At 41.4% G+C, this 72089-nt stretch overlaps 1 protein-coding gene across 2 annotated transcripts; it reads left to right on the forward strand.

The window, feature by feature from the left end:
* Nucleotides 1-431: 431 nt before the first annotated feature.
* On the forward strand, nucleotides 432-48591 carry Znf475 (zinc finger protein 475). 2 transcript variants are annotated; one of them, XM_059246340.1, is made up of 4 exons: nucleotides 432-598; nucleotides 24763-25993; nucleotides 44945-45125; nucleotides 48424-48591. In XM_059246340.1, exons 2-4 carry the CDS (start codon nucleotides 24968-24970, stop codon nucleotides 48573-48575), a joined length of 1359 nt encoding a protein of 452 aa, XP_059102323.1. In that variant the 5' UTR covers nucleotides 432-598; nucleotides 24763-24967; the 3' UTR covers nucleotides 48576-48591. The 2 variants fall into 2 exon arrangements, with proteins under 2 accessions (XP_059102323.1, XP_059102324.1); XM_059246341.1 differs by lacking the exons at nucleotides 432-598; nucleotides 24763-25993 and adding an exon at nucleotides 32839-32972.
* Nucleotides 48592-72089: the final 23498 nt, after the last annotated feature.

Here is a 72089-nt window from a genome sequence, read left to right on the forward strand (position 1 = left end):
TTATACATGAAAGAAACATTTTAGATCATTACTTCATATATATATATATATATATATATATATATATATATATATATATATATATATATATTTTAAATGTCGAATCTGGGCCTTCAATACCAGCACTCCGGAGGCAGAAGCTGGCAGATCTCTGAGTTTGAGGCAAGCCTGGTCTACAGAGTCAGTTCCAGGGCAGCCAAGGCTACAGGGAATAAGTTGTGTTTCCACATGAACTGTGGCAAGCTCATCTGCCTCTGCTTCCTGGGTGTTCAGTACCTTGGTCTAGTCCCCAGGGAAAGCTCAGGTCCCACCCACCTTCCGGTCTACTTCCACTTCCTTCACCCCTTGTTTTGGAGTTTACTGAGCAGTTGCTAGAGAGCCAGTCCTGTCCCTTCTGTTGACAGGTTGCCAGGATATATCCAGGCAACAGAAGCTGGGGTTCCTTTTATGCGGCAGCCTTACCTTCTAACTCTAAGTCCCACAAGGGAGATGTGAATCTTGGAGTTCCCAGCTCCAGCACCATCCTCCCTGCATCCTCGGAGGGGGTTGGAATGCCACAGTAGAGGCCGAGCATTGAGAAGAGGGCAGATTCTACGAGGTAAGTCTGTTGGAGTGTGGCACTCTGGTCTCACAGTTCCTCAGTCTGAAGCTTTTCTTTCATTCAGCCATTACTTATTACCTTGATTTCCTCCACAGCATCTTTCCCAGTGTGCAGTAAATACTTATTTGTGAGAGAAAAGAAATCAAAATAGAAATTAGTCCTAATAATAGTGATATTTCTGAAAATAATATTTTACTTCTTTGGAATAGTATTGACAATGAGGCATAAACTATTACTTAAATGCTGTAATGACTGAAAGATAATCTAGTTCCATTTAAAGACACAACCTAAATAATTTTCTTCAAAGTAAAGTATGCTTTTAACACTAATGCAATATTAAATTTATTGGCCAGCTTAGCCACAACAATAAAAACAGTGATAAAGGGTTCAATTACTCAGTTGAATTAGATTTTTTTAAAAAAAATCAACTGAGTAAACTATAATCAAACTTGAGCTCTAATTTTGAAATTCCTAAAATCAACTAATTTAACAGAATATAGTCGCATAGAATCCTCTCAACCAAGGCAAGGGCATTTCCATCACCACAGAAACTGTCCTTATGTCCTTCCAGCCTGCCTTCTCTCCATTGTGCTGACTTCTGTCACCAGAGAATGACATACCCCCCGTGAACTCTGTATGTCTATAGTCATGCAATGTCTGCTTCTGTGTCTGACTCCTCTGGATGTGGAGAATGTCCCTGGGCTGTCCTGTGCTGCTCTGTGTGCTGCTGGTCAGTCCTTGATGGGTGAGCATAAACCCATGATTGTTCTACATTTGTTTAGCTAATCTATTGGTTGGTATTTGGATCCTTTCCAGTTTGGACCTGCTGTAACCAAGCAGCTGTAAACACTCCTGCAGCAATTCCATTCTTTAAGTCTTCCAGCTTCATTGAGATTCATCTGACACAATACCCATGCATTTAGGGAGTATCATGAGGTGTTTTCATGAAGTACATAGCAGGAAGTGATTGCCAGATTCAACTCAGTTGAAGTGTCCATCACCTCCTACGGGGGCTTTGTTAGCTTTGTTCTTTTTTGGTGGAATGAATGCTTGTGATTCTCTATCTTGGTACATTTAAGGGATATGACATACTGCATCATCATTGTCTTTCATCAGTATGGTTTGTATTAGGTCCCCAATAGTTAAACTCAACAATTTGGATCCTTTAACCGTTATCTTTCCTTTACCTCTGGGCTCCAGCTGCTGGTAACCACCACTCTGCTCAAATGACTGACACGTTTAAGAAAAAAAAATGTTAAATATCACTAATCATCAAGGAAAAATAAGTCAGAGTCACCTCATGTATATTAGAATCTCATTTAGAAAAAATGATTTTTAAAAAAGAGGTGCTGGCAAAGATGTGGTGGAAAGGGAACCAACCCTTAAGGGCACACTGTCTGTGGGAATGTAAATTCAACCCACTACTATGGAAAGGTGCCCGGATATTCCTATGAAAATAAAAATAAAACTGCCATAGGATCCAGCAATCTCATTTCTGGCATATGGCCAAAGGAAATGCAATCAGTATGCTGTACTCCACGTGTACTGCAGCGTCATTCAAGCACCAAGATAGGACACCGACAAGTCCATCAGCAGATGAATGGACAAAGAAATCACGGGATGCATTAGGGTGTTGTATATAGTATATAGTATATTAGAACAACCTGTTTTCAAAAGAAAGAAATCCCCATTCGTGGTAGCAGGGTGAACATAGAGGACACTGTGCTAAGTGAAATAACTCAGGTACAGAAAGACAAATGTTGTAAGATCTCCCTTCCATGAGGACTCTACACGTGTGCAACAAGCCCTCTGGTTGTTATGTTTTTTTTTTATCTTTGGCTCAGACCTAGTAGTGACATTGCTAAGTTCAAAGTGAATATTTACCTCCGATCGAGTATGAAATATGGTATCCTAGTGTAGGAATAATTTGAATCTGCTGTTGACTAACCAAGGGGAACACTTCCTCATGGGTATCTTTTTAATTGCCTGTTCACACCTTTGACCACTTAAATGTTTTTCTTACCTTTGATGATCCATGAACCACATACTAGACACACCCTTCTTGGGTGGCATTATTGATAAGTTGGACAGATGACGTCACCAAATGTATCAGCATTCATCTTTTCCGTCACTTCTATATGTACTCACCTTCACACCAAGCTCTGTCACTCCAGCACTGCTAGCATGTCACATATATGGACTCATTTAGCACATACTCTTTTGTATCGGATATTTTCAGCATCATGTGTTTTGAGAGGACTCATGTTGTGTCTTGGTAGTTGGTTTTCATTGAGTCAACCCCCTATGTAAGAATATGCTGCAATTTTTTTATACTTGTACCTGCTGGTGTATAATTATGTTTCCATTTTTTCATTATTATGAGTAAAGCTACTAAAGACATCTATCTGCATGTGACTTTTTGTGGATATGTAACTTCATTTTTTTATACAGTGTGTACCCTATGCATATGGCTTAGTGCCAATGAGTCTTCAGAGTGGCTATAACACTCCACATTCCTACCAGGAATGTTCCCCACATCCTTAGTAATACTTGAATTGACATTGTTTTAGCTTCAGGCCTTGCAGTATGTATGTCTATGTCTCTGTGGTTTCTGTTTGCATTTTTCTTTTATAAAAATTTCTTGTGTGGTGATGGCAGCGCACACCAGTCCTTGGGAAGCAGAGACAGGCAATCTCTGAGTTTGAGGCCAGATGGTCTACAGAGAGAGTTCCATGAAAGCCAGGGCTGTACAGAGAAACTCTGTGGAGTTTAATCCCAGCATCCAGGAGGCAGAAGCAGTTGGATTTATCCTGATCTACAAAGTGAGTTCCAGAGCAGCCAGGGCTATTAAACAGAGGAACTCTGTCTCAAAAAAATTACACAAGAAAAATTTCTTATTTATTTTTATGTGTATGAGTGTTTTGCCTGCATGTATGTCTGTGTACCACATGTCCAAAGGAGCCAGATGGATCCTGAGCCTGGAGTTACAGATAGTTGTAAGCCAAACATCCAGGAACATTGTGTAGTATTTCCTGTATTCTATTGTCTACTAAAAAGTAGTTGTTAGCAATCTAGGCAAAGATTTGTTCTCTTTAAAACTTAGATTGTATTATGTACACATATAGATATACATAACAGACTCTTTATAGATATAAATCTTAAGTATATTCCTTTCCACTCGGTCATTTGTCTTTTAATTATCCTTATTTTGAAGAGTAGTAGTTTCTAATGTAGAAGTATCATTTATTAGGCGTTTACATTTCCATCCTTTTTGTTTTGTTTTGCCTATGAAGTTTTTGCAAATACCAACATCACAAAAATATTTCCCTGTGTTTCCTTCCAGGTACCATCTGGTTTTAGCTTTTGTGAGTTTCTCTGTGGGTTGTTTTTGAGTGGTAAAAGTAGAGAGTTGATACTTATTTTTATCCGTGAATGCACCCTATCTCCCACTGTTGTGGATTAGAGAGGTTTCCTCTCCTCGACTGAGTCATCATTGGTAACAAATGAACAAACCGTAGTTGACTATATGCTTCTCAACTCTATGAAATGCATTTATTGCTTACCCTCATTAGTATCATTAATTTTAACAAAGCAACTTGTATTGGCTTATCAGTACAGAAGCAAGGATTTGAAATATGTATAGGGATGGACTTTCTGTGACCACTTGCCAGTGGTCTTACATAAAACTTAAATGAGATTGGGCCATTTTCCTTGAGTGTCACATACATATCGTCCTAGGCAGTAACCTAATATTAAATGGCTGGACATTAAGAAAAAGCCAAAAATATTCAATAAATTGATTCACAAAACTTAGTACTAAAAATTAACTTTAAATTGTTTAATTTTTATTTAATTTTCACTAACTTATTGTCTAGGGTATTACATGACCTATTCTAGGATATTACAGGGGGAAATACAGTATTTCTTGGCTCATAACTTCTACACAGAGACATTACCTATACTAGCACCGTCTTGCCTGTTCAACAATGTATTTTTCACATGACAGAGAAAAAAAATAAACCTACTAAAGTGGCATCAGATCAAAAGTTTTGACATCTTCCTGTGAACAAGAGAAAATTATCAACACACAAATGTTTTCAAAGCAAAAATATGACATATTCCTTTTCAACTTTGGAGCGTCTGTCATTAATATCCACTTTGAGCCTGAAAATGAAAACTATAATTTCTGTTAGTTGTGCTTTCCTGCTTATTTCAGAACTTGAGTCCCATATAATTGTCTCTAATAGAAATTTGAGAACAGTGACGAATGTACACAATTCCAAAACACCACTCCTGAAGGAGCAGTGACGATTCCTATGGAGTATTAAAAACATGGGGAGGTGTTCTACAAATGGTAAGAGCAATATACCATGACACAGTAGTATAGGCAGGGTTTAAAGAGGTAACTTTAATGGGTTAAACATGGTGATGAACTGTAAATTTGATGTTCAGGGTACAATGAAGCCAAGCATTTATTAGAGAAAAGACCAAGAGAATCCTGGAGAGAGTTGTACACAAGCAAAAATTGATAAGGATCTGGTGTTTTTTGAGTATGATTTTAAAATTCACACTGATTCGTAATTGGATGTTTCACTTTAAAAAATATTTTTTGTTTAGTTTTCAAGCATGTGCCTGCATTTATGTTCATGCATCATGTGTATAAATTGCAGAGGCCGGAAGAGGGCATCGGATCCTCTGGAACTAGAATACTAACGGCTGTCATCACCATGTGGGTGGGGACTGGGAATTGAACCTGGATCCTCTATAAGAACAAGTGCTCTTAACTGCTGAGCCATCTCTCCATCTCAGACACTTCATTTTGAAATCAAGTCCTACTTGTATGTTCTCATGCAGGGACTGCATGGTTTTCTCATGTATGTAGGAGCAGTAAACAACTGAGCTTTATAGGCCATGTACCCTGCCATCATAAGGCAAAGACAAATATGTAAAAGAATAAACATGACTATTCTCCAATAAATATTTATCAAATGAGGCCAGGTTAGGCAGCTAGCCAAATCTGGCTTATGTTTGTGTACACTTGTCTAATGTTTGAGCAGTTCTGGTGAATTCTCTTCCCCAAATCATACATTAATTTTTAAAGTCTGTCCTTGCTCTGGGGACAAAGTACTCTGAGATCTCTTCAGAGGAGAAATGACTCTCAAAGAATATTAAGTTTGAAATTCCTAAGTACCCACAATGCTTTTGTATAAACGGGATTATGGATAAATAATCTCCAGCCAGGAAAGGCAAACATTGGTTTTTAGATTTTGCTTGAATGTGCAGTGCCCTTGGCACATGTGACTGACTAGCTGTCATAAGGCCATTGTTCGTGTCTCTCCCACTGCCACCCTTAGGGGATAGGGGCTGCAGCATCTACTCTACAGAAAGTCAGTCATTACTTTCTGAATGACTCAACCCTGAGGTATACTTCTTGGTCCAGTGCACAGTCTTTGGCTGGGGTCTTATTTGCCTTGGACTAATTATATATACATGTCTCAGGCTAAATAGAATAGTAATCCCTTCATGAAGAGGAATTAACAAGATTTAACTGCTCAAGTATCCCTAAGACCTAAAAAAAAAAGCCACCAAATCTTCATTTCTATTTTCTATTTAAATAATTACATTGAGTTCTGTTGAAAATATAACGTAAAATAAAGCTAATCTCATTCCACATAGGGTGTGTTTTGTCAGCGCCTATCATGGGCCTGGCAATAGGCCAGGTGCTGTCAGTCGAACCGTACAGAACAAATAAGTCCCCAGTGTCTTGGAATTCATGTCCAAGGGAAGGAAATGGATACCACACGTGTAAACCAAAAACCCAAAACAAAACCACATGTTGCAAATGCAGTTCAGAAAACAAGCCATGATGTCACTGAACAGAACTGGTGGTGGTGGCTACAGAACACGTATGTATGTGCATGTGACTGTGCATGCCAGTATGTGTACATGTGGTTGTGTGCTTGGAAGAAAGTGCCAGCAGTTAACAGAGGAAAAGCAATCAGGGACGGCCTTTCTAGGTTGATAATATTTGCAGAGAGAAGTAAAGCGAGAAATCGGAGCACCAGGCAAGGAACTAGGTTTTAGGCAGGGACGTGGTCACACACAAAGCTACATTCCCGCCTCCACCCCAGTCTGCTGAGGGTAAGAAAGATGTTGGCTTGTTTGAGGAACTGGAGGTGAAGTGAGCAAGTGAAGTATTGTACAGAGGAAGGGAAGAGGGAACCAGGAGAGAGACCTGGGAGGGGAAGGTTACAGAGGACCTCCATGGTCAAGAGTTTGAGCTCTATTTTGAGAAAGGTGGGGCAACTGTAAGCATCTAATCTGGGTCAGGGCACCAGGTTCTGGTTGCATTTTCAGAGATAAACATAGTTGCTAGGAAAAAAAATGAACTGGAGGAGTCAAGGTGAATGTGGTCCTTCAAAGCCATGGCTGACACAGGGTCTGAACGGTTGGGCAACTTGCCTGGCAGTGGACTTCTGAGCATAGGCCGACGTTCAAAGGAATATCTGGACCCATAAGTGTTAATTGTAGAAATGTTCCCTGGTTTCCTGTGAGTTAATGCAATATCACAAGGTGGCCAACATCAGGTGGGGAGAGTGGACAAACACAGAAGTGAAATCATTTGAGAGAGGAGACCCCTCAAATTCATAAGCAGATAAAAGCAGATCACACAGACAGTTCCTCTTTTCCTTGTGAATTCAGCGGACAACCCCATAGGGGTGAAAAGCTGCTGATGTTTTCGGTGTGTTATTGCCTTCTGCCTTTCTTCCTGTGCCTTTCCGATTGGCCCTGCGCCTCACAGGCAAACTGTGGTCAGACTGGTCCTCCAGCTGCAGAGCTTGGGCAAGGGAGAGCATCTTATCCCAAGTAAAAAGGCTCATCAAGAGATGACGTTAGTGAAGTTACTGTGATATGAACAACAACAACAAAAAAATGAGAGACAGCGATCTAGAGATAGAGGATAGAAACAACTGGGAAAAACCCCAGACTTCAGGTTTCAGCCAACGCTGTCTTTGTTAGTACTGTCTGACCTAGTTACAACCCAGAATATCATTTGTTATAATGATAAGAAGGCATCCTGGATTAAATAATTGCTAAGCAAAGGTCAGGATTATTATTAATACACTGCCTTACCTAGAAGGCATATGGAGAGGGAGGTACACGTGTGTGTATAGCAGCTTAGGAATTCTGTATTCAGAGAGGGACAATTAAGAGCAGAGCACTCAATAAAGTGATAATAAATATAAACAATAAGCCTCTAACTCATTGCTGGTCATATATATTCATTAAAGTATATAAATACACATACAGTCAAAGGCTATTCATAAATATTTAATAAAGAGTTAATATACTATTTGACTGAGTTCATGGCATTTTACCCTCAAAAATACTAGGTGGCTGTGCAATGCTACAATCAGATAAATCTTGGATTGCTTTATCTGTTCATTTCCAAGTTAGCCATCTTATATATAAAACACATGACATTTGACAAACCACAATTAAAACCACATTTTCCTCATCAGTCAGCCTTTCCTATGTAAAACACAATATCAAATGGAATTTAATTATCCTAACTATTGGGGCATGAATGGATGATAAGACATTCCCAAATAATGTTTTCTACAGAGATTTCTGGGAGCAACTTATGGTAAATAGCAAGTGCTGTTTTAAATTAAAGTTACTTAAAAGACACTGTACATTCCTTGCCTAAATAAAATAGGTGGTATTGTGATAACTCACAATTTGATTAACTCTAACATGACCAAATTAATTTTATTATTAATTTTGTAACTGGAACTTCACAGTTAACTACAAAGAATAAAGATTTAAAGCCTTAAATTGTGTCATCCTTCACATGGTGTTTACAGAATAGACTTCCATGTGTGCCTGCTCAAATACTGACTCCATAATGTCTTGAGATGTTTCCCTACACTCTATGAGTTTTCCTCCACGTGATGTGGAATTCAAAGCTGCTGGAGTCTGGGGCTGGAACATGGTCCTATAAGTACCCGCCATGCTAGCCTGAGGACTTGGGTTCCAATCGCCCAGAAACCACATACAAAACAAAAACACTAGGAGGATGTGGTAGCCCACCTACAATCCCAGCTCTCAGGAGCCAGTGTGATTCCTGAATTTTCACCCGAGAGCTGGGTAGCCACATACCATCAAACCCAACTCAGATGAAGAGCTAGGTTAGACACTGGACTGGAGATGCTAGGCTTGGTCCATCTTCTGTGCGTGAAGAGAGCAGAGGAGATCATCTAGCAACATAGCAAGAACAGCTTTTGCAACCCCTGAGCAAAAGAGCATGGCCTTGATGTTGTTTGGCTTTTGATTACCTCCAGACTTTCTTCTTTGATGAAAAAGATATACTTCTATTTCCCTAAGTGATTGATGGAGGATTTTTTTTAATTACAGTGACAAACGATCTTCACAGATACAAAATCAAAGTAACCATATTGTACCAATTAGCCTGTGGACTCATGAGTGGAAGAGTTGGGCTATTATGAAATAACTTGCAGTGGATTCAGCAATAATGGTGACAGGAACACCAAAGTTATGTCACAAATACCTGCTCTGGACACCACTGCCTGAGGGAGGATGCTGGATGAAATGAATTCATCCCTAAATCCAGTTCCAGGCCCTTCTCACCTGCCACAAGTGTCCTCAGGTGATGGGACACATGTCATCAGGGTACATGTACAGGAAGCCACAGGGGACTCTACTGCCAGGCCCAGCTCAAAAGCACACAGAATACCTGAATTGGGAGAATGCTGAGCCTGAGTTTAGGAGACTGACTCTCTTCTCAGGTCTAGAATCCAAAATAACTCCTCAGTCATAGCTCATCACTTTCAGAAGACTAAGAAGCAAGTCCCACTGTTGCTGGTTAGACTGTCAATCATGCATTGTCCATACTGGGTTTTCAACTTCATATTTGTTAACGTCTCTTGATTGAACTATTTTGAAATTCTGAGCAGAACTGGAGATTACCCTGAGCCCACTTGTAAGAAGGGTTTGGAAAAGGCCAGTTCACAGCCAAGTGCAGCAAGTCAGCCTGTGTCCAGTGCCCAGTGCTGTGCCAGTCAGCTTCAGTGCAGGGGAACATGGCCACCTAGAGCCAGCTAACTGAGAGATAGAGCAAGTGTCCTTAGCAAAGGGAGCGTGGATGGCAGGCAGGATTACAATGTACCATACGGTTTGGATGAGGTTAGAAAACATGCTCATGTTTCCCTAGAGTTCTCAGTATTTCCAGGACCGTGGCTGAAATGTCTTTTTATTGAATATAAATAAAATGTGGTTTGAGTTAGCTAGAGAATGAAAACTTGGGAACTTCTTGGGGTATTTTAATAAAAAGGAGAATAATTTCAGAAATGTTGCTAATTACATTTTCCTGTCTGCTACATTATGTATAAAGATGTGATCTAGTATGAAGATGGTATTTGAAAGCATTATAATAATAGTAGTGGGATATACATAATATATATACATAATATATATATATATATATATATATATATATATATATATCATACCTGGCATCTGCCAGCACTTTATCTTTCATTTAATCTTCATAACAGTCCTGCCAGGTGACTTTTGAATCCCACAAAACAGAAAGAAACAAGTCCAGAGATGATAAGAACCTCACTCAACATTCCACAGCCAATAGGAATTTTGGAGCTATGCTATGAACCTAAGTCCAAGCTTATGTAGGGGTAATAAAACAAAGCAAACAAAAGAGACAACAAAAACTATGGACACTGGAAAAGAAGTTCTGATATTTTGGTAAACTTCTTTTTCTTCTTTTACTTAGAAAATGAGACCTTACCAAAAAACAAAAAAAACAAAAAAACCTTTGGACACTAGGGAAGTTCTGATGGTTTGGCAAACCACTTGCTCTGCTTTTACTTAGAAAATGAGACCTTACCAATATATTTAAACAATTTGCTTGGCTCTGTGCTTCTCCCAGCTGCCTCCCTGCTAATGGTGACAATTCAATTACAATTAAGAACCGAGAGCCTGGAGATATGACTCAGTGGGCAAAGTTGTTGCTGTGCAAGCATGAGGATTTGCATTAAAAAAAAAAAAACTCCAGCATCTATTTTCAAATGTGGAGATTCTTGCTTATAAGCCCAACATTTAGGGTGGGAGTAGAGACAGACAGATCCCAGAGCTTGCTGGCAGGTCAGTCTGTCAGAAACAGAAAGCTCCAGGTTCAATGAATGTCCCTGCCTCAAAAAACAAGGTGGAGAAGGGTAGAGGGAAATAACCAGCATAGAAGTAAATGAGAAACTATCTTGGCTTCCTGTCTTAGTTAGGGTTTTTATTGCTGTGAAGAGACACCATGACCACAGCAACTCTTATAAAGGATAACATTCAAATGAGGGGGCTCGCTTACAGTTCAGAGGTTCAGTCCATTATCATCATGACGGGGAGCATGGCAGCATGCAGGCAGATGTGGTGCTGGAGCTGAGAGTCCTACATCTTACAGGCAACAGGAAGTTAACTGACAGACTGAGGGAAGCTTGAATAAAAGAGACATCAAAGCCACCCCCACAGTGACACACTTCCTCCAACAAGGCCACACATCCTAATAGTGCCACTCACTCCCCTTGGGGGCCATTTTCTTTCAAACCACCACACGTCCTAACAGAATATATTGTTGAAAATGAATTATCTCATTATTTAATCTCTGCATACATAAATCAAAACAATAGAGCAGAATAGTTCAGAGGTGTTTGCCAAGATTTCAGCAAAAATAGGCATATATCTGCTATTGGGGACACAGGATGGGACATGAATTGACTGCTTTAAATGTGTATTAGACATAGTATTGAGAAGAGCATAGAAGTCGTAGTAGTTGAGTATAAGTTATATTTTTGTAAATTATACCAATTTCTTTTCCTGCTAAAAGTTTGCTTTTAGAGGAAACTGTAATATGTCTTTTTAAAAAACTGAAAACTTGCTTTACCTGGCTCCTAAAAATTAGAAACCAAAAATCCTTCAGATTTCCTAATCCATTCTCTTTTTTCATTCTTATGTGATACATATTTGAAGAAAATCTGTGGAATGTTTCTATGTCGCATAGGGGGAGTCAAAATTCCTGGTATCAACTGTAAGAGATTTCATTATTTATTTCCAATATATTTTCCTAATTAGTTAAATCAATTTTTTCACCACTTTGCTTCTTATTTCATCCATACCTCTCAACCTCCCAGCCTCCCCTCTCCCCAAACCCCACATCTCTCTCTCTCCCACTTGTCTCATGCCACGCACTGCTGCTTATGTACACACACCCATCTACATACTCACTTATATTCATGTACGCACGTAAACATGTGTCTCCACTCACATCCATGCACATATTCCATCAAGCGATTCACAACACCTAAATGCTCACATCTATCTACATTTCCACAATACCAGTGGCCCCCTTATTCATGCCTACCTACACACCCACCCATCCATATACATGCACTCATCTGTGCACATACACACTCATTCTCATAATTCCGTGTGCACATTCCCATGAACTTGTATCCATCCACACACTGACCCACTCACACTTAATTCCATACTCACCTTCATCCACTCGTGTCTCCATCTTCTCATGGGCATACACGCACACTTAAGCTCCGCTCTGACAAAACCTCATACATATCATACAGAAACTTGCCTCTCTCTCTACGTCAAGCCCTGCCATTTTGCAAGCATGACACGCTTTAGATACTTGTATCTTTGCACACACTACTGCTCCAATGACCCGAATTATCTTTCCTTCCACTCTCACTATCTGACTGCTATGCATCCTTCAACAATCACTTCAATGCTTTTTGTCATGAGAATGAGCATAACAGCGAAACTGAAATCATCCAAGATGCTTCAACAGTGAAACAAAGTATGATATATGTATAAAATCCTACCTTATGCAACAATTAAAAGCAGCAGATTACTGAAATATACAACATGGTCAAATCTTCAGGAAACTGCTTTAAAGAAAAAAGTCTATCTACTATCTAAGTTCATTTATGTAATATTTTGAAATGATAAAATTTTAGGAATGAAAGATTACTGGGAGTAAGTGGTTGCTAGGAGTAAGGGGTAGAGATTTGAGAGAGATAATGGAAAGAACGTAAATAAGGTTAAAAATAGCATTACAGGGGATCTTTAGTTATTGGAGCCATTTGGTACTTTGTGGTAGTGGTTGATATTTACATATGCAGTAAAATTATATAGAGCTTTTTTCATACACACAGACAAACAAATTAAATGGGTATTCTGGATTTTATTCAAATCTGTTTCCCGGGTGAGACATTATACTGTAGTTTTGCAAATTGGAGGAAAGTGAACAAATGCACAAGGGATCTTTGTATTATTTCCTTCAACTATATTGAATCTATAATTATCTCAATAAAAATTACCATTAAAATATAATTATAATGTTATCATCACACCTAAAAATTTAATGTAATTTTTAATATCTGGGCAGCAAGATACATTTTAAAGGACTATGGTATGAAAAAGGATAACATGAACCCTGGCCAGTGGAAATTCCTTAAGTGTATGAGAACAGTCAATTCTGTCCCACACAGAGGGGAAACTTGGCACACAGCAAACCATATGGCCAAAACTTGGATCTGTAGGCATGATGAGAAACAGAGACCAACCATTCACCCAGACTTTAGGCACCAAGCTCTGAGAATGAGTAACTGTCCGTATCCTTCTTCATGAGGGGGTACACAGCAGGAAAACAAGAGACTCCCACCCAGCTTCGGGATGGCTACATCAGCTTAACATCAATCATTTTCCTTTGTGTAATCCTCTTCTAGCTTTGGAGAAACTTCAGGTACGATCCACTTAACAAAATAATCTCTCACATATTAAAATGAAAAGCATTTTTTTGTCTGAGTATCATAGGCAACACTCTCCAGTGTTCTTTTTGTACAGTATACTACAGTTTTCATCCGTGGTTTGCTCATGTTTATGTAATTCAATCACTGAGTCTGAGCTGGGTAACAGTGATGCCCATGAACACCTAATGCCAGGGGTTGTGTAATGGGGTTACACAGAAAGACTACACAGGGGGCAGAAAGTTGGAGGATCTACATTATGCCAGAGCTCTGTACAGAGAATGAATGACTCTACAAACCAGAAATGAATTTTCAGGTCAGAATCAAAACAGATAGTGACTCTTCCTACTCCACAAGGTCCAAGCACCTCCTTCCACTTGCTGGAAATTGCTGCTTGTAGTGTGGACAACATGGTTTCAAGGAGAAAAAGAACTCTGTTACACATGGAACACCCTCATTAATAAGAAATGCCAAGACCTGGCCAAAAGCAGTGTGCATTTAATTCAAATTTCTGAAGAGTGTACTTAATGATGGTTCCCTCTGATGCACATAAGCAATGCAAAACAAATAATGTAGTCAAAGAAGAGAGGATAATGGATGTGAACCAAGAAAGACATACTGACCACAGTTGGGGTAAGACAGAATCAGAAGTTGTCATGCACCATGGTTAGGGATTCTCACCACCCTAGAGAGTGACACAAAGACTCACTGAACAATGTTCTGTATTTGTTTGCCTGTGATTTTGGAGTGAATTTTATTGTAGCTCATTCGAGACAACCAGCTGGGTATGACACCAAGGCCCAGCCCGTGTGACGGAGTTTCCCACTGAGTTGTCACCTTTGGAGATGAGCTTGCTTACAGTTCCATGATTTAAATTCTAGACCTAAGTGTGGACAAGACTAATGGAATGGCCTTTTGGCAGAAGGCTGCTGTGTCCACAAAACTGATTTCAGTTTTTTGGAGATGGTTTCATTTCTTATTATGAGTTGCAAGTTACCATAAAAACAATGGCTTAAAAAGCACAAATTCATTATATGACAGTTCTATGTCAGAGGTCTAGCCAGGGGCCTCCATGGGCACAAGCTGAGATGTTAAAAGGTCACTTGCTTTTTCAAAACTCTCAAGATAGTTTTGAAAATCCACTCTCCCCAGATTCCAGAGGCGCCCCACATGTCTTGGCTTGATTGGTTCTTCCTCTATCTTTAAAGTCGGCAAATGTTTGTTGAGTTTTTTTCATACTTCAAATTCCTTCTCTCTCTGCAGCTTGGGACAGGCAAAGCTTTTCACGTTTGTGACTAGAAGGAGCCCATCACTCCCAATATACAACAATCTGCTTTCTATAAACTACAACTGAGTTAACATTTAAGTAAGACATTTCTACTTAGGGACTTGTTAATACCACTTTTATCTTCCAGTCACATTATGACAACTCTAGAGTCAACCACTGGGTGCCTAGTTCTTTATTCATTTCCTAATTCTGCCCTTATTGTATTGGCTTGTCCTAAATGTAAAGACAGATAGTGCTTAAAAGTGATGTGGGATGGCATGGCATGCAATGTAGAGAAGGAGCCAGCTGAAAACGCAAACAAATACCTCAGCCTTTGTCATCTTCTCTGAAACTGAAAACACACACACATATTTTCCTTCTCCGCTACAAGGAAGAGGAGCAAGACAGCAGATACTCTGACATCCAGGGTGTTTGATAGTAATTCGACATCGAGTGGCAGGAAGCTTTCAGTACATTGTAAGCCACAGGATATCTAAGCCATAAGCTATGGGGTTTTTAAATAAAAAGCTGTCACCACATTTCATGCTTTGCCTGGGCTCGCGGGACACAGAGAGGAAGCAAGTTCCTCACAGACAGCAGGAGACAAATTTTGGTGGTTTTTCACCAGCAGAAGACGTCTTGTGTAAGTTTTCCCGAGAAGGGAAAAGATGTGGTGCCGACGATTCGGAGTCATTGATGAGTTCTAACCATAAGGTCTGTGACAGAGTGTCTTCACAAGATTCGGTGACATCAAACAGAATGACAATAGGTTTGGGGTGACATTTTTGTGTTGGGAGGTCCTGGTACCATGGCGATAAAAGCCCACAGTGAGAAGCAGTGTTTAGCTTGGAGGCATAAGTAAACTATCAAGTCTCCAGACTCACTCCCCGTCAGTGAGCAAATCAGAAAATAGAGCCTCATTCGTTGATTGACAACAATAGAAACAGCCTTCCCACAGGTCCTGGTCAGCTTTTTCCTTCCTGCCCAGGGACTCTGCTCAGATACAGCTCTGGGTAAAGAGAGCATTATTAACAGTGTTGAGGGCTATAATGAATGCTCTTAATGATCAGTTTAAGAGTTAGCCAGGCTCCGGGAGACTCTGACCTCCTGGAGGTAGATAGAACTAAGGCACAATGCCGGGTCTGTTATTAGGTCAGTGGGGGATATGGTTAGGAAGGTCTCCCTGGGACGCAGTGACAGCCATCTGTCTTTGCCAATCTGTCCTAGCCAAGGGCAGCCGTACGCATTGTGGTTGTTTAACACACTAGGGCAGTGACTATATTTCAAATATTGTTACCCTTGGCTTGGCAGCCTATGCCAAAAGTATTGCACTAAGTGATAATGAGTCAAGTGAGTTACAACAGTAGAACTTTGTCAGGCATCTCATGTGCTGAGGCTAGTAACACATGCATTGATTCAAAATTCTCCTAAAATTTGAATACTGAAACCTGAGTATTTTCCTTAATCTTTGATGGTAATCAATTTTAGATCTCATTCTAGCTTGAGAATGAATTATAGTTCTGTTCTTCCACATGTCTGGTTTAATTTATACTCACTTCTTGACAAAATAGCTTGGCAGAAGAAAAAGTTGACCAAATTCTTCAGTCCTCTCTAATGACAGATTTGCAAGTCCTGAAAATCCTACAACTGCTTTTATTGTTGGTAGATGATTTGATTCTTAAACTGACTAGTTCTTTAGAAAGAAGAATAGCATCCCATAGAAAGAAAAACGTTGAGTGGTAAAGCAAGGTCCATTGGCTTACATAGAACAGCTCAAATTGAATGGATTGATAATTAAATGTGCAAATGACTTCAAAGTATTCAGATGACCCCATGAAACACTTGTTTTCCTGTTATTGTCCTCCCCTTCTATTGCCCTTCTTGTGGGTTTTCTAAATACCAGGTCCTTGTCCCTTTCTTTTTGGAATTACATGTCATCGTTCTGACCCTTCAATAACTTATAAACATTCCTCCTGATGTCACTGAGTCTTCTCAGATCTTCCCCTCATTCCTCAAAGCATGCATTTCATCTTCAGCCCACTTTCGCTGGCAAGATTCCCTCCTAAAATCTTTAAACAATAAGTATGTTGTGACTTTAGTATCTCACAGAAAAGATATCTTCAACTGGATCCTCAGTTTCTAAAGAGCTGGAATTTGCAAATTCTTGAAGTGGTTTTCAAATATCCAGTTCAGAAGAAGACTGTGGGAAAGGGTCAGTTTCAAGTGAGGTTCACAAGCAAACTTACAGACTCAAATGGCCCTAGGGTGAAGCCTGCACTATAAATTAGTGAAGTGAGCTGGTTGAGAAACTTTGGCAGAGTCCAGCTGCCATCTGACCTGTGGCTTTCCTTGTGTTTTAGCTTAGATTGGTTGTATGACAGGAATGAAGGCTCTCCAGGCTAAATCTTCCACTATGTCCAGTAAATGCAAATAACCATTCACGGGACATCTCTAAATTCAAATATAGTGGCAATTAATTCATTGTTAACACTTTGAATGCTACAAAGAATACATACATGTGGGCCACATTTGGCCTCTGAGCCAATACTTGGAATAGAATTATCTGAAATATGAGAAAACACAGTATGTGAATGTGCTGGTTAGTTTGAGGTTGTTGTTATTGTCAATTTGACACAAGCTATAGTTAGCTGAGAAGAAGAAACCTCAATTTAGAAAATGCCTCCATCAGACAGTCCTGTGGAACATTTTCTGGATTGATGATTGATGTGAAAGAGCCCACCTCCCCACTTATGGGAGGTGCCACCCTGGGGCAGATGGCCCTGGGTTGTATAAGAAAACAAGCTGAGGAAGTGATGGGGAGAAAGCCCAAAGCAGGATGTCTCTGGGGGATCTGTTTCAGTTCCTGCCTTCAGGTTCCTGTTTCCAGGTCCATGCCTTGAGTTTCTACCCTGACTTCCCTTGATGATGGTAGACTGTAATCTGTAAGCCAAGTAAACTCTCTCCAAGTGCTTTTGGTCAGTGTTTTGTCGAAGCAACAGGAAGCAGACTAGGTCAGTGACGTTCCTTTGATTATTCCTTGCTAGCCTGAATCCTCCTACTCCAACCTCTTCTTCTCTTCCATTTCTCTTTCCTCGTCCTTTGGATTTCTACACGTTACAGGCCTCTGGTGTGATTATATTGGTGGTTTCCATAGTCATTTCTCTGCTGCTCCACATAACAGTGTGACAGTTACATGGCCATACCTGTGTAGCATTCATGACGGTGTACCCGGTGATTTGGATACTCAATATAGAGTGAAAAGTACAGGTTGGATCTAATACTAGCTTCCACGGGGTGACATTATGAACCTTAACAACATAAAATGTCCATGCAGAAGGCTCTACTTAGAGGCATAAAATGTCCATTTCTGTCCATTCCCTGTAGCTTTTCTAATACCACAGACTATTGTGTCCACACCTAGCAGTTAGAGGGAATGAAAGTAAAAGAACTTTTGGGTTGAATGTCTTTATACTGAAGAAAAAAATGAGGAAAGGGATTTTTTTTTTAATTAACCCTTCAAATCCAAATTGGAAATGCCCATATTCCCTCAAAGCCATGCCTCTGACTACATGGCTTTTTTTTTTTTTAAAGCATTCCTATGCTTACCTATGAAATACCATTCTTTCAAGCCATACAGCCCCCAGGTCCCAGCTGTTCTCATGGGACCTGTTGTCAGTTCATATGAGATTTACTGAGGACCACAGACACCAATCTCCCTAGTTCTTCCAGGAAGAGTACTAGTCACCCAGTTCCCATCAGCCTTTCTGGTAATCTGAGTGGGGTGGCTTTACTCTGATTTCTCTTCATAGCAGTAATGGCCTTATGACTGGATGATCAGCAGGTAGAGAGTCATACAAAACTGAAGAAACAATAGCTATGCCTAAAATGACAGGTTTCTCCTTATGACGTAGTTTAATTAGTGACAAGAACGAGAAGTGACATTTTCTAGCTCATAACGTCATTTTCTTAAAGTTACAAGATCACATTTTTGTTGTTCTGAGTGAGTTTTATTGTTGAGGTAAGCACCTTAATTTCTAACAAGTTATGAAAGGATTCCTTTGCTTATTGCAGTAGTAAAATAATGTGTAGCCCGAATGGCGTGGATTTTTTTTAAAATTACTTATTCTGTTTGTAACCATCAGGAAACAAAAACCATATAAGTTATTTGAACAGAGGGAATTTATTCAAAGTGCTGTTAACTAGGAATGAAGCTGTTACCTAAGCAACCAACCGTAAAAATGAACAATGGAGAAAGGAGGTGACAATTCCATTCCCAAGATTGGAAGATGATAGGAAGACACCTCATTTGCAAAAACTTAGACACTAAGAAGAGGCATCTGAAGAGACAAGAACCAGATCTTCCTGGAAGAAGAGCCAACTGGCTGCAGATAATGTCCAGTGGAGGTCAGTGGGTCTTCCCAAGTGTTATAAGGACAAAAGGGGATTCCTCTGCTGCTGCAGAGCAGAAGTGAGTTGCAACGTAAGAAAGAGTTGCTGGAGTGATGTTCACGGCCATCGTAAGCAGACATGAAGCCATCAACAAAGAGCGTGTTGGCTCTTCCTGCTCCAGCCTGATGTTCTCCTTCCATTGGCACCACTTCAGAGCACAGCATGGAGCCCCCAAGGCAGTACAGTCTCAGGGAGAGCGCTTCAGGAAGCATAGTAGAGAAGGAGATTGGGAGGGTCGATCCTAAGTCAAAAACGGGCTCAGTTCTTTAAGAAGCTCGTGGAAAAAAGTAAGCTTTTGTTTTCTTGAAGAAGAATGTCATTACATTTTTTTTCTAAAAATATCTCTAGGAAATGAAGTATGAATAACTTATAAGAACCATCGGTTGAGATTTATAGTTTTGAGTATTTCACATCTGATTTTCAGGATGAAAATTACATATTTTAGTAAGTCAGCTTTGCTCTGAACATATATCCCTTAAATTATCTTATTTGAAAAGATTTTGAAATTTGAAAGATCATAACTAGAACTTATTCTAAGTAGTATTTTTTATTATTCAAAAATTTCATACATGTATACTGGTATCTTGATAATATCCACCTGGAATCTACCTCTCCAATTCCCCATGGACTCTCAAACACATCTCCCTTACAACTTCATGTTGTCCTCCTCCTCATCTTCATAATTATTGTTAGTTTCGCCCTCCAAGTCCAGTTAGAACTGGCCATGTGCACATGGATGTGAGATTATCCACTAGAGCATGGGCAGCCTACCATGAGTTACACTTCTAAAGAAAAGTTACTCTTCTTCCCTCAACTGCCAATAGCCTCACAGCTCAGGTGGGACCTCAGTGGTCTCTCCCTCCTCCATGCTGGAATTTTTATCTGGCTTGGTCTTGTGCAGGTAACCACGGCTGCTGTGAGTTACATACACAACAGCCATGTCATGTCCAAGGACAGCACTTCACAGCTCTCCTCCCCAATCTCCAATTCTTACATTCTTTCTGCTTCCTCTTCCACAGTGTTCTGTGAGCCTTGGTGGGGAAGGGGGCAGGTTGATACAGATCTTCCATCTATGGTTACACACTTCTAGTCATTTATACAATGAGAATTCATTTTGTGCTGTAGCAAAGGCCATTATTTAATGACTAGGATATCTCAGTTACTATTATGTTTTCATGTTTAAGTGACCTCTAAAATATACAAATAGACATTTGTCTCATGTGAATAAATTTTAAGGAAGGTACCCTAGCGTTCAGTAGTGGGTTTTACACTTAACAGAGACCTGAGTTCATTCAAGTCTGTGCCCGGTCATGCCAAGTGTTACATGGATATAAACTGTTCCAAGATGACTGCTGGGGTTCCAGACACTATATGTATGTTCTTAACTGATGCGCCTATAATCCTAGCACTTGGCAGATGGAGGCAAGAGATCATGAGTTTACACCCAGTCTGCAATAAATGCTCAGAGCCTGTCTCAAAAGAAAAAAATCTCAAGTCCCATCAATATGTCCACTAGCTACAAAAGAACTCATAGACTTTTAGCTGAAAAACATGCCCAGCTAAAAATTAGGGCTGTATTAGCCAGGGGAGTTGGGCAGCATGGCTTTTGGTAAGTAACAAACTACCTCTGCCAGACTCTGGGAGAGATATTACCTCATTTGCCACAAGCCTCAGTGTAAGTGAGGATATTTGCTCTTTTTGAAAAGCACGACTTCCCAGGTAAGAAAGTGCAGAGGGTATATTAGGAGACAGTACTCGCATGAGAAGCTAGAGTGAATGGAGGTTACTGAACAGGGTAAAAGAAAGACACAAAAACCAAACCTTATTTGCCTTTGGATTGTGGCCATTCAGGACGAGCTTCAGCTTTTTTCTTATATTGTTGTCCATTTGAAGAATTTGAGTTCTAAACTTACAGAAAAGAAAAGGCTATCTCACATGCTAATTATGTTTATTTTAAAGGATTAAGGTAGTTTTAAAAGACTTGATCGTACTTTTGGTTGCATCCAGTAATTTTTTTGTTGTTGTTGTTTTAAGGAAACACTATTTAAAAGCAAAATGGGCTCTGGATTCCCCCAATAATTACACTCAAATTTGTGTTTGTTTCTCCCTTCTCATGAACCCTAAAGGGAGTGGAAAAGGACATAATCTTGATAAAATGTGAGCCCTCCAAGGTGCCCCTTAAATGTTCACTTTGCAAACATGGCTAAAATTCAAGCATGTCTCTACAGATGCTTGGGGTAAAGCTGGCTGGCTTTACAAAGCGCTTCACTTTATGTACTAGCAACATTGTTTTATGATGTGTCTGAGTTACAGGACGGTTTTTTTTACGTGAATTAAAAATAAGTATTGAGTGTTTCTAGCACGTTTGCCTTAATAACCAACTTACAGGGCAAGATAACCAACCATCCATGCCCTGGCACACTGCCGTAGCAGCCTCAGCAGCAGGGACGTTATCCACTGCTCCCTGGCTCCCTCAAAGTTCACTCACTTCTAGGTACCTCATCTCTTTTACTCTCATACCTTGTGGTGAGAAATGTCTGTAGAAGAGGGACGCAGCGGAGGATTAAAACGGGAATCTTAGGACACTTCATTCCCCTTGGTGCAGAGACTGTGTTCATAGCCCACTCATGTTCCTGTGCTTTAAGGACAGCGGCAAAGCAGCTGCAGGCTGAACACCCTCTGGCCTCACTGAGTAGTCTTCACGATCACCCTGAGTCTCTTGTAAAGAGAGACTGAACAGGTCATTCCTCGCACGCCTCTACCTGGCACTCAACCCCTCCCGGGCCCAGTTATATAGATGAGCCTGAAAAGGTTGGTAGGTTGAGAGAAAGGGTGTGTTGCGCCTCACCACAAGAAACTTCTAGCAAACCCTATTTAGAGCAAAATTGAATGACCCCTTCTCGTAGGGAACATCCTTGTCTTTGGGAGCGCTTGTCTCCCTATGCTGTTTTTTCCATCTGTGCGCTGTCCGCCCACCTCTCTTTGCTTCTCCGAAAGGGAACAGCGAGGCTGGAGAGAGCTTAGTCGACTGCCCAGGAGGCATATGAATAGTGTATTAAAACAGGGCTGGAAACTAACGGGAAGAAGCTCCGTGGAATGCAGGCCGAATGGATAATGGAAAGAGCTGCACGCAGGAGCCAGCGAGAACTGGAATTGAACTCCAGTTCCGTCATTTAGAAACTCTCTTGGACACCGTACATGTCTTCTCTGAGTTGCAGTTTGTTTATAAAACTGAATAATAATATCTGCCTCATCATCATGTCAGAATTAACGGAGTGATGTACATGAAAATGAGCGCAGAGGTTGGCCCACAGCTGGCGCTCAATAAATCTTAGTCTCTTACCCTCGAGAGAAAGGGGGTAGCGTTGTTGGGGTAGGTCACAGGGCTTTCTCAGTATTAAATTGACTCTCTCTCTCTCTCTCTCTCTCTCTCTCTCTCTCTCTCTCTCTCCCTCCCTCCCTCCCTCCCTCCCTCCCTCCCTCCCTCCCTCCCTCTGTGTGGGTGTGTGTATGCACATGTGGGTAGGGAGGAAGAGGGTCACAGGCGGAGACAGACAGCTGGAGAAGCAGTTTAAAAGAAGAGAGCCCATTTTATTGCATTGACTTCCCTAATATCTTTCACTCCTTCTACTGTCTGTAACTTCCTGGTATCAGGGAAAAAAATGGATAACTGGGTCAGAGTAGCCAGTAGCTCTGGGTATTTTACCCACATGCTGATAAAAGGTAGTGAGATCTCTGCACCGTGCTCCCCACGTCCCCTATCCCACGTCCCCACGCTCCCCCTGTTCCCTAGCCCCACTGTCTTTTCTTAGGGTACTGAGCCAGTGCTCCGCTTTCCTGAGTTTCATTTTCTGTGCCGGGCCGCTCTGCTTGCAGCCAACACATTCTTTGGCTGCCACGTGTCAACACTGCTGTCTCAGGGACTGTCAGAATGAAGAATCGTTTCATTCTCTGTGCCAGACCTGAGCTGATCTTCTAAACGACGAAGCTTCGGGCCTCTCTTGGCACCCGAACACAGGAACCCGGCTCGGATCTCACAGTTCTTTTCATCCATTGTAACCCTCGTAACTGGGTTTTTCATATTCTGCGTCTAAGCTCCTGTGTTCGCTGACAGTGGTGAGGCCCCAGGTCAGGTGCTTCTCTGGGACCTAAGTGGATGCTCTCAGGCTCCAACCCTGACTCAGTGACCCAGGAAATGAGACCTGGAGATTTCTGAAAACAACCTTCCCGTGACCCAAAGGATATGAATGAGGCCCTGAGATTTCTGAAAACCTCCTTCCTTAGAATTAGGTTGTTAACCCACAGTAAAATTTACTCATAATGTTCCCCAAGGGAAAAAAAAATCCTTCTGCTTCTGCCCATAATGAGATCTCATTACCCTATCAGCCTTTCCTTCTAGTTTGTTTGAGAAAACCAGAGACCATGTTTTTCTTTCTGTCTTTACAAAACCTGGTTGGTAAGCATACATCTATAAAAACAAAATAAATAGGACATGTAATAAAAGATCATCAAGCAATGCCCAAACATCTTAGTTCCAGGGAAAATAAGCAGCTACCAAATCTGGGTTCTTTGCTTCAAATCCATAAATATTCAAGAAGCCTTGAATGCTACATATCTCAGTGCACACTGTCACCTCCAATACTTGACACATTTCAACAAAAATTTGTTTCACGTGTTAAATAGTAAAAAAGAAAAAAAAACATTGTTTTTAAAGAACAGTGTGAGCGTCACCTCAAATATTGGACACATCCCAACAAAATTTGTTTCACTTTTAAATAGTGCTAAAAACAAGGGTTTTTTGTTTGTTTGTTTTTAAGAAACAGTCTGAGGAACCTGCTGTTGTCACAATTGTCAGAGGGATCTAGGATACTGAAGGGTCGGGACTCTCTGAAGGAGGGGGTTTGTGGGATTGGGAAGGTTTTCCACAGGGTCTGCTGATTCCTTTCATCTTTGTAGTTTTCTGTTTTCTCCTCTGTGACTATGCCATCCTGGACTCCGCCTCTTGGCATTGTGTCATCCATGTCTATGGGAGATCATTTTCAGCCGCCTTTGTGCATAATTTTGCTCTGATAATTTCAGTTCCCTGCAATCTGTAAACGAATTATTCCATTCGAGTGGACGTTTCTTGAATATTTCTAATGTATAGGTTACTAAGCTAGTCAAAGAGACTACATGGCCAATTAAAAAATACTGCCTTTTATCAGTTTATGATCTAAGGTGTATGTGTGTGTGAATGTGTGTGTGTGAGAGAGAGAGAGAGAGAGAATGTGTGTGTGTGTGTGAGAGAGGGAGAGAGAGAATGTGTGTGTGTGTGAGAGTGTGTATGAGAGAGAGAAAGAGTGTGTGTGTGTGTGTGTGTGAGAGAGAGAGTGAGAGTGTGTGTGTGTGTGTGTGTGAGAGAGAGAGAGAGAGAGAATGTGTGTGTGTGAGAGAGAGAGTGTGTATGAGAGAGAGAAAGAGAGTGTGTGTGTGTGTGTGTGTGTGTGTGTGAGAGAGAGAGAGAGAGAGAGAGAGAGAGAGAGAGAGAGAGAGAGAGAGAGAGAGAGAGAGAGAGTCTGTGTAGTAACTTCTTGATTTATGTTCCCCACTCCTTACAGGTCTTGGAGACATCTGCGGCTTAATGGGGACTTTCCAACATTCCAGACTGCTGTCCTACAATGAAGCTCTGAGTCACTGACCCAAGTACTGGCAACAATGTGGACACCCAGGACAGCCAGCGTCAGGCACCATCAGTGTAAGCCGCAGCCCAGAGCTAGCGTGGCCTGAAACTCCAGCAAGCGCTAGAGAAAGCCTCCCGTGTTCATGGAAAGAGGAAAGGAAAGGATTCCCAGCCAATCACAACGACCTTTCTGCGGTTCCAAGGAGCCCACCTTCCTTATCCATCAGGCTGTCCTGCCTGGAGATTCCCACTCGACCCTTCTGCCAGAAATACAGTGTGGAGGTCTCACTGAAAACAGAAAGACCAACACTCAGAAAAGGAGACCTGGAACAGTGATACTATCAAAACGCCCAAGTAGAACTATGTCAGGAAGCCAGCCTAGCCCTCCTGTGATCCCACCACGCAGACCGGGGTTCCGGATATGCTACATCTGTGGCCGAGAGTTTGGGTCCCAATCACTTGCCATTCATGAACCCCAGTGCCTGGAGAAGTGGCGCATTGAGAACAGCAAACTGCCCAAGCACTTGAGGAGGCCAGAACCCTCCAAACAACAGCCCATCGGTGGCAGTGGCTCCTACAGCCTTCAGGCAGCCAACGAGGAGGCATTTCAGAGCGCACAGGCTCAGCTGCTCCCCTGTGGCTACTGTGGCCGCACATTCTTGCCAGATCGTCTCCAGGTTCACCAGAGAAGCTGCAAACCAAAGGGTGAGAATCCCAAAACACCAGCTACGGATGGTCCTGATGTTCCTAGTGGTCTCAAGAAAGCTTCCAGCGGCATCCCAGCCCGACCAAGGACTCTCATCTGTTACATTTGTGGTAGGGAATTTGGCACACTGTCCCTTCCTATCCATGAGCCCAAATGCTTGGAAAAGTGGAAGACTGAGAATGACCGGCTCCCTAGAGAGCTGCGTAGGCCACTGCCCCAGAAGCCCCAACCTCTTCCAACTGGACAGCCTAGCCAAGAAGGGGCCAGTGTAGCTGCGCTTGTGCCTTGCCCAAACTGTGGCCGGACCTTTGCCCCAGACCGCCTACCTGTACACCAGAGAAGTTGTAAATCTCAACCCAATGGGCAAAAAATTCCAGATTCGAACTTAGAAAGGAAAAGTGGCCCAAATGTACCCATCAATTCCAAGCAACAAAGGAACGTGGCAGCAGGAAGTGAGGACAAGGTAACTGATGTGGTATAGGATAAAGTAGGTGGACTGGGGACATAACGAATCTTCAAAGGGATGAGAGAATTGTTCCCAGAGCCAGCCACCTCAGCCCCAAGGATGGTGTCTCTCAAAGCCTTACTTGTGTCTCAAGGCAGTCTGTCCAAGTGGATCTCCTTTTGAACTCCAGGGGCTGTGTCTTTTTTGGCAAAGCAGACCTAACAACAACACACTTGCCTGGTTGGTTCATAATCCTCTCCAGTCCTACAGCCTAAAAGAGATGGACTTTTTTTTTTCTTCTCTGATCCCTCATCCCAATAATCCCCGGGAGAGACTGTTACTTAAAATGAGTCATTAATGCTGTGTCTACATTACAGAGATATAATTCCCATTCCAACAGCCAATGTTTATTGCTGGTTTATTTTAGTCATCTACCTTAGGAATTCAGCTTTGGCAACGTTGGGTTATGCTGAGTTTATCTTACTAAAATAGAATCTGTGTCAAAAACCCCAAATGACTTTAGCAATAACAAAACACTGGGGTACTTGCTAGGGTCTATGTGTTCTGCAGATGCAGTATGATTTCATTTAAGTCATACCTGATTATAGGTGTGTGTGTGTGTAGTGGGGGGGGGTGGGGGTTAACCCCAGCATGGATTCTGAAACAACTAGGTATGCAAGCAAGGTTCTGGGTAGAGCCCAGTCCTGTGTTTTTCTGTACCCTTTGTGGACACTGTTCATCGAATCGGGTCCCCCGACCTCAGTCATTCTAAACAAGCATGAACTCAGGTGTCATCAGCCTATAAGGAGAAAGTTGTTGACATTTTTCCTGGGGTGTTGCCATCAGGAGGATTGAGTGGGGATTCTTATGAAGGCGGCTAATTGAACAATAGAACTTGGTACATGCTCTTTGTTCTACTGTTAAACCAGGACACTGGCCTGTCACATCTTACATGTCAAACTGTAAGAAATAGGAGGTGGTCTTTTCTCAGGGCTGTTTGAATTCCAAGAATGCTCAGACCCCCTAATCACAGACTCTTGACAGCAGCCTTTAGCTAGATAATGTTTTTAAATGGAGCAGTTTAAGGAAACGAATGTTATTCAAACTGTTATTAAACTGGAGTGATAGGGGCACATCTTTTATTGTGATCTAGTTTCTCTTGGCTTTATTTTTTTATTGCTCTGAGGACTGTCTAGTCTTGTTCCTAGTTTCCATGACTAAAAAGCACAGACTTACTGGTTTTGAAGATTCCATGACAGTGATCCTAAAGCAGAGAAGTCAGACTAACATGCTGGACAGTTTTTCCAGTGACTATTGAAGAAAGAAAAAAAAAATCCAAACGGCTAGATTCTTGCCTGATGAAAACCCAAATGCTTAAGTGTGGCATGGGCTCCACGTTGGTCTCATAAGCCCGATCTGTTTTTCCCATCTTCTGCCTGTTGCTTTTCTTCCAATATGTGTGGGGTCTGGAGTCAGAGAGTAAAAGAATCTGTGTCTCGGGGCCACCAAGCAGCAACCCTCCCGGCATTCTGACTTAGAGCCTGCTTCTTGATTGCATGCATTTACTCGAACATTCTCATCATAGACCTAGAGCTAGGGAGGAGTGTGGTCGGCATTCTCGTGCTTATTGTCGTAACACATACTTCGTGCTCCAAGACTGGAGTCAACAGGCTGAGTACAACATGTTCTCCCAGTCACAGCTGCTAAGACAGACTGACCGGGCCAGCCCAGGGTGTCACAGAAAGACATCTTCCTCACCCTTCCAGTTCTCTGGAGGAGAAAATGTCAGCAGAAGCCAGTGGTGGCTTCTCTGTGATATCTGCATGTATGTGAGAGTCCAGGGAAGCCCCTGGAGGACTAGATGTTGTCAGTGTGCATCTAAGCCCTCAAAGGCCTATCCTTGCTGTGTGTCAGTAAAAAAGTGACACCCATCACTACTAGCTATCATATAAGGCCTCGGAAGACACTGAAAGGTCATCTAACCGAGGGTTCGTAGTCAGATTTAAATTAAGCTTGGGTTAATTAAAATGGAGCACATTTTAGACTTCACTAAAGCATAAGATTTTTTTGGAATTGATGGGTGTGATCTGTACCTTCAGACATTGTTTTCAAGATGCATTCAGAAGAAAACCTTTCTGCTTACTGTACCTTGCTTTCTTGATCCTATCTGTTGAAATTTTAGCTTCTTTATACCATTTACGACTTCATGCAATGAGTCCCTCATTTTTCATAGAGCGCTGACCTATACATTATTAGATTCTGGAGTTGTATCTGCCTGTAACCGCTGTCTTGTGGCTGACTGAAGTGTGTGTGCTTTGCTCTTTAGAACATGGATGCTTGCTTCGTCTCTTTCTCTTGTTGACTGGAGCAGTCTTACTTTGGAATTCTTGATCTGACTTTGGGTTAGCATCAGCCCCCTTGCCAGATATTCTAAAGGGGCTCAACCTGAATTCCAGAGAGGAAAAACAAGTTCACAATGGGAATAGAATTTGCTCCAAGTGGGTGACAGTGACTTTCGCTGGCCAAGTGCAGTGTTTCTCAGAACATTCCTCTACTGTAGACTGGTTCTGCCTTCCCTTGGGATGTAGCTGCTATTGTTTGCCTTCAATCAAAGAGAACAAAAATAAATGCCACCGAGAGATCTAAGATCTGCTGGGAGATCTGAGTGGTCATCTTGCTTTGTTCTTCTAGGAACTCAAATTCTCTTGCTACTTATGATCTGAAGTACAGAGCCAAATCTATACTCTTGGTGATCTCACAGAAAAAGTTATGAAGTGCTCTAGCAGTGTTTAAGGGGCATAAAACCCTAGTGTGGAATCACGTAAAAGTGTGACTGTCCTAGGGCCATCGTTGTCTGGCTCTGTGTTGTAACAACCAGCATTGTGGTACTTCCTTCCTCTGAAGAAAAGCTTGGATGAGATACACCTAGTTTAAAATTGTTATTAACTTCATATGAAGTTTTGATGCACAGTGTGGAAAGATACAGGTTATTGTTTTGATTTTTAATATTGTGTTTGATTAATCGAATATTCCGATACTCATTTTGTAAGTGATTTTTCTATTACAACTGCTAAAGACTATAATAGAGGCCATTGTTAGTCCTTATTTTAAAGTGGAATAAATGTGAACATTTTGGATCCTTTTAGAGGCTGATTGTTACAGTCTTTAGCTTCAGACCTGTTTCAGTTACTTGGAGCCCAGGATGATAGTTAAACACATAATTATAAACCCAAATACAGTCTTTGCCCAATGACCTTCACTAGGTAAGACTGGGGGGTTATTGTCTTAGAATTTTGCTGGTAACACATTAAATGTTCCTAAAACTCCTGCTTTATGTCGCAAAGCAGACATTATTTTTATTAAGGGACACTATCTTTTCTACAGAAGAATGTCTCTCTGAACGTGGCTCTGAGTACTTTTGGTATCCCCAGGGCTCAGGTTGCAACTGGAAGTTCCTCAGACATGCCACCAGCATCTGGTGCTGCCATCTGCTGTTTCCTTTGAAGGTCTTCTACACTATCAAATATGGGACTACCTTTCTCCTTAAAAAAAAAAAAAAATTATTATTTTTTAATTATATGTATGTGGATGGGTGTCTATGTGTACATATGTGTACCTGAGTGAATGTGCCCAAGGAAGCCAATAGTGTTCAACCCTCCCTGCAGCTGAAGTTACAGATAGTTGTCAGCCATCTCCTGTGGGTACAGGAATCTGAACGTGGGCCTCTGTGAGAGCAGTAAGTGCTGTTGACTGCTGAGCCGTTGCGCTGGCCACTGCTCCTCTTTTTTTTTTTATTTTTATGTGTGTGAGTGTTTTACTTTCATGCGTGTATGTGCACCGTATGCATACCTGGTTCCCTCAGGGGTCAAAAGAGAGGATCACATCCCCAGGAACTGAAGTTACGGACGGTTGTGAGCCCTCACGCAGGTGCTGGGAGTCAAGCCTCAGTTGTCTGCAAGAACAACAAATGACCTTAACCACTGAGCCATCTCTCCAGCTCCTCCAGTGCCTCTTTTTTTTTTTAACTTCCAAAATTTTGAGAAGGTACCATTATAATACAACCGCAAACTCATGTTATTTGGTACTATGGTCATATTAGATTTGGAGTTAGAGGTGCTGTTTTCCAGGGAAGTCTCTCATTCCTTGAAGGCAAACTATTGGATGGGACTGTCACAACAGGGAAGGCCGAGCAGATATTTATTGCCTCATTTTCATATCTGTGAATCGACATCTGTTAAATCAAAAAAATATGGCTGTTTAAGGACAGGAATGAAAAAAATACGAACTATTTTTATTCAGTATTTTTACTTAGTAGCATTTATCCATGCTACTATGACAACTGCCTGAAACAGAGTGATTTATGAAGAACATTCGAGTCTCACATTCTGCAGACAAGACAGTCCAAGATCAAGGTACCAGTAACACCATTGCCTAGGAGAGATGTTGTCTATGTCCAAGATGGCGCTGTATGCTGCTTCTCTAGAGTGAGCAATGCTTGTCTTCACAACAGAAAAACAATGGAAGGGCAAGGACTCATTTGCTTCAACTTTGAAGCCTTTTATAAAGGTGTTAATCTTATTCACAAAGGTGGAGTCCACACGGCTCAATCACCTCCCACAGACTGAACCTCAATATGTGTTCTACTGAGGATTACAGTTCAGCCTGACTTTTAGAAAGGACTCCATCACTCAAACTATTGGTTTTTGTGATCAGCACTTTGTATCTTTGTACGTACAATCTACTTCAAATTTTCTGGTGGGAAGTTTGAGGTTAAGCCATTGCCCAGAGTTAGGTAGCAGGTTCAAAAGTGGGTGCTAGAGTCGGTTCAAAATCTAAACCAGTACATCTTTTAATGTCTCTGTGAAAGAGCATAGGAATGATATAAGCAAGGACCCAGAGGCATGGTGGGACTCAGTGGGAGAGTAACTGTGGTTTGAATTCTAAGTATGGAAAGGTGGGAACATGGTTACCCTGCAAGGCCTGAGCATTGGGTAAGACAAAGAGGAAGGAAGTCTGCTGACTTACCCTTTATACTTTGGCCTGAGCACTAAGTACATACTCACTAAAAAACTATAGACCCAGCTCTTGGTCCTACAAGGAAATGATTGGAAATTTTAAAATACAATCATGTAGTATCAAATTTTGATAGAGCAGTGTGTTGTGGTAGGAGACAACATTTATGACCTTGGCTAGAGAAAACCTCATTAACCTAGCAGGTGCAGAGTGAGGGCAAGGCTGTAAAGGGAGATGAACTGCACTCTGACCTAACAGTGGAACTGAAGAGCCCACATGTGGCTGGCATCTAAGAGGGATGACGGAGCACAAGAAGAGGCTGTAGGGGTGGTATCAGGGCAGTGGTGATCCCTCAAGCTGCCCTCCACAGAGCAGGACACCAGTTTAGCTATATCAGGAATCCAGTGACTGGTTGCAGACTTGGAGATGAAATATGATGGGCAGATCTTGATGAGGACTGAAATGGGGAAGGATGAAGAAGGAGGCCAAGGAGAAGGCCCAGACCTTTAGCAGGAATACCAGCTTTAGTTGTGCCATTTTCTAGGAAGGAAAGGAAGGTTCTAGACAGCTAGGATCGGTGGTTTCATTCTGGAAATGCCAAATCAAAATGCTACTGAGATATTAAAGTGACTTGAGCTGGGCTATATGAGTTTGAGACTGAGAAGAGAGGTCAGAGCTTGGATGTCCATTTGTTGGTTATTAGCAAACACAGAAATCTGAGTGAGTATGGGATTAGAAAAACTGGAGAGATGGCCAGGAGAGATGGCTCATCAGTTTGGAGCATTTGTTGCTCCTGCATAAACAGAGCAGAGTTCAGTTTGTAAGATCCACATGGCAGCTCACAACCATCCATAGCTCCAGGGGATCTGATGCCCTCTTGGCCTCTGGGGGCACCAAGTACACACGCATATGCAGGCAAAACACCCATACACACAAAATAAAAAAATAAACAAATCTAAAAAAATTAAAAAGAAAGAAAAACAGACTGAAGCTGACCCCCCGGAAAGAGAGAATGAACATCCAAAGATATGACCAACCAGAAAAGCCTGGAGAGTGTGCTTGCTCTGGAAGGTGATCCAAAAAACTGTCAGCAGAGTAGGGACAACAGAAGGCATGAGGACAGAGGAAGTAGAATCAGGACTGAAAAACAATTGTTAATTTGGCCATATAAATTTAGCTATGAGCCTTGGAAAGAACATAGCCACTTGGTTAGAGTTGTAGAGTATGGGTGTGTCTTGAGACATTTAGCTCTTTGGCCTAAGAAAGAAACAGTGGATAGGTTAGAAGTAGAGGTTTCTTTAAACAACAGAAGCCTTGAGGCCAAATTCGAATGACCAAAATAATAATTCAGTGAAGGAGCAGACCGAGGTGACAGGAGAAGGTAAAGATGATTCAGAGGAAACAGGCACCAGGGTCTAGAATCACCAGTGTATAGAAAGAGGACTTCCTAGGAAGGATGCTTCCTTATTCCAGGAGGATGTTGAATGCAGAAAAAAAAATCAAGTTTACCCACCAGCAGTGGGAAGGTGGAGGGGGTGGTTACAAGCTGTTTATCTGTTTTCTCAGTTAAACATCAGGCCAGCTTAGCATACTATTAGACTGCAAGAAAGAGAGGAAAGGCCAGCTTTGAGAGCCCTCCTAGTGCTTGATCTCTTCGTGCCTTCTGCTAAACTGAGTTCCTGAAGTCCCTAAATCCAAGAGTGACATGGGACTTTTGGGAATTGGTAGATAGCACATTAAGTGGCCTGTGGCTCCCACACTTCATCATCTTCAGTGGCCTTAGCTCACCTGCTCAGCAGGTACTGATGTCACGCAAGCCAGCCCTACCTCATAAAGTGCCCTTTGATGATGCTGCCAGCTGAGCTACTTAATGAGCAACTCCACGTGACATTTTATCATCTTTCCTTGGGGCCAACCATGCCCGAATATCAGGGTGGCATCCTATCATCCCATGGCTCTCAGATGTACAAAGATCAACAATAAGGTAGTGGTCTTGGCTCTTTTCTACACTATTGCCTCTGAAGGCCAGCCCAAGTGAACCTGTGGATGGATGTGGAGTGTGTGAAATCTCTGGGTACTGGGAAGAGTTATACACTTTTAACAGCAAACTTACAATATAAGCTTCTCATATAAAATTTAAAGGATATCACCTACCTATACAAATGGTAATAACATATAACCTAATAAATAAGAAGTCTGCCTCAGACTGTACCGGAAGTTAGCACGACTCTTATAGAAAGTGATACCCTTCCGGGATTTTGTACCAGGACACCTGTATTTTGCTTGCTGTTTCTTTAAAAGGACAAATGCTAATCGTTTGTTACTTCTGTGAGAGGATAGGATCATATGTTCACAAGCTGCAGACAAATTTCTAAACCGTCTTATTAAATAAGAAACACAGAACCAAATACAGAGGTGCAAGCCATAGAGATCAGAGCAATAGCCGCTAACTAGCCTTAGCTCACCACCTTGCCGTAGCTTCCTCAGCTTCTTCCTGTCTAACCTGCACCTTCAATGCCTTCCTGTCCTGCCTTCTCATTGGTTCTAAGCCCAGCCAACTCACTTACTCATCACTGCCTGTCTATACAGACCTCCAGGTCTCTATGGTTGGTACTGGGATTAAAGGCATGTGTCAGCATGCTTGGCTGTCCTTGACCACACAGAGACTCTGCTTGCCATGTGATCAGATTAAGGGCTTGTGCTACCACCGCCTGACATCTGTTTATGGCTCGCTATGTCCTCTGATCTCCAGGCAAAATTTATTTATTAACATACAAATAAAATATCACATTTCAGCACAAATAAAATATCACCACAACAAGCCAAATGTTATTTAGTCATACCATCATTAAAACTATCTGATACCTATATTATTTAAAAGTGTATCTGTTTGGGGCTGTTGAGATGGCTCAGTGGGGAAAGATGCTTGTTGCCAAGCCTGGCAGCTGGAGTTGTATGTCTGAGACCCAATTGGTAAAAAGAGAATCAACTCCTGCAAGCTGACTTCTGACCTCCACATGCATAGATAGATATATATGATAAATAAGTAAATAAAACCCAATACATAAATGTTTGTAAAACAGTTAATCAATCTTAGGTCTTCATAAGCCTGATTCTTCCCCTTACCCCACTTCCTCGCTTCCAGCCCCAAATGCATATATCTATATTTCCTAGTAATATACACTAATGACTCTTTATGAGTTGGAGCATGATTCCTACAAATCCAAATCCCAGCACTGGCTCTAAATCCTTCTCCACAAGTTTTTAAAACCACATCAAATGTTGTTCAACATATCTTGGCTTGAGTCCTTGCTGAACAAGTGTGTCACTGATCAGGCACAAATCCTGCGTTATGATTGGGTAGAGAGCATCAAGAGAGATTTCCTTGAGTCTTCATCTCTTGATTGTCATTTCGGTTGCATAGCACTTCTCCTCCTCACCTCCTGTATCTTCTTATAGCGTTTGCCAGTATCATGTTGTCTTCTATAACACCCAAGTTGGCAAGGGCCCAATACAGGAATTCAATACGTTTCTAGTATTTATGTCCAGTTACCTGCCTCCAATGCCATGGCACCATCTTTAAAGTCTCCAGGGAACATACACATCCCAGGCTACCTTTAATCAGAGAATACAAAAGCATAAATCCATTGCTCCCAACTTCAAGATTGAGGAAAATAGGAATACTAGGAGAAACAAGGATAAGTCACCCCCATGATGGGAACATTTTAAAAGCAGCTTGCTTTTTAAAATTAGCATTATTTCTGGCCTATCTAACGAACAAGATAGCCTTTTAAACATGGAAATCACTTCTGAGCACACTCCTGAGCTGGGGACTTTTGCATCTAAACCATAGGCAACTTTGTCACAGAAAACAGCTTCCTGCCCTAAATGCAGGTGGCACCATCTACACTTTTCTTTGCTCCCACAGTGGTCACTGGATAAATTGATTGGCTGTCTTACCTGTGGGTTTCCCTCCATGCTTGCTTGATTTCATTCTGTGACTAGAAGCCAGCTGACCATGAGAGTGAGACCAGTTGTCCAACTGATGAGTTCAGAAACCAAATGCCCGGACATCCTCTACCAATGTTACGCTAAGAAATTCTTTTGGGGGCAAGGATTTGCTCAGAAAATCGATATCCTCTAAGGTATCAATGGCAGGGGCAGGGCAGGTTTATTTGAATCTCAAATAAGAAAAGAAAAAATAAAATGGAAAGTGTTTAACCAAGAAACTGTTCTTTGGCTAGGGAAATAGTTCAGGGGGCAAAGTACTTGCCCTGCAAACATGAAGACATAATTCAATATCCAAAACTCATATTTAAGGGAAAAAAAGCCATATGTAGTGATGCAGGTTTATGATCCCAATGTGGGGGAGACACAAACAGGTGAATCCCTGGAATTCAGTGACCAGCCAATCAGGTCAGGGTGAGAAACTTTCTGCACTACAATGACCAGGGGGAGATCATTGTAGTGATCAAGGGGAGATCATTGTAGTGATCAGGGGGAGATCACTGTAGTGATCAGGGGGAGAAACTTTCTGCACTACAATGGGAGAATAAAGTAAGTATCTTGAGAGGGAAACCCTGTGCCTCAGAGAAGGCTGCATTTTATAAAGAAGCAAATTCATTTACAGGAAAAGACAAAGATCAAGGCAGTCTCTGTTCCTCACAAAGCAACTGCACCCTCAGGCTGTCCTATCTATGGTCCAAGGGGAAGCAGGCTACATCTTGAGCTGGTATAAGAACTTGGCAGTGTTGCAGACGTGGTGTGTTGTGAAAGCAGAATGGGAACAGAGATGGGGACTTGGCTGGTGGCCCTCAAAGCCAATGGCTGACTTAGTGGCAAAGCATAGCATCCATTGACTACAGATAGTGGAATCAGGTAGACTTGATTTGGGATCCCAGATGCACAACCAAGTCATGGTTTTCAAGTGTGTTACTGAATTTGCTCCTTAATGTAGTAGTTCCTTGTGCCCAAGGATAGCTTCAAACCTTCCACCGCATTCTGCTGTGATGAGATTGTTTCATGTTATATTCAGAGTAGGCAACCCAGTGATTAGGACTGGTGGATGTACTAATTTATGGATATTGAGATATGTATTTAGAGGGCAGTTTGATACTAAGTCTACTTAGCAAAATAGTAATAGTGGGTTCACCCTTAGTACCTAGAGGTCCCTCTCCCGCCCTGCCCCCAAGCCATGGAATATTGGACAGATTTATACAACCAGGCACAAGTTTCCTCCTATGGAACAGGTATTAATTCAGTAACAAAGTGTTTGGTCACCCCCATAACATCATGCCACCATTGCACCCACAGATAATTTTAGGGGGCTGCTTGTTGCTTTGGTTTAGTTTTTTTTTTTTTTTTAATTTCACCACCAGAGATTCAGTCTTTTGAATTGGTGACTTTTAGGAGACTCCAGGTAAAAAGCAGGTTTCCTGGACAGGTAACAAAGCTTTCTTAGCCACTGACATGCTAAAGCAATAACTCATGTCCCAGAAATTAAACATGAGGGAAATTACTGTTACCAGAGAGAACAAGGAATGGGAAAATAGGCTGGTTCGGAGTCACCCTTCAAATGCTTTCAGGGTCATAAAAATTGGAAAGTCTGGAAAGATTCCTTGCCTGGAAACCAGTTCCCAAAATAATCAATCTGAGCTCACATATGTCCGTGGGCAGAGAAGTCAAGAAAACACTGTCTCTGCTCAGCAGCAGCCTCTCTCAGCTTGCCTTCCTCTGTTTCTTGAACAGTTTCATCTGTCATTAGCTAGGCACAGGCAAGTGGGGATCCGCCACCCTGATATTTACTCATAGATAGAGCTAGAGAATATTTCCCAAGTAAAGTGAGTTACGTGTGGTTATTTCCACTGCTTGGGACCAGTTCTTGGTTCTGTTCTCTGTACAGGGCCTGGCACACAGCAACAACAACCTCCAGAGCACCAGCATTCACACTGCACTTGAGTCACTGAGAGAAGCCCAGCCTTTCCTCCTTACGTTATGTCCTTCGATGAAGGTCTCATCTGAATCAGTCACAGCTGTGCCTCCAGCAGATGCCTCTGCTTTGTTTCTGCTCAGAATACATTGGCACCATCAATATTTAGAATACCATTGTCTTACTGGCTCTTGTGAAATTGAGAAATAGTTGATTAAACCCAGATAGTCACAGACTAGCTGGGCCTGTTACTAGCCACGCTCCATCTGAGACACAAAATACACACAGATATAGGGAGATAGTGCTTAACCCAGTTTTGGGACAGGGTAAGGATTGTGATGGCTGTCTCTTTCATGGTCATCCCTGTTTTGAATTTAAATGTTTAGACTTGTATCATTACAGATCAAAGATTACAACCATATGATTGGCTAATATTTGAAAGTAGGCATGTCTTTTGCTAGTTTGCTAGAAGTTGTAGTGTAGGCCAATGTTCTACTTCCCTTCTACGATACTTTTTCAATTTTGGATAATTTGGGTGGTTGTCTTTGACTTTTAAGTTAATGAATGGCCTCAAGTGAACACATAGAATAGGGCTATTTTGATACAGGGATGCTATGGTGCAATCCCCAGACAGGGATGGAAAAGTTCTCTGTTTTTAGGACTATTTCCAAATAACATATAAATCATGTTGGGGGTGGGGGAAAATCAGGTATTGCATTCAATTTAAATACAGACTTAGTAACAAGAGTATAATTCACACTGTGATGTGGTTTCTTTGGCACAAGCCTCACTAAAATAGTCTCCTTATAAAGAATTGACAAAATGCTTCAATGACAAGCAATAAATCTAGGCTTGGTAACAGAGCTTGGCAGGTAAAAGGTGCTTACTACCAAGCCTGACAACCTGAGTTCAATCCCTGGGACCCGCACGAGGGATGAAGAGAATCAACTCCCATAAGTTTTCATTTGACCTTCACATGTGCTGGCATGGCATATGCACACAGTACAGACTCACAACTCACAAGAGTATCACACACACACACACACACACACACACACACAGAGAGAGAGAGAGAGAGAGAGAGAGAGAGAGAGAGAGAGAGAGAGAGAGAGACCACCCCACACTAACAAACTAACTAATACAAAATTGTCAAGCTACATCTTTGAGTCTAGTTCTAACTATCCTGTAATAGTGCCCCCTGTCCTTTCACACTGTAAAAGTTCACTTTGGTGTCACTGTGAAGCTGATACAAGAATTTAACAGGTGCAGTGATTTTGCTCTTTACTAGAACTAATGACTTCCACTTTGAGTTTTCAATGCTTCTCTCATTGAGATTCTTGTAACGTTGCTCTTATTTTTTCCCTTCAGAACAATGTCTTCATCTTGTAGACCCTCTTGACAATTAAGCTGCACATTCACCATGGTTCCCTTTGCATTGAGCCATGCCGAGGCCATCGAGAGACGCTGGAAAGCACTCTTTCCAGATTCTCTGAAATGACTGTATTTATTCCCCTTCTATCAACGATTCTTTTAAGCTTTTCCACCACGCCAGTGTTTGTTTTCTTGGTCCTTATCTTTGCCCTCTTATCTTGGTAGTGCTATCAGAACTACTAATTTTCATTGTAAAAATTAACACATGGATGACAAGTTATATCTGCACTGATTGAGAGAGAAATCTGTAACTGTTCTCTTGCCTTCTGCATTAACCAGATTTGGCCTAAGCCATTGAAGACCGGGTGCTCTTGACAGAGGAAGCAAAAAAAAAAAAAGATGCTGCATGGAAAATAATATTAGAATTCCACCAGTGGCCAGTAAAGTGATTGAAAACATGTGAAAAGTTAGTGGATTCTGGTTTAAAAATACACATAATAGCTTTCCCTAAAGCATCTTTGTCTATTCAGCCTGAATTGTCTATATTGCTCCTGAAAGGACCAAAGCAGAACTGTAGTGAGCTGATAGACACACCTACGTAGCAAATATTTGCTTTAATGAACCGATAGACACACCTACTTGGCAAACATTTCTTATTCTCATGAAGTGTTTCACACCTGAAGAGTACTCATGCAGAACTAGAGATTGACTTTTGGAAAGGCAGTTCTATAAAAACTGTCTGAAATGTCGACAGGAAAACTAAATCTAATCCTTTTCTCTCTCCAGAGTTCAGACTTACAGCAGCTGGCTAGTCCTGGTAAGCTCCACATGGACAGGGCTTGCTGTCCTCCTAGGGATGACCTCCCCCGGCTCCTGTCCTGCTCTGTTATGCCATGGCATCCAATGCTGTCTGCCTTACACTGAGCAAGAGGGGGCACTCTGCTGGCTCTCTCAGGGTAGGATCGTCCCTTCCTGGCCATGCTCTCTAATCCCGTCAAAGCCATTTCTTCCTGCAAACACTGAAAAAGAACTCAGCTAGTAAATCCTTGCTAATCAGGATAATGGCATTGACCACAAGCCACAGATTGCTCAATTAAATTTGGGACTAACAGTAGTGAAGTTAAGGAAAAATGAATCCAGTCATCTTATCACTGTTCAGACCCACCCGGGAGCATTTTCTCCTCAGCCACAGCTGGGTTGCCTATACTTCCCTATAGTATGGCATAGCGGGAAGATGTTCAAACCTGAGACTATAGAGTATGCTACAGGTCAGCTGAAGTTCAACCCCAAATACCTCTCAAAAGAGCACTGTTGGACATCGTCCCCTCTGACGGAGGTCATTTTCTCCCACATCTTTTGCAGTTCTTCTTAGAGTGTCTTTTGGCCTCTGGGTCAGCCTGTTTGCTCACAACTTCCCCCCCACAGAGGAAACGTTATGACAGTTTGATGGGAATGTCTTCATTTAGGAACCATGCCATTGATTTTGCTCGTTACGCTTGGTTAAATGCTGCATTTGGCTTGTAATCCAGGTTCCATACGGAGTCTTAATAAATGCATTCTTCTCAAAGTAAAATGAACAACTTCTTATTTTTTTCAACTGAAAAACCTGTATTTAATTAACCTTCCAAATGAATAAACATGGAAAGAAAGCACAGGGAACTTCGAGGTGTCTCAAAAATTATGGCTTATGCTTTATACTTTCTCATATGTCTTGAATTCCCTGCTTCCCAAGTCACTTTTCATGGGCCATATGACTCTGCACGGCATGAAAGCATGACAAGCAAGCACCTGGTTATTTCGATGAACACAGTCTGATGGTATCATTTAGTGCTCAATAAAAATATTATACCTCAAATAAAATGCACATTTCAGGAAGGCTCTCCAATTTCGGTTTTAATTGGCCTCTTAATTTGCTGTTTAGTCTTCTAGGATCTATTTTGCTTCTGGTAGTCAGAAATCATAATAGTGGTTTGTTTTTTGTTTTGTTTTTTGTTGTGACCATGTTTTGTGTTTTTTCCATTTCAGGAGGCTGACCAGTAGCTATGGTGAAAGGCGGGCTGATTCTAAAACATACATTTTTTTTTTTTGCCATGTTTTATTTCCCCAAAGGATAAAATACCATCTACTTAATTTGTTTCTGTCTCCATGCCTCCCAGTCCTACCAGAGAACATATGGGAAAAGGGGCCTTTAATGCTGCCGGAATCTCTTCCAACTCTATTTAATTAGGTCATTTTTGCTTTAGTTGGTGAGTCTCTTTCCTAATTGAATCACTATCACATTCCCACAGTACCCAGCCCCATCATTTTAATACTTGATTTCCTGGAATCTGAGTCTCTTGGTTCCCTGAAGATCACATTACCTAGGAGATGAAGTTCATCTTTGTGAGTTCTAACAACCCTGACTTTCCTGCAACTACCTTTAAGTAACTTTGTCCATTTCTTCTTTCTTCCCTTTCCTCTGAGCTCCGCATCTGCAGTCCATGCTTCATCCCCTTTCTCTGCCGGTGGAGAAGGACCCTACTTTCTAATCATATAAACAAGCCTTTCCTGACTTTACTCAGCTCTCCCTTCCTTCCTTCAAGCTTTTTGAGAGCACCCCCTTTTCCTAGCTCTGCTGTTGAATGTCTCACAATCGAGGTTTATGTGGTTAGCTAGTACAGGAATCAAAACGGTTTAGTTTTTTTCTTTACCCTTTCTGCTCCATCAGGGCTGAACATGCACCAATCACTGACGTATGACCTAGCAGTGAATATGACATCTTTTTCTCATCTCCCAACTCTTTCTGTAACATTTTACAGCGTGATGACTCCACCTTGCTGCAAGCCAGGAAGGAATGTTTCCAAAATTCTGATGGCTCTTTTCTCTCCGTGTCTCATTTCCTAAATTGAAAATTTGAACCTTTCTCTGTATTTTTTAATCTGTAGTTTCATATTTTCAATATTCTTATTACAGACATTCTACTTGTATTTTCTTCTCCATACTCTCTCTAATCCCTTTATCTGGAATTTTCCTATTTAAAATACCCTTTTCTCCGAGAATAGTTCCCAAAACTATTAACACTGAATTGCAGGCCTACATTTCCTGTTTTGGCTGGGTTTACTGAGGTTAAATTCTATGAATCCATCAATCTCCTCAGGCCCAGAACACAATCAATGTTTTCCTCTTTCTTCCATTGCTTTTGCTCATTTCTCCCTTTCTGTCCCTGGCTGTCATCTTGCAGCATAAAATATTGCCATTTCTGGTCCCAATATTCCCTCATCTGCAGAGCAGCCACTTATGAGATCTCATAGTCATCTTGGCCTGGTAGCTACAAGCCATCAGGCTAATATCCCTGACACACAAGTATGGCTTAGTCCCTGCTGAATGACCCCAGCCACAGTAAAAGGCAGATCTCAGCACAGCTTTCCCGGTTCTCCATGGCCCTGCAGCTTGTTACCGCTCTGACTCAAGCTTCCCACACTGAACATAAGGCGTTATCTTTCTCTCCCTGTCACACAGAGTATTTTCCCCCATTCTTTCACTTGAAACCTATTTGCATGTTTGTGTTCATAAAACGGATTTCTCGTAATAAAAACACAAAGGTTGATGCTGTCTTTTTATCTAGCCTGAAAAATGTGTTCTCTTTTACTTTTATTACCTTTTTTGTTGTTGGTGGTTTTTGGTTTCTTGAGACAGAGTTTCTCCGTCTGTCCTGGATCTCACTCTGTAGACCAGGCTGGCCTCAAACTCACAGAGATCTGGCTGGCTTTGCCTCTGAGTGCTGGGATTAAAGGTGTGTGCCACCACTGCCTGGCTACTTTTATTACTTTTAATTTGTATTCTTCTGGCTTTTGAGACAGAGTCTAGCTCTTTATCCTCAGCTGGACTAGAACTCATTATGTAGATTGGGCTGGCCTTGAATTCATGGCAATCTTCCTATTTCCAACTTACAGTTACTAGGATTGGGTATGAGCCACTGTGCCCAGCAACATGTCTTTTAATTGTGTTGTTTAGTCTATTTATATTCACTGCAATTATCGATTACTTTTCAAGGAAAAAAATATATATATAGTGAGAGGCAGAAGGGTAAGCAATAATAAGAGTAGTGCCCTAGCCAATTATTGACATATTTGATCTTATTTCTACCTGTCTTCCTGTTTTAATGCTATTAATCACCATATTTTGGTGGGTTGATGTTTTCATTTCTCTCTTATTATCCTTGGGGGATCGGTTAATTTACCATATTTGGAGTTTGGTTGGCCATTTACTTTTTGATTTTAGGTTCTCTCCTTGTATATATCTGTATGAAATAGTGGCTACTATATACATTAAAATAAACACCTTTGACCCATAATATTCATATTCAAAAACTATTTCAAAAAATATAATCAAATTAATAATTATCTCACTGAGTTTTGTTCCACTCTGTGTTCTTGCTGACTATAACTTGTTTCATACATATATACTATAAACTCTGTCTTAGATACTTTTGCCTCAAGTAGCCCATTATTTAAGAGACTTAATATTCTGTATGGCAAAGCTATGAGTATTCCAAAGCTTATTTTATTGACTGACCTGCTATTTTTATAGTATTCCCCCATCGTTTCTTACAGAACTAAACTATTTGCTATTATTTCCTCTTGCCATTTAAAACTTCTCTTAGAATTTTTGGCTCAACAAGTCTATCAGCAGTGAATTCTTTACCTGTTCCTCTACACAGAGATACTTTTATTTCATTTTCAGTTTTTTGAAGACCATTTTTTACTGGACTGAAGTTCCAAATTGACATTGTCTTGTAGTAGGATAATTTAGTTTTGTTTTCTCTTATCATTTAAAAAAATGTCAGGTCGTTATTTTGTGGCCTCCATTTTTTTTTTTCTTCAAAGAATCCACAAAAGGGAATAAATGGAAAAGAAGGAAGCCTGTATGGTATGCAATAGATATGGAACAATTTTACTAAGAACTTCTGGAAAACTGTATGAAATTAGCCTTAGTGAAGTATTTATCTACCAACTCTCATCTGTATTAGCTACTCTTCTTATTGTTGTGATCAAATACTGGACAAGAAGCAATTTAATGGAGGGTTAATTTTGACTAAGATTTGCAGATACATTCGCCCACAGCAGAAACAGGGAACTTCTTCAATGACACACCCAGGGTGTGTCTCCTAGGTAATTCCAAATCTAATGACGTTGACAACAAAAATAAATGATCATGTCACTCTTTGTCAACCTGATACTGAACACATCACTTTCAAGCTATTGCATTCCACCCCTGGCCTCAAAGGCTCCTACTTTTCCTATAATGAAGAGTCCATAAAGAGTCATAGCACTCTCAACACTGTTCAAAAGCCAAGTTCAAAGCCCATCAGAGACTTGATAATTTCTTACCTGTGAATCCTTGTAAAATAAAAAAGCCACAAATTTCTAATGTGCAATGACAGAATATGCATTCCCATTCCAAAAGGAAGAAACTGGAATAGCAAGTGAAGACTGGGCCAGAGAAACACTAAAACAAGCAGGGCAAATACGAATCGCTGCAGCTCTTTGTCCCATCATCAAGAGATTTATTTACTTATTTAGCTTTTATTTATTTATTTATTTATTTATTTATTTATTTATTTATTTATCTGTCTGTGTGTGCGAGTGCCACAATGTGCATATGAGGGCTAGAGGACAACTTGCCAGAGTTAATCCTCTCCTTCCAATGTGTGGATTCCAGGAATCCAACTCAGGTTGATCAGGCTTGGTGGTAAACCCTTGTATTCATTGAGTTCTCTCGTCTCCAACTCTGAGGCTCCTTATGGTGTCCTATGGGATGTCAGATACAACCCACACTTAGAGTATCTTCCCTCCTCAGAGGAAACTCCCTCAAAAACATACTCAGAGGTGTGTCTCCCAGGTGATTCCAGATCCAGTCAAGTTGTCAATAAAGATCACCGTGAAAAGGCTGGGTATGGATCTACCAACTTGATCAGCGGTCTTGCCTGTAGTAGATCTTACTCCAGACTCAGAAACAGGTGAAGGTGCTTGCAGTAGAAAGAAGCTGACATGAGAGAATGTGAACAGGCCTAAGTCCCCTGCCTCTGATGACACTTTCATTTTCAGTAATGTTGGCACATTAGCTCTTCATGTTACTGAGAGGAGAACTCTAGCCTCACTTCCTGTTGCATCTCCTGGCATTATAACTCAGATGTAAGGGTTAGAAAATCAATTCATCTCATAAACAATGAAAATGCCTCTCAGACAATACAATATGAAGAATTCTGGTTGACCCTTTTTTATTCTCTTCCAAGCTCATATTCAATCATGTAACAACATAGTTTGATCTCTTTATTACCACAGAAGTCAAATTCTCCAGACTGGTTGGAGTTTTATTTTTTATTTTGTGTGTGTGTGTGTGTGTGTGTGTGTGTGTGTGTGTGTGTGTGTGCATGACACATGCAGGCATGCATCCGTGCCTGCAGATGCCTGTGGAATCCAGAAGGTGTTGGATCCACTGAAGTTATAGGCAGTTGTGACTTGCTGGAAACTGAATTCAGGTCTTCTGCGAGAGCAGCAAGTACTCTTAGTCGCTAAGCTATCTCTCCAGCTCTGATAACCGGAATTAAAAATAATAATTTTCAAGTGAAATTTCCACATGCATCCTTTATCTAATGGGTTTTATATTATTTTCAGCCAACAATGATAAGGCGTCCACCAACAGTTGTTTGTTACATCTGTGGCCGTGAATATGGGACCAAATCTATTAGCATCCATGAGCCACAATGTCTGAAAAAATGGCATAATGAAAACAATTTGTTGCCTAAAGAACTAAAGAGACCAGAACCGAAAAAACCAGAAGTTAGAGTCATTACTGGTAAGTTCTTAGAAAAAAATATTTGGAAAACTGACTATTTTTTTCTTACTAGTCCTAGCATCTGAAATCAGCACTTATGGTCTAGACAAAGTCGGATTGGATTTTTAAAAGACATTCTGGAATGTCTTTACAGTCTTGTCTTCAGATGCTGAGACATAAAGACAGTATGTCCTGGCAACACCTTGTGAGAGGTACCCATGGGAATTTACCATATTTTCCTAAAGTTATTTTTATATATTATCACACATAATATTTTAAAAACCATGAAGCTTAAAGATGTCTGGGAATATATACAGCTTTGTTTTCATTTATAAATGTGCCTTGATTTCCTCATGGAGCAGGAGTACCAAATTCAAATGCTCACAGGGTCTACTAGTCAGGTTACAGGACTGAAGAACCTGTTTCCTCTGTGAACACAAAGGAAAGGCACTCTCATCCAGCTGCTGCCGTCATTAAGAAATCTAGCCCAAGACATTCATATTTTCCAATAAATGCAAATGAAACCAGAAATCTAGACAACTGGATGGAATGTCCAGATTTTTTTTTCAATCAGTAATTTATAAAGTGCTATCCAACCCAAGTGGAGGAGGATCTGTACTGTCTCATGTGAAGGTCACAGAGTGCTGGGTTCCCAGAGTATGAACAGAGTTGAAAGAAAAATATACATATATGTTATATTACAAATTACACGTTATTATTTAGATAACAGTATATATTATGTGATATTTTATATTATATATAAAATACAATATATATTATGCACAATAAAGATAATATGTAATAATTATATTATACATAATTATATGATATATTATACATTATATTATACTTTAAATTATATATTTATATCAAATGTATTATACATTAAACATGTAATTTAATACATAATATAATATACGATAATATATTATATATCATGATATATTATTATATATTATATGTACATTATATATTTATGTTATATTACATGTGATTTTTTTCACTGCATATGTAAATATATTTACATAATTGCCATGCAAGTTCAGTCTCAATTATCATATTTCTATCATTAATGTTTTTTTCATTTGATTTTCTTATTCATTAGAGGTTATTTTTTATTAACAGATGCATCTTTCAAGTATTTTTCCCTGTGTAGCTAAAGGTACTGCACGGGCTGTTTAGCATTGGCTAGTTCACAGCACTCCTTAAGGTGTGATCCAAGAAGAGTATGACAACCATAGAGTGAAATCTAGATTGTTATAACGAGTTGTAGATGCTATTGAAACTCAACTAGTCACAGCCCTCGGCAAGAAGAGACTTTGTAGAAAGGTTGGAAAAGAATTCAAAATGAGTATCTTGGGGCTGGAGAGATGGCTCAGAGGTAAAGAGCACTGCCTGCTCTTGGAAGAGGACCTGGGTTCTGTTCCCAGCATCCACATGGCAGCTCACAATCATCCCTAACTCCAGTTCTGCAAGTTCTGGCACCCTCTTCTGACCCCAAGGCATCACAAACAAGTATGGTGCATATACATACATGCAGGCAAAAAACCTGTATACATAAAACAAATTTAAAAAAAAAAAAGAAAAAGAAAATATCCACCACTGAAATCATAGTATTTGTCTCTAGAGAGACTACATGCCTTTTCCTAGAACTTCTCATTTGGTACCCAAAATAATCATTCCCAATGCTCTGCATCGTTTTTTTCTGCTTGGTCTTTATCATCACATGGCTTTATCATCACAAGTGTGAATAGCTTGAAAATCCCTGCAAGTGGGTGTCTCACTGTCGTCCACTGTTGACAGAGAGCAGGGTAGTTCCTATCATTTCACCTGCCTACAGTTGTTCTTTGGGCTTCACGCTACTTTTATCTTTGAAGGTACCCTTCTTTTCTAGGTAAATAGAATTGGCTTCCTCTCGTACAGTTACTGAGTTCAAATAACTCTTTTCCTGGATCCACAGTTAAAGTTCTATGCAGGAACACTGCCATGAAAAAGTCAGAGCTATCCTTTTCTTTACAGTATTCAAAGCACTCAAAACACGCATTCGTGTGCTGGAGAGATGGCTCAGCCATTAAGTGCACACACTGCTCTTGCAGGGACCTGAGTTCACTGCACCCATGTCTAGCACCTTGCAATTGCCTGCAACTCTCGCTACAGGGTATCCAGCATCTCTGGTCCCCACAGGCATCTGCATTCAAGTACACACACACACACGCACGCGCGCGCACGCACACACACACACACACACACACACACACACACAAATAAAAGCAAATCTTTAAACATACATCCATAATCTGTATAATCGTGATACTTGCTTTATCTAAAGGAGAAATACCAGGCTACACAGGGTTGAAATCTCCATTAAAAGAAGGCATGCTAAGAATCTAAAGGTTTGTCATGGTTGTGTGAACCATTAAGATAGAAATCGAATGAACACAGGCTAGTGTTTAGTGAAGTAACATCCGCTGGCCAATGATAAAAACAGATACATTTTGAGTGCCTGGTCACATTTGAGGGGCCTATTTTGGGAGATTCTAGGACATAGTCAATTTAATGTACTAAAGTCATTCTATTTAAACATGGCTTATTAAAGTTAAACCCCACATTGTTCACCTAAAATAAAGCCATATGCTTTTGCTCTCCCAGGCCCCGCCAAAAAAGATTACACATCTCTCGGCTCTCCCTTTGTTTCCTGAAGGCCAGTTCTCTTCCCCTCAACTTGTTTGTGTTCTTCTCTTTAATTACTTAAAGATCATCTGAGTTTATGACCACGAAGAGACGACTTTTTGTTTTGTTTTGTTTTGTTGTTGTTTTTTTTAGGGTAGACTTCATCTTAAATTCACTTTCAGTTGTCAGTGTGGGTCTCTGAAAACATTCCAGGGGAGAATCGCATAGAATGAAAATACAAACACGCATTCCTTTCCCGGTGGAAGCTTATATTTAGAACCAACGGAAAGGAAGCCAAACATTATAGATTTGCAAGATAACAGCGTGTAAGCAAAGATGTTCGTAATGAGCGAAGAGTGCATATCATAACAAGAAACTCTCTTTCCCTTTTTCAAAAGCCTCCAGTTCGTAGCTAAATCTAATCAACCCCTGCAGGAATGCTCAACCCTATTTATTTACTATATTTATTTATTAATTTCTGCCAAAGTCACACGATTTGCTTGAGAATGCCAGTCCAGGGGTATTTCCTGCGACTGTTTTCCATAAATAGTAGAACATGGCTCCCTTGAATGGAAACTAACACATTTCACCTTTCCATTTTCCTTTTTAAAAAATATTTCCCTCTTTCTCTTACTTTTTTTCTTTGCAGCCAAGGGGTTCTATGATCTTGACGCCTTAAACGAAGCTGCTTGGGCAAGTGCCCAGAGCCAATTGGTTCCCTGCGACGTTTGTGGGAGGACCTTCCTGCCAGACAGACTGATAGTTCACCAGCGATCCTGTAAACCTAAAGCCGCCAAGTAAAGCTCTTTCCTCAGCACCGAGTGTTACAGGAGTGAATGTCTTCAAAAGGAGGGGGGGGGGGGGGGCGGAGTATTAGTGGGGAGGTGGAGAGAGGATGCTAGGAGAACCTGTGTTGACTGAGCCTGAGTGCTGGCCCAGCCCAGAAGGCCAGCTCTGTGCAGAGGCAGCCAGGCTCATTCCTGCTGTTAGGGGACCACAGTCACACTGTTTGTCAGGCGGAATTACTAGCAGGTGGCTTCTCATCAGAGCGGGAAGTTTTGTCTAAAGGACGTTTCTCAGGCAGTTGTTGCCAGTTTTCTCCCATTCTAGTTTCCTCAACAAGGTTCGTACCTCAGAGTGAGGCCTGCGCCGAGCAAACAGAGGCTGAAACCGGCAATTTGAGGCAACTCCAGCTTGTAGGCTGAATGGATTTCCTTCCCATTCCTTTTGCTTTCTGGCCCATGGGTACTTTTACACCGAGTTACTGATTGAGAAGTTTCTTTTCCCTGTAGAATCATTTGACAGGATACATAAACTCAAAATGGCTGAAGATGTAAAAAGAACCGTGTTTAACTCTTACTGTTTCTAACAGCAAGAAATGCTTCTGAGTTACTGCCTAGCCAAAAGCTCCAGCCTCATGTGTCAGGAGACCTCTGCGACACTATTCATCAAAACGGGTGGAGGCTAGCTCCTTCCTCCTGTAGAGGTCTAGCAAGGGTTCGTTGTACCTTCTCTGGGTTTTATAGGTTCTTCGTTGTTGATTCTAAAAGCCTGCCAGGAAGTTCTGTGCCTCCCCACCCAGGCCCATGCACCGTGAGTGGGTTGTGAAAGAACTTTGTATCTTAGAGTCCTTGAATGTGTTTTAATCCAGGCAGGGCTCTCCCGGATGGAGGCTTGGGGCCAGAGAGGTGTGCTCTGCCCAGGAAATTCTGCTCTCCCAGGCAGTGTGGCTTTGCCTAGACGCCCAGCATTCTACTTGGGACCTTTGTTCGTGATTGGGCTGAATTCCAGGACCATGAGGATCCACCTGCTTCCTGCAATCCTTGCCTTCATGAGCTTACAAAGCACATCCAGTTATAAATCCTAGGCAAGTCCGTTCAACCTAATATTTTGGTACCATATTTACTTATTATCTGGGGTTGGGTTAGGATAATTGTGCCAATCATCCTGCTTTCTTTTCTATCTGCCAAAGGAAGCAAGAGATGAACTTTTTTTAAAAGCCCAGAGATCTCTGACACAAGAATCTTGCGGAAAAAGTTGGCATTTAGTGACTCATAGTTGGTGTCTCCTTTCTTTCAGTTTGTTAACCTAAATGATGGAATGTAGCACACTCAAGTGAGTGTGGCGCCAGGAGCTGCGTTAAGGCCTTCGTATACCGCAGTCTAGGTACATCTTATATCAGCTCCGTGAGCCGATGGAATTATGTTTATTTTACAAATCAGGGAACCAATACTTAGACTAAACAGCTAATTTAGGGGAACACCAAGATTGAGTTAAGCAACAGAATAAAGAAACAGACTTAGGACTTGTTGAGATTTCAAGCCCACTATATATCTATTGCTGTTTCTGACAAATATCATCACCATAAGATTATGGTTATCTGTACAAATATAAACGACCTGACAAAGGAGACATTTCTCCCACACTGTCCACTAACTAAGGCAAACAAGAATCTTGGCACACTTGTCATTCTCCTGCTGACCTGGGTTTATCTTAAATAGAGGTGAAAACGAAACTTTGAAGTGGGTCATATCAGAGGTTTTGAAAGATATTTTGGTATTTTGCTGATGTTCCAGGAATAAAGTGTGAAGTGGGGACGGGGAGAGCAACATTCTGGCTTCACCTTTGAGCAGAGTTGCAGCCTCATAAAGAGATTCATGGGCACAGTCAGATACCAGCAGCTGTACCTTCATCTGTATGAGTCAAGCCTGGGAGTCCCTGAAGTGTTTGAAAACAAGGGGGTCATCCAGGCATTCTCACATCCCAGCAGAACTGTGAACAGGCTTGAAAATCCATCAAGGAGCTTACTGTAGGGATTCCACATATGGTTTCACCTCAGCTGGTCTTCAAATGTTCCATGGAATTAAACATGGAGAAAGTTCGGTTGTAATGACATCACCCTCAAGTTCTGGTCCATTATGAAGGCAAGTTATCAAATCTCACCATGAACAGAATGAGCTCACCAGCTCTCTGCCAACTACCCCTTTACCTCAGTAAGTTCACATCTGTTGAGGATCTATGAAGTTCTCAAAAGAAAATTGCTTCTTTAACAATGGTTGGCACCTTCACGACTCCTGAGTGTGAACCTTGATAGAGTTTCCATAGTAATCCCCTACATGCTGAAGAAGCAATATAGATGAAGGTACTTAGACCTCTCCATTAACCCAGGTAGTTATCAGTGTGAGATATAATGCCACTAAAAACACCAACAATAATGTAATGCCTTCTTCACTCTTACCTAGTGCTGTATAAACTTTATTTGAATAATCTTCTGTGAGTTTATGGGGAGGTTTTCAGGATTTCTTGATGATCCTTTACATATTGAATTTACATAAAAGTTACAAGGTCTGTCCTACCAACAGACAAATGACAAGTGTGTTGTATATTGTAACGGACATTGCTACTATGTGTAACTACTTAAATCCTTTATATCCACTGTGGGAGCTCTCCAGGCAGCTACATCATAGTATTTTTGTAACAACTATTTCCAGATGATGTTTCAAGGTAATTCCTGCTGTATGGCTCTGGTTTGAGGAACATGGATCTCAATTCCTTTGTAGAAAAAAAAAAATCTGCTCTCCATAGCTGGAGCCATGAATAACGAAGAGCTACCAGAAATCCAATGTCTTCTGCTTCCTGAAAGCAGGCCTCGGACTTTCTGTTCTCGTCTGTTTCTGTGATTTCTTTTTACTTGTGTCTAAGACTAGTTAGTGTGGCTTGAATCTCATATCACGTCGAGGCAGGAAGCTTAGCCCTTTCCTTCCCCTACCCTGAGAGGCCCTCCCCTAGTCTGGCAACAGTCCATCTTTCCTAATCACTTACCTTTCATACAGATTTGCTATCTGGCCCATACAAACAGTTGGCCCTGCCCTCTCTCTGTAGCCTGAGATAAAAAGTAAGGTTTTCCTTGGGCTTGGAAGAACTAGTACAAATGAAAAGCAGTTGGGTCTTCAGCAGAGGCCAAATTGGCAGGAATACAGGAAAAACTCTGATGCAGGATTGCAGGATGGTACACTTTTATTGTTTTTTAAAATAACATATTAGAAAAATATTCTAATAGATCTCCTCAAAGGCCAAAGTAGAATGAAATCTCTTGTTCTCTATGTCCAGGTAGACTTGGTTCTGCCGTCTCACGAAGGCTGCATTTGAATGGTTTCAATCCCAATGTTGTCATCTGGGGCAAGAAGGGAGATGAGGTTGTCAGAGACAGACGCTGTGACCCAGGATTCCACTATGTCTCTCTGGAAATGCTTTTCACTCCTGTGTGTAAAAGAGCAAGGTTAGGTTAAAGTGGGTATAAGCTTAACTGCGAGGCGATAAAATGAGACTGGCACAGATATTACAGAGGCAGCTTTTCTCACTGATTCACACAAGCACTCTATTGGTCAAGGAAAGTAGCTGAGATGCCTGTTAGTTAGCAGAGTCTATACTCTGCAAAACCTCGAGGATGTTCATAGCATAGTTTCTAAAACAACTCTTCTGTTGCATAAGACTTTCTCCCATAGGTTCCGATATTTGAATTTTTCTCCCCAACATAATATTTTAATTAATTGGGAATTTCAGACAATGCACCACAATCACGCTTTCTTCCCCTTTCTCCCAGGTCCACCCTCCAACCCTTGTGCCACCCTCAAAAAATAAAATAAAATAAAACATAAAATAAAAAAAGAAGTCTAGTGTGTGTTACGCATCTACTCCTCGGAGCATGGTCAAACTCCCAATGGTCAGCTCTAAAGACAATGGAGTGTCCCACTCTCCAGCCCCCAACCGCCGTCCCCAGAAGCCATCAACTGTGAAGAGCTTCACTTCAGCATCTTCACCAGTTTTTAAAGACTCTCATTGATAGCCTCCTGTCTGGAATTGTTTCCTTCTTTCTTTCTTTCTTTTTTTTTTTTTTTTTTTTTTGAGGGGGGGTGGCAAGGAAGTTGTCACAGAAGCATTCAATGTCTCTCCCCCGTTATGACTCTGCAGTCATCACTAATATAGCAAAAGAAGCTTCCTTGTCCACATCAACCAGAGGCAGCTTGGGGCACAGACACCAACCTGCCCCCCACCCTCACCCCCGGCGGGCGCAGCAGCACAGATGATCATAGACATCAGCATGGTTCTGGTTGCAACACAGATCTCGGACACCAACATGGCCCTCCAGTGGCAGCACAAACCACAGACATCTGCATGGCCCCCTGCAGCAGGATGGACCATGAAAGTCTTTTCCAGCAGACTTCGTCCAGAAAATGAACCGTTCTTCATCTTGGATATCTTGTAGTTGCTCAGAGGCCGTGTAGGAGGTGGGGCAGGACCTGTGCGAGCTCCAGGCTTGTGATCTCCTCCCACTAGCAGGGCAAGCAAGTGCCGCAGTGGCCCACTGTGCGAGTGGAGAGGCAGCAATGCCCTAGCAGCGAGGTGAGGCAGGCCCAGTGGTGGCCTGAGCCTCCCTGTGGCTGTCCCTATGCCCCTTGCCGCCATGTTGCATTTCTAGTTCACTTTCTCTGTACCAAGCATACTGTTCCTTTCTGCCATCTTTTTTTCAAGTTCCATGAAACCACTATTTAAAAACATCTTTCCATAACATCTTCCTTTTTTGTTGTTGTTCTAGAGATACTGTGAACTCTTCAGGTTCACCCTCTGCGTCTGTGTCTCCCTACAAAGCCTCTGTGGGTCTCTCAGGCTCTTTGGAGCAGTCCCAAGGCCCAAGGGGGTGCTGGCTGCCACCACCATCTTGAATCTCCCACCATCTGAACTCTTGGTCCCCAGTTGGTGACACTCTTTGGGAAGTATTAGGAGGTGGGGACTTGCTAGAGGAAACATGTCACTGGGGATGCGAGAGTAAAAAGCCTCCCTGGCTTCCAATTTGCTCTTTCTCTGCTTCTTGCTTGTGTTTGAAAATGTGAGCACTCAGCTTCCTGCACTGGCCACCATGTCTGCCCCTTGCTGCCATGCTTCTCCGCCATAATGGGAACTTAGCCCTCTGGAACTGTGAGCCTAAATAAACTCTTAGGATGCCCTGGTCATGATGTTTTATCACAGCAACAGAAAAGTAAATAATATAACAGCTATGCAGCATAAGGTAGAATCCTATGTTGATCAGAGAGGCACATCTCCCACATCCGCAAGGAAAAATGCATCTTCCACTGTTTGCTCTACTAAGAGACAACTAAACAACACTCCTTGTGGCACATATCCCAGGAAATGCTGAATGGGTGACCCATCAAAACAACTTCAAGTATAGGGAAGGAGTAGACAAAGGTCTCTGATTTGTTCATTGATAAATTAGCAAATAGGAAATTCACCTTCAGCACTTCCCTTTCCCTACTTTGAAAGTCCTTCCCTCTGTGACCCCTTCCTAGTTCTCATCAGTGTGCCTACATCAACCATGTACCCCACAACTGCCCAGACTTTGCTTTTGTTGGAGGAACATGTCAGTACTCCATGCCCCAGATAGTCCACTGTAGGAGATAATTCCATGTAGCTGTGAACTAAATATCTAACAGAATGGTGTCAGAAAGAGGATTTATTTGGGCCCATAATTTCAGGGGCATTAGACCATCAAGGCAAGCAAGACACAGTGGGCAGAGTTTATATCATCATGCCCAGTAAGCAGAGAAGATGGCAGGAAGTGTCCAGGAGTAGGAACTCACCCTTAATGACCTGCTTCCTCCACCTTGGCCCGTGTCCTAATGTCCTAACATTTCCAAACTTCCCAACGCAGCCCAACTAGCTGGGAACTATGCTTTAACAAATGAGGCTGTAGGGGATAATTCAAATTATAGCATCCTTCCCATGTCCCTCAAAGGCTCTCATGATCTCCTCTCATAATGAACAGAGCCTTAATGGTTCCTCTGTTGTTCAAAAGCTCAGATTCAAAGTCACTTCTAAGTCTCAAGACAAACTATTACCTGTAAGCTCCTATAAAAAAAAATCCAAAATAAAATTACCCATGGCACAGAGAAAATGTTTCCACTTCAAACAGGAAGGGTGAGAGCCTGGTAAGGAGAGATGGGACCAAAGCAGGACTGAAAACCAGCAAGGCAACCATCAAGTCCTACTGCTGTATGTGTGGCATGAAGGCCATGTAGTATCAGGGTTTGACCCTGAAAGAGATTGTACAGCCTCGTCTCTGATGGACTTGACATTTTCAGCACACACAGTCTCTCTGACGCTGCCTCCACTCATTGCCTGTGGCAATGAATAACCCACATGGCTGACATCTCCAATACTCTGGGGGTCTCCACCACAACTTAGAGTTCAACCTCACAGCTTTATACATTGTCTTCTTGGGGGTTGCCTACAGGAATCCTAACCCTAGCAGAGTGCTGGGGTTCTCAGGCCTTCTTTTGAAATGTGTGTGGAAGTGTCCACAAACCTATAACTCTTGCATCTTGCACAAGTGAAAAATCACACAGTCTATATCAGCTTGTGCATTATTTTGCACACATTCACACCTGCCCGGTCATGGTTGCTGTAGCTTCTGTGTAAAGAGGACACACGGTAGCTCTCGTTTATCAGGAAAATATCTTTCAAACAAGTTTATACTTTTATTCTGCAGCCTGTAATGCGTGTTTTCTGGCCAATTCCTGAGAATTTATCAAAGTATCTTTTCTGTTGTCCCAGTACAAATTACTTGCCTTTCAAAATTATCTCCCTTACCCATTCACCCCCGTGTATGTGTGTGTGTGAGAGTGTGTGTGTGTGTGTGTGTGTGTGTGTGTGTGTGTGTGGAGAGAGAGAGAGAGAGAGAGAGAGAGAGAGAGAGAGAGAGAGAGGACTGTTGTACAGAAGTTTTCTCCTAGATTAAGCTCTTCCATTTTGGAGGGAAGCTCCTTAAGACACAGGATGTTTACTGGGAGGTAAAACAACAGGATATTCTAAGGGGAGGTGAAACTTTCCATCATACTGGCAAACCTGTTACACTTTGGAAGTAAACAACTCAATGGTTTCAGGAAGTCCCTGAAACTGACCAAATTTACACAACACACAACACCACACCACACACACACACACACACACACACACACACACACACACACACACACGGGGAGAGGGGCAGGGGAGGGCTGCCAAGCATATATAAGTTGTAAGGACTGCTGAGAGACAGATGAGATCAGCTGCATGGAAGAAGCTCAGAGAAACTGAGCTATCCAGAAAGGCCTCTCCAAGCTGCATACTGTACACTGTGCTCCAGGTTTCCAGCTCTCATGAGCTTCCACCAGTACTGGGGTGGAATTTTGGTGACGTAGTTATCTTTGGGCCATTTCTGCTTCCAGTAGTAACCCACCCATATACCTGTAAGTAACCACCTGGACTTCAGTGATATCCATACTTTGGTTTGTTATTAGTTTTCTCTCTGGGGTGAACAGATGTTTGTTCATGTCACTGTAGGAATCATGTCACACATAACCATGGCATGGGACATCTGCAGAGGTCATGACAACTTGTAGGGAGTTTGTTTTCTCCTTCCAGCAAGTGAGGCCCAGAGATTATACCCAGATTATCAGGTTTGGTGATACATGCCTTTACCAGCAGAGCCATCTTACAGGGCCATTCCTTCTAATGGTGTTAATCTCCCTCCAGTCACACCCATCCCTACAACTTTAGACTTTTTTTTTCTGGCCATACTTCATATTATTCAAATGTTTTGGCTCTTCTATTTGCTCCCAATTCCCACTATAAACCTAGTTAAAAGCATCCAGCAATAACCAACCCAGAGCAAACGCTCAGCTGCCTTGGAATGTCTTCTGTCCAATTAGCCCTTTACTTTTGAATTTGAATTCATCCAAGGCCACAGGACACAGGGAAATATAAGTTGTATTAGCAACAACTTTTCTTGTGACAAAATACCCTGATAGAAGGAACTTAAGGGAGCCAGGCGGATCTCTGTGAGTTCGAGGCCAGCTTGGTCTATAGAGCAAGATACAGGACAGGCACCAAAACTACACAGAGAAACCCTGTCTCAAAAAAAAAAAAAAAAAAAAAGAAGGAACTTAAGAGAGTAAGGGCTTATTTTGGCCCACGGTTTGAGGGGACAGTCCACCAGGGCAAGGGTGTCGTGGAGGAAGGAGCTTGAGGTAGCTGGTAACATTGCACCCACAGTCAGGAAGCAGAGAACACAGCAGTCAGCTAGCTTTCTCCTCCTTATGCAGTCCAGAAGCTAAGTCTAGGGTATGGTGCTGATCATTCCTATGGTTGATCTTTTCACCTAAATGAACCTGCGTTGGTTAGTTCATGTCAACCTGACACAAACTAGAGTCATCGAGCAAGAGGGAAACTCAACTGAACTGCCTCCATCAGACTGACCTGTGCGGCATTTTCTTGATTAGGGGTTGATATGGGAGGACTAAGCCCACTGGGGGCGTGCTGCTCCTGGGGGAGGGGTGGTCCTGGATTATATAATAAAAATCAAACTGTGTAAGTCAGAGAGAGCAACCCAGTAAACAGCTCCCAGCCACAGTTCCTGCCTCTGCTCCTGCTTGAGTTCCTGCCCTGGTTTCTTTCCATGATGGACTGCGATTGAGATGTGTGAGCCCAATACATCCTTTCCTGTCCAGGTTACTTTTTGTCGTGGTGTTTGTCAAAGCAACAGAGAACTAAATGAATACCTCACACAATGAAGAGAACCCCTTATTGGTATGCCCAGATGCGTGTCTTCTAGGTAACTGTGTTTCTTAAACCCTGTTAAGTTGATGATCAATATCAAGCATCATACAAATCATGAGAACAGCCATTACTCCACATTCCTGTCAACAGTATGATCTCCCAGCTCCTGTCAGAATGGCCCATTATGCTGTGTTTATAGAACTCCAAGGCTTCTCTATCTTGCTTCTTCAAAGACTTCCAAATTTTATCTAAATGGAGTTCCAAAGCCTTCAGAAAGCTGCAGCAATAACCCCACTTCTCTGGCAGCAGTTTTTTGCATCAGTCACTTTTCTCCTTCGTGACAAGTGTCGTCAAGACAACAAAGGAGGAAGGATTTATTTCATTCACAGTTTCAGGGATTTCAGTCCATTATGAAGGGGGAAACATGGTGGTGCAGAGTGATCCACAACACAGCATCCAGAAATCAGAGAAAATGGCAAAAAAAGGGTCTAGTGATGAGGTACCCCCAATGATGAACCCCTAGTAACATGCTTCCTCCAGTTAGTTACCACCACTACCCCAAATTTCTGAAACCTGCCAAAATAATGCTACCAGCTGGAGACCTAAGCTTTAACACGGGAGCCTGGGGCTGGTGGATATGTCATATTAAAGACATAAAGTCATCTGTCTTTCCTAATCAAATCTTCATACTTTCCTACCTGTTTCTCAACTTTTAAGGTGGTTTTTTGTTGCTGTTTTGTTTTGCTGTTATTGTTTTTTTTTTTTTTAAGAGTTTCTCTATGTTCTCTGTATAACAATCCTGACTGTCCTCGAATTCACTCTATAGACCAGACTCACAGAGATCCACCTGCCTCTGTCTCCCAAGTGCTGGGATTAAAGGCATGTGCCACCCACCACCTGACTTGTAAGGTGTTTGATTTGAAGAAAATCCAAGAAACTCATCTCTACCAAGCAGTGCCCCGAGAAACAGTTGAGTGAATTATTTCATCTAAATGATAGTTACTTTAAGAGAACATTCATGGTAATATTAGGTGTAGAACTGGGCATTGTGGTACACTCTTGCAGTTCTAGCTAGCATTCAGGAGGCAGGAGAATTAGAACTCAAGTGAGCCTGGACTGCAAAGCGAGTCCCTAGGCTGTAATGTGGGAACTCGTCTCGAAAGAACAAATGAAGGAGATGAGAGAGGAGTAGGAGGAGAAATGGAGGAAGAAAACGTTAGCTCTTTATCTAAAGCAATTAAGTCCATGCAGCAGAATTTTAGACAAATATTGAGATGAATGTAAAGAAAGTGTGAAACTAGTGCTCTCCTTAACCATTAGTGTCCACCCCCCCACACACACACACAACACACACACACACACACACACACACACACACACACACACATAGACCTCTGCTAGTTCCAGGGTAAAGACATCTCTGACTGTTAGGCTTTCCATTCCAGCTTGGATTGAAGTAAAGTATTTAGCGTAACAAACAGACCCAAAACAGAATAATGTCTTCAAATAAGACCAGGGTTTATTTCTTGTTCTAAATAGCACGGAGCAAGAAAGCAGTTTACTGAGGTATGTCTCTTTCATGGACTCATAGGCCCCAGGATGATGAATGCCCGCTGTTTTCTGCATTTAACATCTATATATCAGAAGTGACCCTGGTGTGGGAGCCTCTTCTCTTAGCCTGCCCAGAGAAAAAAAGATTAATCATTTCAAGCCAGGTCTGGAAGAATGGTAACCATTCCTCGCATTCACTCCCAAAAAACAAAAACAAAAACAAAAAAAACCAAACCTCAGTCCTATAACTGTATCTAAGTGCAAGGAGGCTGGGGATCATGTTATACCTGAGACCCCAGGGAGAGAAGATCTGCCGTGTCTTTACATGTAAATCAACACTGTTGCAAAAACAAACAAGGGAGATAGGACAGTGTTCTTGGCGTAGAGGTGGATAACTGGTAAAGTAGGGTGAAAACGGTAAAGATTAAAGCTTGCTACCCTTCTCACGCATTAGGATCCTAACATCAGTCAGTTTTTAGAGGAAAGAAACTTTGGTTACTTGCTTAAAGAAGTGCTTTTATAGGTATTTTTGATATGCAAAATTTGGTTCTGAGTTTAGTCTCATCGGACAAACACGAGAGGCCATTTTCACAAAGTATATAAGTGGAGCTCTAATCCTGAACAATTATTGTGAAACAAATGGATTCCTCGTCCTCTGACCAGCACGTGACAAGAAATAAATGGGAAGTTTTTCACTCCACACTAGGTCTACAGGACCTATCGTTATATGAGAAGAGACTGGTGCCATACATAGGAGCTTGTCAGCAAGACAGACTGGGGGGTGGGGGCAAGGGAGAGACTCCTTCCATTGGAATAAGGCAAGAGCACCAGTCAGTTCCCAAGTTTTCAGTGTGGCTTTCCTGCATTCTACTCTGAATTTCAGATCTTTTCTTCAAGTCCACAGTAATGTTTTATTTACTCTGGCTTGTTATGAGCTGGCCTAGGGTATGGAGGTAAGCCATGGTGGGGGGTTTACTACACAATTTGTAAAATCTTGGTGGTTGTGGAACAAGAAGCAGGTATCCCCTACTAGAGTAGAGGCAAGGTCAACCCAAGAACAAACAAGGAGTGGGGGGGGGGGGGGGGAACAGCAGTAACTTCATGAAACAGGAAGTAGCAATTGTGGAGCATCAGATGAAAGGCACCCGCCAAGGCAGGTAAATACTTTGTGCCAATCTTTCCAGTCACCAGAGAGGACTTGGGATTCTTGATCTCAACAAGGGGATTCGGGTCTTGAATTTTTTTTCCCCTGGCGGAGATTTGAATGGGGAACAAGGAAGATGGCTCATCGGATAAGGCACTTGCAGCACAGGTGTGAGGGTTGGAGTTCAGAGCCCCAGAACCGCTCTAAAAGCCAGGCACCCTGGTGACCAACTGTACTCTCTACCCTTGAGAGGCAGGAGCTCCCGGGGCAAGCTGGCTAGCGAGACTAGAAGGAAGTAGCAAGTTCCAGGTTCAGTGGAAGACCCTGCCTCGATAAATAAAATGGAGAATGAATGAGAAAAACACCTGACATCACTTTGGGCCTCCACGTGCGTGTGTATACACATACAGGTTCACTTACACACACATGTGCCCATATACATGTGAACACAACGTGTACGTATGCACAGTGCACAAGCATACACAATGCAAAACAAAAACAAAAAAAGGAAACAAGGGAGAAAAAAAAATGATTGAAATAGAAATTATCTCCCATGGCCTCATGTTTGAACACTTGCCTCCAGCTAGTGGTACTGCTTTGGCAGGTTGGGGACCATGTGGGACTGTAGTCTAGCTCCTACAAGTGGGTCTTTGGTAGTAGATAGAGGGTTAAAAGGGCCAATGAAAGAAAACCTTGGCCCTAAGACCAGAACCAAAGGAACACACTCTGCCCCTAACAAATTCAGGAGTTGAAATCTATTAACCCCTGAACACAAAAACCAACCAATCCCAGAGCATGAAGCTAACCAGTCCCAGAGGTAAGATCCAACCAATCTCTGAGCTTGTCCCAAGCTCAGCAATTAAAATCCTACCAATACACACCCTGAAAATCTCCACCTTAGAAAGCTCTGTCCCTAAAAAACCCTATACAAGCCCGGTATCTGTGCAGTTTGGGGCTGCCCTTTTTCCACCGTGGCAGAGGCAGCCACTCTCCTAGAATCCTCCCTCCACAGAAATCTCTTGTGTGAAGTTTGTGGTAACAACTTCCTTTCTCCAGAGCAGAGCAGAGCAGAACTATAATGGTTCTTGCAGGAGAGCAGAACTGTAACACTTTGGCTGGGGAAACTTTCCCTTGCTGGGAGGAAGCTGAGCTGAGCTATAACATTTCTCCAGAGCAGAACCAAGCAGAGCTGTGACAGTCTTGATGGGGAAATCCTCCTCTGCTGGAGCAGAGTTGTTACACTTGCATTAGGGAAACCTTTCCAGAAGCAAGGACTGTACCCACTTTGCTGGGGAAACTGTCCCTCACCAGAACAAAATTCTGTTGGGATAACTTTCCCTTCAGAGCTGCAACAGTTACAACAGGCCCTGAAGGTGACTTCTGCTTTGGGTTCCTGACCCACCAAGATATATATGTTTTCTGGAAAGCCAGAAAACATAGGCATGTGGCTAAATATGTTCAAATAAAACACTGGCAAACAATGCAAGGCTGAGTGTGGGTGTGTCAAAACATGCTGTGCGGGTTCTAATTCCTGTAGTTTATGCTGATGGAAAGAACATGTCATGATGGGATCTCACAGAACAATGTAAGTTGGAATTGGCCTTTCAGTCTTAAAGGTAGACTGCAGACCAGCCCTAGAGGAAACCCATAAGAACCTGGGCTGCTCCAAGGGTTGCAGGCTTGGCTGTGTTTTGTTTCCACTTGAATTGCCCTGGTTTTGTTAGTCTCTTTGGTGTTTTCATAGAACTTCCTGATCATTGGACAACTTAACCCACGGCTGTGTTTTCTAAAACACAGTTCAGTTAGAAAGTGCCTGTCATTGGTGTGCGAACACATCAGTCCTTCGGTCCTCCAGGCCATCTCCCAGTTACACTCACTTCTTGACTCAAGACAGTTTAGTTAGTGAACCCTAGTGTGCAGGACCAGTAGGCAGCTGGGAGGAAACTACAGTGGGAAGCTGTCTAGAATCTGTTTTGGTCAGAGACAAGGACCACCAATGTTCGAGACTGCCAGGTCATCTTAAAGCAAGTTATCAGAGTTAATGCTGCAGTTATGTCTTAAAACTGAACTCTCTCTCATACACTTATGATCTCCAGCTAGCAACACTGCTTTGGTAGGTTGGGGAACCTTTGAGACTGTGGCCTGGCTACCTAAAGTGAGTCTCTGGGGTCGGGCCCTAAAGGTATGACATCTGCTTCTAGTTCTTGGTCCACCAAGGTTCTCCAAGCTATGCTCTAAGTCCTCCACTGTTACAGACTGAGCTGTTCCAGCCACCATGGTTCCTTGCAGTAATGAGCTGCTGTTCCCCGAAACAGTGAGCCAAAATATATTCTTGTTCCTTTAATTGGATTCTGTCACAGAAGCAAGAAAAGTAATGAATAAAAGTTAAGTGCTCTGGTTCAAGATACTATGTCTGTTGAAATCATTTTTTAATGTCAGTCCTATTCAACTACTAGTACAAACACCTTTTCAAACTGTGGAAGTACTTAGATGCAGAAGGAGAAAAAAATCCATACGCCTTCTAGCAAAGAGGAAAGAAAATCCATATATTATGGGATAACAGAAAGGGTTCTGAGGTATCTACGAGGAGGCATGCTAAGTATGGCAGTTACCTGTGAGACCAGCAGAAGACAGTAAATTGGAACAGCGAGGGCCAGGGATGAGTGGTAGTACAAAACGTGTACAGAAAGGGGAGGAGCATTGGCAACAGAAATATCAGTTGTAGCTTTGTGTCTCCAGAGGACCCTGCTTTCTGTAGGTACTTACGCAAGTTGGACAAATTGTATGACTTGCCAGTTTCCTTTCTGGAGAGTATTTGACAAAATTACTACAGTCGGAAAAGTATGGGAGAATGAGTGGAAAGGCTCACAAGGATATGTCTGCCTTTCTGGTTTTATTTCTCTCTTTCCTAATTTCCAGTGCTCACACAGATTTGCTAATAAGGCCTCTGGCACTTTCTGTCCAGAAGAGGGCAGCATTTAGAAGCAATCAACACAAATCATTGTGGCCCAGGCACAGTAATGCCAGGCCAAGATTTGGTTCTTTCTCTTTTTATTTATTTGTTTCTTTATTTATTTAGTGATAGCGAACTGTAAAAGGGAATTGCATTTACTTCTGAAGTTATAAAATGTGACCCTTTCATCTCTTCCTTCCCTGCCAACTTTCTGAAGGAATAACCATAAATATTTAGGGTATAGATTTCAATTTGGCTTCATGTCAGGCAATGTTTTGGCCAGTTTTCTAACAAAATGTACACACAACATAAAATGTAACTATCTAGATACACTGAGCAGAAAGAACATAGCAATTCAGGCAAAAATATTTTTCTCCAAGTGTGCTTGCTTTTAGGCGGTTAGGCATGTGAATTAGTATTCCCCACCCACCCCTCTTTTTTTCTTAAGTATAAGCAATTTATGAGCTTTCCTAACACATAGTTATTGAGAACAAATGCTAGCAAGACAATGGGGAGACACACAGCATGGCTGGGATGTGTTGAGTTTGAGATACGTAAAACCTAGGGGATTTTTGTATCTATGAGTGGATAAAAGTGACCATGATGTCCTGAGAATTTTGAATTTCTAGTTATGCTTAAAGCACACTTCCGGGGAAGTATGTACCTGGTGGTCTGTTAGTGAACAGTAGTTCATAATTCCTGATTAAAAGTTTCTTCTATGACAAGGCAGAGGTGCTGGGAGGAGGGAGACTGCTCTGGGGGTGTGGAATGAGGAGAAGGGATGAGGCCCAGTCGAGAGCATGAAGGTCCTCACTTAGGTTCAGGCCACTTGGTATCATTCACTTCATTTCTAAACTCTGGTGTAAAGTGCGGTGGAGGATTAAAGAGAACCTTCTGGGTCTCCCTTAAATCCCTCTGTAGGCATACTATGTGTGAAAAACACTGCCTAATTAGAGGTCACAGCCAGTCCAACATTCAACACAGTAAAATATATTAGATTCTTGCTTTCTCTCTCAGGAGTATGATAACCGAGCTTTACCAACCTCTATCTCCAAACTGTATAGTTATTTAAGTTTCTTTTAACAATTTTATTTTTTTATATTTAATTCTTAATTCACATAGGATTTTAATTATCATACACAGTAGGAATATAACTTTTATACCTAGTGAAGTTTACTATTATAATTTTAATTATCCTTTACATAAATGGCTCCACATGGAATGTTCCACTCTCCTCTAATCTTTTTCTTTGTACATACAGGGTCATATCCTTAAAATATACTCTGGGAAGGTTCTATTTTAAATGCTTTCCTGAGTTTTCTTAGTCATTTCTTCTTCTAGCCAAAATTTAGAGTCAATTTTGTCAAACGATATGAACAACTCTGCTAGGATATTGACTTCTGTTGACTCCAACTGCTCAACTACTCAAGGACTTTCCAGCTTATCTGCAAGAGGAGCCTTTCCTTTTGGAGACACAGCATGGGATTTGTGTTTAAAAATCATACATCTTCAACCCTAAACTCTCTCTGCTCAACCATGCTCGTTTGCTTTAGCCATGGCTGTTGTTGACTACATGAGTGGGAGTTTGAGAATAGCAAAAGCTTCACATTCAGACAATTTCCTAATACTAAGAGCCTGTATTCAGTTTTCAAACTCATATTGCATGTTATTGAATTATTTATTCTTTCAAACGCTTTATGAAATACTTGCAAGGCTTCACTTTAGACCATGAATGTAGTCTTACACTCTCGCCTCCATATAAGGGTAAGACATAAAGGCATATGCAACTGATGGTAGATGTCATTGTAAACTGATATGTAGTTGGAAATGTACCTCATTTCTTAAAAGAAAAAAATAGAAAACTAACATCCCCAACAATATCTGTCTGTAAAATAAAGATAGGCCCTTTAAGAAGGTTTTAAACAGTTCACTTATTTACTGTCCTAGGCTAATCAAAGCATATGATTAATAATATGTCACTGCCCTAAAATTGCATCCTGGGAAGTTTTTCCACTTAGGTTTAATGGAAAACACTTGGCGATCACTAAGCATTGTGGAGAAGTGGTTAGCTATTATTCTTGTTTATGAAGTAGGGTGGGTTTAAAGAGTAGTTGATGCTGAAGGCTAAACTCTTTGTTTCTTTTCCATCAGGATTTTTCCATCCAAATTGAAACTGAAACACTGACAAATGTCAGCAAGCTAAAGTTAGCTGACAAAAGCAGCCGGAGGCAGAAATGTGGAACCAGAGATGGTCCAGCAGATAGACTGATGAGAGAACAGGGCCCAGCAGGTGGCAATAGAGGCTCTTTGCTTCCCTTCGTGTCCAGCTTTCCAGTCATTCAGCTACTTAAGCCATTATTAAGGCACATATAATGTTCTGTGGTCTCTTGGTTCTCATGGAATGAAGGGTAAGAGGAGTCGAGGTTGGATAGGAAGAAAGCAATACATAAAATGTAAGCCCAGGAGTACTTCACTTTCCCCAGTCACTGAACACATCTTTACATAAGCCACATGGGTATTTCAGTAGTCTCTGTACAGGCTAGCCATTGGAAAGACTTTTTTTTTTAGTTGGGAGAGAACAGTAAAATTTAAGCAGAAATGGCTTTCAGCTTAATTGTTAAAGTTCAGCTTGTTACTTCAAAGGGAGCTCACTGAAATGTTTGAGCTACTTCGTTATAAACAACAAGTTGTTTTCGTTGAAAGAAGAGAGGAAGCCAGCGCAGAGAGGTTGCTCAGGGAACAGATTCAGAGGTGGGAAGCTGCTCTGATGGGACAGAGTGGTGTTTCTGGTCACCCAAAGTGAAAGAAGGGATTATCCTGCAGAATGTTTCCCTGAATTTGGCCTGAGAAAAGGCAGGCATTTCATCGAGGAGTTTAGTTTTTTTTTTTTTTTTATTTCCTTTTATTTGTAAAACACAGTTAGTGGAAACAAAGCAAACTTTGGAAATTAAAGCCTGAGATTAAAAACGCCAGCCCCATCCATGATTATGTGTGGTATCTTTAAGAAATGACGCATCCTTCCTGGGGCTCATTTTTCTGGGCCCATGAAGTGAATCGGTGGCAGGCTTTGCCTCACAGGGTTGTAGCCAGTGTCAAGTGCTCAGAACAAGATTTTTTGGCAAAGAAATCCTCAACTAATATTGAGTATTATTGAAAAGAACACTAGTGTTCCTGCTTATTAATTAGTATCTCTCATACATTTCCCAGGACCCTTAACAGTCCACTTGAGCCATGTGCCTGACATAGCCACGCACATATAATGAACGTAACAAAGGACTGAATTGGAAACTGAAACAGTATGCACTACACTCCCTCCTTGACTGGGAGGATACATGCTCAGGTGGTAGGTGGAGAGGAGCCATCATACCCGCATCATACAGGGTGTGAGGAGTGTGATCAAAATTCGTGGAAAGTCACTGACATCGTAGACCTCTCCCTTTACCACAACACAGCACAACTATGGAGGAGGATGTGGGCTTTGACTATTTTTTGAACTTCTCTGAGTACTGTTGTTGCTAGATAATGACCAATAAAATGTCTACATGAACAGCAGAACAATTTCTAGTTCCTGTAACGAGAACGTTTTCAGAGTAGGGCCTTTGTCTTGCCATCGAAACCTCAGTGCCAAGAACACATCTTGGCATAGAATACATGCTTAAGAATGTTTTTGAGGGTGCTGTACATTTTCAAGATGCACAACACTCTGCATGCATTGCAGAGTGTACTAGAAGGTCCAAACATGGTCTTGGCCCTCAAGCCAAAGGAAAAAGACAAGGACTCCAGGGTCTTCCTTCATCAGCTCCCACCAATGAGGCATGCAAATCAATCGTGTTAATGCTCCAACCAAGAAATGTTATGTTTAATTGCTAATTTGTGAAACAGAATTTATGCATATCCAAATGACAGAGTGCTCTGTGAAGACTGTAAACATCTGGGAGAGAAAGGATAGCTTGGTAGATTGGAAAAGAGAAACCCAGGCCATCAGTTAGTTCAATGGAGAGGCTAGTGAAAGGATTATAATGGCAACATTTTAAATTAGTTTTTTTCCCACTATATTCCTCCACCTTCTCTCTCCTTCCTTTCCTTTCTCTTTCTTTTTTCCTTCCTTTCTTTATTTCTGTCTGTCTGTCTATCTGTCTTTCTTTCTTCTGTGTGGGCAAGTGTGCTATGACCGCTATGTAGAAGTCAGAGGACACCTTGCATGAACTGGTTTATTTCCAGCTCCACTGTGTGGGTCCCAGGTATCACTCGGGTCATCATGCTTGACAGCAAGTGGTTGACCTATTGAGCTACCTTGCTAACTCTATAATAAAAAAATAATAAGTGTGCAGGTATGAATTTTCATGAGTGTCAACACACACACACACACACACACACACACACACACACACACACAAACACACAAATACCGCTCTCATCTTAAAAAGAATAAGAGTGCCATTTTGAGTGACCATGGCCTGGGGTCACAGATTTAGGGTTACCGCCAATTCCATGTTCTGATATAGAAGCAGTTTCATGAAATTTCATAGTTTTCCAGAACAAAGAAAGTCACAAATCAAGGCAAGCTTAAAATACATTGGTGGGTACATCAGAGAGGTGGTTACAGGAAGATGGGGGAAGCTTTTCTACAGGCCTAACATTCTATCTTATGGCATTCTTATCTTTTGGGTTGGAGGAAGCCGGAGAGTCTGCTAAGTCAACAGATTCCCATCAATTAGGTTTTGATCAGTTAGTCACAGGATGCTAGTTCTGACACACACACACGGTCAAGGGATAACTGTTCTAGGATCTGAAGCTAGTACAAGATGAAGTAATCTTCTAGACCTGTAACATTCCAACCTCTCCATCATCCTGAAGTTCTAGTCATTCAGTCTCTTCAGTGACAGCTTCTTTTCAGGAATTTTCATTCATGAGACAGGTCCTGTTGTAGTTTGAGTGTGAAATTTCGCCTACAAGTTCACATGCTTGATCACTTGGTTCCCAGCTGATGGCACCATGGTGGAAGTTCTGGAACCTTACAGCGATGGAGTCTTACTAGAGGAAGTGGGTCACTGGGGTGGGCTTTGAAGTTTTATAGCTCTCCTTCTTGTCTTCTCACTGCTTCCTGTCTTGGAATGCAATATGACCATAAAAAGTAAAAAAAAGAAAAACTTCTCCTACATATGTGTAGAGCACATCAATGCTGTTCCACATTCTATACTCCAGTATTTCTGTCTGGAATGTGTTTACTCTCTAAAAGTCCACTTGGGACTCTGAACTACAAGTGCCATGAGTAAAAGGTGAAATTCCTTCCTTGACTCTACTACAAGTGGGATCATTTGGTTGGAGATGAATTTGATTGAGAGGCAAAGTCAAGAGTAAACTCATGGGATCATGAAGAAAATCTCAGTATTTTGCAGTCTTTTACACAAGAGCACTGAGTCTCTGAAGGAAGGAGAATTGGAAGGAAGGCCTCATTTTCTTAGGACAAGCAGACAATAAGTAATCCATTTCTACCAGTCAGGTCCTCGCATTCAAGGACACTAGTGGCGGCAGACTTGAATAGGAGCTGACAAACATGTTCTGTTGAGGGAGGGGGAAAAACAGGAAGAGAAGGGGTGGAAGAAGTAGGAGATTAGGAGAAAGAGGAAGAGGAGCTAGTAGGAGAAACAGAAGTCAAGAGAGCCAAGCATGGCTAAATAGATGTGAGAACTGTAGTGACGATTAATCACTGGATATTATGAATCAACTGAGGTTCCCTGAGCTCAGAATCTCTGTTCTGGAACAACACACCATAGCTTCAGGAGCATCATGGCTCTCCTTGCACTAATCTGGAGGACTAGGACTCTGCCACTAGCACAGAAATATGTTTCTTATTAGTGTGTATGATAAACTGTTTACCTCTGATTAGGAACCTATGTCTTTTTCCAGTAGCACTGTGATATTCAACAGACATGCATGTAGGCTAAAATCTTAGATTTTCTCCATTTTTTGATGTATGATCCCAAAGTATCTGCTGATGTACAAAAGTCATGGCAAGCAATCTTCATACATTGACCAAGATTATGTTTTACCAAAGCAAATAGGGTGGCACACTGTCTCTCAAATTTTCAGAGACCATCTCGATACTAGTGCATAAAAAGAACTGCACTTAATTATGCTCCCTTGAATCATTATTATGGAACCTTCTTAAAAACTGCCAATAAAGAATTCAACCCTTAAGCCACTTTCTAAATGTTATCATACACCAAGGATTAAACCCCTATAAATGGCTAAGGCTATTTGTGTTTGGCAAGAACATGGAATGTATGTGTGTTCCCACTATAATGACTGACTGCCCAACCTGACTCATTCATTTATTCAGATCAGCTCATGTGCTAACATTAAAAATATTCTTCACAGGTGTGTTTCTTGATATTAGGTAAGTTGCCCGCTAATGGAAAGTAACATATTAAAAACCACTATATAAAATACAAATTATGAATACTAGAAAACTATGAAGAAAATAAACACTCAGAAATACTGTAGAAACATGATATTAGAGGGTGGGTAACTTTATTTTTTGTCTCAAATGCCAAAAGTTTCATATGTTAACATGACTACAAAGCATTTTTCTTCCACATGTTTGTGTGTGTACTAACGTACGTGTATCCAGCAACCAAACAGGAAATAAAAATTAAATGTGAAAGTGGTGACACACGCCTGTAATCCCAGCACTGGGGAGTTAGGATCAGGAGGGTCTGGAGATCAAGAACATCCTTGACTACATATGGAGTCTGAGGCCAGCCTAGGGATATATGGGACCTTGACTCAAAAAAGAAAGTTGTAAAAAAAAAGAAAGAAAAAGTACTAAAATATATGTTCTTCATAAATTTACCCAACTAAAATAACACTTCCCTTGAGTAAAGTGGGTTGGGGGAAGGATTCGTGAAGCTTTATCCAAAGAAAGAAAACATTGTTCCACTGACAGTCTTGGAGGAGAACTTACAGTTTGTTGGTTATTACATGGGAATTAGAAGCTGGAGAGTCTGAGAAAATGAACAGGCACTTCGTGTCCCAAAGCAACAAAGTAGATTTAAACACGGAAGATTCCTTCACTTTTCCCAGCAATGTTTGGACCATACTCAGATGATGGAAGTCTGCAATGACAAGCATTTAACATATTAATTAAAAACAAGCCCACACAAACATGAATCATTTTGAAAAAGTAAAACAACAGTTGATTCTAACTTAGTAAATTTAAAAAAATAAAAATCAGAAGGGCAGGAACCTACCAAACTTCCTCCGTAATTCAGTTTCTTATGAATGCATATACTTGAGCTGAACACTTGCTGAACAGGATTATCTGGTGTTCTGGAGCGACTAGAATTATTCTGATAATCAGATCTGCCTGTCTTTGCCTTTTCTGAACGTTCCTGAAGCAGTGTGTGTTTGTCCTCTTGGTTTTCTATGTAATTAATTTATTTGTGTTTGGACTATTCTAAATTATGCCCATAAGTTGCCAAAATCTGTACTTTGGAAAGGCTTTGCCATAAAATCTGGGTATAAAGGGCTATTTTTGAGTGTGGATGAAGAAAAGATGAGACAGAGAGGGATTTGACGAAGACTTTTTAGAGGCTATTATTATGTGCATGTAGATTAAAGGAACTTAATCCTGTTGAAATTTTTCTTTGAAGGTAGTGCCAGAAAGGAATTTATTTTTTCTTTGTAGTAATGCTAGGATTTAAAATAACTTACCTAGTAATTAGTTACTTCATGGGAAAGAAAAACCCTCACTAGCGTTTGTGTTACTAGAAATGAAGGCAAAGAATGTGTAGACCAGTTCTCTTCATCAGTCAATCAGTGGTAGATATGCATCTGCTTCTCCTTGATCACTCCGTGCGCATCTGGATGAGACCAAGGCTTTCTGCCAAGAGGACAGAGCTGATCCTTGTTAGCCAAAAAACCACATTGCTTGTAGCTATTGCTTCTGGCTTCATGACCCTCACTCCATAGCTCACTTTGAACAGTGATAGGTCAACTTAAATTTCTTGCTGCTAAAAGTGACTACAGTGCCCCTAAGTATAAGATTCCTGCTTTCCTTTCAGAGCACCATGAGATGAATATTATTTTCTCTAACTCTCTGACCCTAGTTTCCTCCAGCATTTTCATTTTAAGAGGCCTTCAATCCTGTCATCAAGGTCAAATGAAAGGTTAAGGGGCTGTACGATTTTCTTTGATCCACTTCTCCATCCTTGTAAGGGAAGGCACCGTGGGCACAAGAGATTCTGAATCACTTCTCTATCTTTGTAAGGGAAGGCACTGTGGGCACAATGCTTATATACATACTATATATATAGCAAGCTTTTATTGTATTACCAGCATTTGGAAATATCTACATGGTGTTCAGTTTCTGACTTCCCATCCAACACCGGGTGCTTCTGCCACCTAACAACAAGACCTTGATTTTCCTGTAGGATTCTTGAAGACTGCTTCTTTTTTCCCTGAGCTACCTTTTATAAAATAATGGAGGCAATGATCTTATATTATAATAATGAAGGAACTTCTCTTGCTGAGTCCAAGTCAGTCTCCTGTCGCCTAATGTTACGTTAAGATGGCTTTCTTACCTATTTCTGAAAGACTGGATCTAAGGCATACTTCCTGGAGAATATTAGAGTAAGCTATTTCTACTTGATGGCAGGTGAAACCAAATCAAGTATCTTTATCTTTACAGACTTAACCTAGATAGACTTAAATTTTTCCACTGACAAGATTAAGTGTTGTGAACCAACTGCACAAGTTCTGTGGTTGTGTGCATTTTAATGGAGTGGTGTACAACAATTCTGGATGGTTCATTGCTATAAAATGACTTTTACTCAGAGTACTGCTTTTTTAGCTCTGTTAGACTCAGTTGGATACTTTGAAAAGATAAGGTAATTGTTTTTCTAGTTTTAACTCTGCTACGGAGTACTTTTTTTTTGATAAATAAGTGCATAAAAATACATTTGCTAGTATAAGTGTAAAATCCAACATGAAGTTCCCCAGCTTCAGATTGGCTGTTCTAACTATACAGAAGTTCGTTGAGATACAGACTTTGGATCTCATTAATTTCATT

Source organism: Peromyscus eremicus, chromosome 19 (assembly GCF_949786415.1).
Source record: "Peromyscus eremicus chromosome 19, PerEre_H2_v1, whole genome shotgun sequence".
NCBI lineage: Eukaryota > Metazoa > Chordata > Mammalia > Rodentia > Cricetidae > Peromyscus > Peromyscus eremicus.

Excerpts from the sequence above, each read along its gene's own strand:
- Znf475 (XM_059246340.1), top strand. The coding sequence starts at position 24,968 with ATGGAAAGAGGAAAGGAAAGGATTCCCAGCCAATCACAACGACCTTTC. Across the intron at positions 25,994-44,944 it reads CAGCAGGAAGTGAGGACAAG|CCAACAATGATAAGGCGTCC; the intron begins GTAACTGATGTG and ends TATTATTTTCAG. Across the intron at positions 45,126-48,423 it reads AGAAGTTAGAGTCATTACTG|CCAAGGGGTTCTATGATCTT; the intron begins GTAAGTTCTTAG and ends TTTTCTTTGCAG.